Genomic DNA, 72089 nt, shown 5'->3' with positions numbered 1-72089 from the left:
AGGAAATTCTGTATTTCAGCATCACAGTATAAAGACTTAAGTTCTAAGAGTTGATATTGCTGTAGATGTTGGGAATGGAATCTTAGGAGTAACCTTTATCGGAGGCAACTTCTACTGCCCTTGCTACCTTCTGTGTGACCTGAAACCCCCTTTTTTCATTAGTACCAAGTGACTTGTTTGCCACTACTCAGCTGTCCCAGAATAGCTTGACTCCACACATCCATGCATTTCTAGGTAGAAATTAGGTGCATTATAAATAACAAGTCCTCTGAAAATGCCTAAGTGTCTTAATCTTTTGAAAAAAATTATCAGAAATTTACATTCACAAGGAGCCATGTCTTTTGACACTAACTGAAGCTCAGTAACAACACTGAAGTATGAGCTTGGGCCTTGTCTGACAATAAAAAGGAAATGCTAGGTCCCAGGGACCACTTCAAGATGTGCTTGTTCCTTTAAAGCAGGGAGTTGTCACATCCAATTTTTAACACATATGTATATTTTTAACACATATGCATATTTTAACACACATATATATTTCTGATTATACTGTAAAACTGGTAAATTGTTTAAAAAAATCATAAGGCCCCCAAATCCCAGAGAAAGTTGTTTCTATTACAATTTTAGTCTATTTGTCTCTTTTAAGTTTCTCTTCCCTCTGAGCATATGTATCTCTAATGCATGTCTGCTTATGTAGGCATATTTATACATACACCCTTTCTTTTACAAAACTGATATCAATTTTTGTATTTTAAATAAAATACAAATGTTTTACATTCTTTCTAAACAAGCAGACACTACTTTTGGCACCTCCCAATGCTGGCCAGGTCATGTTAACTACCCTTAATCAGCTTTTTTTCTTGCAATATTTGTAATATGCATCATCTCATGGCAAGAGACAAATTAGATCATTTGAAGATTAATAAATCCTTACCTCTGTTTGGTTGCATTTAGCCATCAAATTCATCACATGCTTAGTTTTTGCTTTATTCTGGGCCATGTAGACTAGCTGTTAAGTGAAAAAAAAAAAAATTCTTCTTCAGGGCAGAGTGGCAGGATGGCTCTTTGGAAAGAGTCTTGGAGCAGGAGTCAAATGGTCTGGCTTTACACCCCAGCTATGCTTACAAAAGCTGGGTAACTTGCAGTTCCCTTACCACTAAAGTGGAAACATGGATGTCTAAAGCTTTTTTACAGCTAGAAAAGTCTATGCTTGGTTAGCATTGTGCTGATGCAATGCTGTTCCAGATAACCGAGGGAATGGCGGTCCTCGCATGAAGACGTAAGTAGACGTGCTATTACCCTCCTCGGTTGGCTCCAGCAATAAGCCTAATGACCTCTACAAAGCTGTTCTGTAATACAGAAGTAAACACTTACTCTGCACAATTTCTCCTTGCATGTGCTTCCCACTGGTAGAACATTATTCATCTTGTTGGTCTTTCCAAAGAGATTCATTACTTCCTTGCTCCTTCTTATTCATCCTTCATAATAGAAATGCTAAAAGTCTGAAAGACAAGGAAGGGAGCACATTTCCTCCCTGCAGTCTGAGGAATGGCTGCATCTCTTCATGAGCACCAACAGGAAGCCCCCAGATGGGTCCCTGTCCTTACAGCCTTGTTTCCATGTGCATTTCCACCCCAGCCTCTTCCATAATCGCTCCCCATCTCTATGCCCCAGCGATGCCAGTTGTTCCATCAAACACTGTCCTCTCTGTTCTCAGCCTTGGAGCTTCTGCTCCCTCTGTTAGGGGTGATTGATTCTCACCACCACCAGGCTAATTCTGACTCTGTTCTGGTTTCACCGCGGATGTCACCTCCTCCAAGAAGCTCTTCTCGACTTTCTGCCTGCAGACCCTCATCTAAGCTTTCACAACACCCTGTGTTCTGTGTTTATACCCACCCAACTTTTTCTTTTTTAAATTTTATTTTATTTTAAGTTCTGGGATACATGTGCAGGACGTGCAGGTTTGTTACATAGGTAAACATGTGCCATGGTGTTTTGCTGCCCCTATCAACCCTTCACCTAGATATTAAGCCCCACACGCATTAGCTGTTTGTCATAGTGCTCTCCCTCTGCCCACCCCCCTGACAGGTCCTGGTGTGTGTTGTTCCCCTCCCTGTGTCCATGTGTTCTCATTGTTCAGCTCCCACTTATGAGTGAGAACATGCTGAGTTTGGTTTTCTGTTCCTTATGTTAGTTTGCTGAGGATGGTGGCTTCCAGCTTCATCCATGCAAAGCACTGGATCTCATTCCTTTTTATGGCTACATAGTATTCTATGGTATATATGTACCACATTGTCTATCCAGTCTATCATTAATGGGCATTTGGGTTGGTTCCATGTCTTTGCTATTGTGAATAGTGCTGCAGTAAACATATGCACACTCACCGAACTTTGCTTCACTGTCTATCAGAAAACTGCCGGTTTTTCAGTTGCATTTATCTCCTAGAATATAAAGGCTTTGAATAGATCCAATGGTCTTGTTTACCATTGAATCCGATACCTAACATGGAATCTGACACCTGCTAGACACCCTCAGAATGTGTGTGAAATGATGTAACTCTACATGATGTGTGCCTACTCATAGCTGTAAAATGAGTGAGCCCTCCTGTAGGTCACAGTGTCCAGCAGACTGGCAGGGAGCTGATATGAACATCACAGAGGGAAAAAACACATACGAAACAATTAATGCTTGCCATTGGGCCAAATGCTTTTTATGTGTTATTTCATTTATATTTTTATTTAATACTAAGCAGCCTTCATGTACCCTGTATTTTGCTAGGCAATGGAGTACATAGAAAGGAACAGAAACTGCGTATCTTGTCTTCCCAACTGAAAGGAGACGATTAACCTACTTGAAAATGTTAGAATACAAATACATGATATCTGAGGACGGGGTGAAGAAAAACAAACAAATAAGAACATGAAAAACTGTGTTTGTCTTGACTATTCAGGATATGAAAGTGCCGCAACATTCATGTATCTAGAAACTCCATGAAGGAATCTACACTTACGGCTTAAAGAATTCTAAGGGACCGGGCGCGGTGGCTCACGCCTGTAATCCCAACATATTGGGAGGCCGAGGTGGGCAGATCAGGAAGTCCAGAGATCAAGACCATTCTGGCCAACATGGTGAAACCCCATCTCTACTAAAAATACAAAAATTAGCTGGGCTTGGTGGCGCATGCCTGCAGTCCCAGCTACTCGGGAGGCTGAGGCAGGAGAATCGCTTGAACCTGGGAGGCGGAGGATGAAGTGAGCCAAGATCGTGCCACTGCACTCCAGACTGGTGACAGAGGGAGACTCCATCAAAAAAAAAACAAAGAATCCTAAGGATTCCTGGTTCCTGACAGGTGCTTGTTCCTTGAAGTATACTTGTGCCGGGAAGCAAATCTTCTCTCTCTCGTTTTGAACTTGGAGGAGACAGCAGCTCCCTTCTCCTTTTCATACAGGCTATTGTTTATAAGAGCAATGTGATGAAAGCTTCCTCTGCTAAGATTGCAACTCCAGCGTTACCTTTTCTTTACCTCACCTTGATCCTCGGTGTGAAACTTCACTCATTACTGATGCATTGCAATTAACAGGTCTCCTCTTTCAAGACACATTAGGATGTGTTCTGACTATCAGCTCCAAAAATAAAAATAAAATAAAATAAAACACATTAGGAAATTTAAATGAATTAGTGGAATCAGCTGAGATAGTACTTGAAAGGGACCGTGTAGGCTTGTGGTGGAATAGGTACTTTCAGAGAGAAGTCTCTAGAATATTCCTGAGGAAGTATTTTCTCCTGCCCTTCAATGAATAGAGTGGTAAGGTTTGTGAAAAGCAGGCCTCTGGCCTGAGTTAGGGAAATTATATATTGTTTGTCCAAAGTAGTAAACTCTGTCTAAAATGAAACTCTAGACTAGATATTATTTTTTGATGTTAGATGTATATGTTCTCTCCATGATTTAGCAGACTTTCCAGGGAATGATGAGTCTCCCCTCTACTGAATACTATAAACATGTTATCTCAGTGGGAAAAATAGAAAGAGATCCAGAAAAGAAGAGGGAACATCTTGCTTTTGAAGCATCTCTGCTTACGAGTCCATAGGAAATAAATTACATTTCCCAGGGTTCTGATTTGGTTTTTAATAACTTACTGGCCCTGCTAAACAAGACACTCAGGAGAAAGTGCATGTGAATAGATGGAGATCTACATTTTTAGAAAATCTGTTTCTTTCTTTTGGGATCACAATCAGAACATAGGCATCATTGAAACAAAGCCGAGGAAGAAGAATTTTCTCATGTTATGCAGAAGTTTTCTGTTAAAGATATCAGAGGCTTTGCACCCTGAGAGCTGTAATCTTCTCTCCTTGAATTCTTCATTGAGATTTACTGCAGAGGCCTCAGATGTGTTTATTTCTATTATCCAGTTGCTCCTAATATTACTTGCAAGTGTTTTGGCATGAGAGTTAGAAATTGCAAGAACTCCTAGCTCGAAATCACAGAACATACACAAAGACAAAACAGAAATAAAGCAGAACAAATGCAAGGATAAAATAGATAAAAATATCTCCCCACCCTAATTGTGCTCTTTTAAAGGAATGCTATTGAAATGACAAATGAAGGAGATTTCTACCTGTTGTTATATAGCTGGGCAGAGTGACATTTTTGACTGTATTCTAGTGTTGAGCAGTTGCAAAGCTTTCTTTCCCCCTGAAGCAGTAGAGGGTGCTATGTGGATATAATTGAAGAGATGCTAAGTTTCTATATGACGCCAGGGCTTAGGGACTGCCCTCTCTTTTCAAGCCACTTGCTTTTCCCAAAATAACTAAGAAAAGGGAGAAAAAAATGAGTACAGAGGCCATGCTAGAAGACATAGATAAAATATTAAGTCTTAAGAAAGGTAGGAAATAATCAGATTCTAAAGTTCTCACAAGGTTTGGTATTTTGAAGTATTTGGCAGAAGGCAAGGGTATGGAAAACTTTAAGAAATTGTAAGCTTAGGACTTTATCGTAAGCTTAAGACAGAGATGTTATCTGTCTGAGAACAGAGGGAAAATTTTGAACAGAGTGATTCTTGTAATAAGAGAAGACTTTTGACAAATTATGAATTCCTTGAATTTCATTATTTTTTATTGCTGTTTAAGTAGTATATATTGTATATTTGATGACAGTCAGATTTTCCTGATAGAGATTTGAAATATATTTTGACAGGGCTACCTCATGCTTTTTGTAGAATCAAACATTTTAGAGCTGTTCAGCCCCTTGGAGCCATTAAGTACAATCTTAATGTTTTTGCATAAGGAGACATTGGCACCAAGAAGTTAAGTGACTTAACCTGTAACAGGCTGGTCCAAACATCCGAGCCTCAACTAGAACCAGTGTCCTTACCCCTGGTCCAAAGCTCTCTGTCTTTTGCTACCCTGCTTTGAGTTACAGCATTTTATATGCTGACAATACATAATCCTAATACATTTATATATTGTTTTCACTTACAAAGCAGTTTATGTACATTTTTCCATACTTATGTACCAAAACATCATTTGAAAATATGTTATTTGTTGATTTACTCGAAGACTTGCCCAGTTTTATGACAGGCTGAGAAGTTAAGTCTCCTGTTGCAATTCCGTTTGCAATTCAGTATCCTTTACACCTGGTCAATCAAGTTTCCTCTTATTAATCCCACGTTTTCCCTGCCTGTAAACTCCCTTCTTAGTGACCGATTTTGCTATTTTGTGTGCGCACTTGAGTAAAGTTCAACTGACTCAGAGTAGGGAATCCTGGCTGGATTAATGGGATTGTGTAACACCTTCATCACTTGAGGCCCAGATAGGAGTGACTGTGCGATGTAAAAAAGGCTTGCCAACACCACTGATGTTTGACGTGAAGGTGAAAAGTTCAGTGGCCCAGAGAAGTGCTTTAAGGGTTCTTCTTAAATCTAACACCTGAGGAACACCTTCAGATTATCCAGCAGTTGTGATCCCCTATGCAGTGTCTATTTGCCTAGACTTCTTCCCCAACACACATTCCCTAGTACATTTAAATGGAAAGAAAGGTCTGGGAGGTTATTTGCAGGGGTGTTGATGGAAACAGGACCCATCACAGCTAGGGTCATGTTATCAGAGTGCAGATTTTGAATTCCTTTCTGCCTTTCCTGCATGACTTTAAGTAAGAAAATAGTCACCTTAAATTTGCCCAGTAAGACTCAGCTTGGAAATCATTCTTGGGATGCAGAAGGATCTGGTCCAGAAAGCTTCAGAGAAGCCTTGAGAACTGCCTATTCAAGAGGGGAAGAAGGCTGAGAGAGGGAACCTGCAAAGATCTAGCAGGAAAAGAGTCTTCTATGTGCAAACAACACTAGACCCTTTCCCAGAATTGGGGCACTAACAAAAGATAATGCCTCTGAAATATTGGGAAAATTGTTGGAGAATATGATCTCGTTCCCTATGCTGTCACTCCAGGTAACACCCATGATGCTCAAAGGATTTTTTTAAATTAAAAGGAGTACCACTTTATTTAACACGTAGAAAATTATGGAAATTATTATACCAAGAAAGGACATAGGCTAATAACATAAATTAGGCTTAAGGAGAGTTTCATAAATTATGTATCTCCAATGGATTAATGAAGGAAATTAGGAATAATTTTTATATTATCTCTACTTTTTTACTTATAAATTTGGACTTGAGGTTTTCTGCATACAATATGCACACTAATATAAATATTAATATAATGCTAATATAAAGGAATACCCTCTCAGAGATTGTGCATTAATGTATGCATTAATTTCATACATTATGAAAATATAGTGACAAAATATAGTGCGTGACCTTAGCCCCAGGAGGAAGAATAGGATATGTGAAAGAACCTAAGATTTTGGACCCAGGATAACCTGGTTTTAAGCCCAGGTCTGCTACTTAAGAGCTGTACGACTGTGAGCAAGTTATTTTAAATTGCTGGATCTTGTTTTCCTCATTTACAAAATAGAAACACTGATATCTGCATCATACATCATACTATTGTTATGATTTCTAAATTAAAAATATATGCCAATGAACCTAGCAATTGGTGACCATATTGTAGGTACTTCATGGATATCTGCCTCTTCCTTCCATGTGCAAAAGGAATTCTGGCATCATCTTTTATAATTACTAGGAATTTTTTACTGCCTTCAGAAAATATTTCTAGACTTATCCTGCTAATTTTTGTTTAGAAGTTAGCCTCTATTTCAGTCCATTCTCTCATTGCTATAAAGAACTACCTGAGACTGGGTGATTTATAAAGAAAAGAGGTTTAATTGGCTCGTAGTTCTACAAGTTGTACTAGAAGCATGGCTGGAAAGGCCTCAGGAAGCTTACAATCATGGCAGAAGGTGAAGAGGAAGAAGAGAAGTCTCAAATGACTGAAGCAAGAGGAAGAGAGCAAAAAGGGAGGTGCTACACACTTTTAAACAACCAGATCTCAGGAGAACTCACTCACTATCACAAGAAAAGCAAGGGGAAATCTGCCCTCATGGTTCGATCACCTCCCACAGGGCCCCTCCTCCAACACTGGGGATTACAATTCGACATGAGATTTGGGTGGGGACACAAATCCAATCCATACAGTCCCTGAATATATATGTGCAGAAATAGACTGCTCACCTAGACTTCAAAAGACATGTCATCATTACGCACCTCTGAGACATTGTATGGTCTTGGTTTTAAATTTCTTGAGTAATCTGGTTAATTCTGATACTAGCGATCAACAGCTTTGGTGTAAAGGTAGGTCAGATTGGTGATATATTGCTACAGCAATTTGAGGAAAGCAATTTCCTCCCTAAAAGTTTTGACAATCTTATTTATTTATATATTTTATGGTGGTGAGGGGAGAAATTATTCTTGAGATCTTGCTTCTTTGAAATATGGTTCTTCTCAGGAATATCCTATGTTATTAGATGATCTAAACACTGTGGCACTTCTTAAATAACCAATACTTAAGATACCATGAAAATTACAACCCCTATGAGATATAGTATCAATTAAACTATGCCATATACCTCGATTGGTTGAGTTCCATCCACTAGTCAATTTCAAAATTACCTCGTAAATCACTAAGACAATAGGAAAGAAAGCCTTACTATAACTTGCCTTACTATAACTTGTCTTACTCCCAAATTTAGCAATATCTTTTTAGCTTATTGATGGTATTTCAGGAAAATCAAATGTAGTTCCACATTATAAGGATGGAGACATGTGTTACCTCTTTATGTTCCTGTATGGCAAATTAGTTGATACTCTTTGGTCTTGTCGACATCTCTTTAACCTTGTAAGATTACAAAGGTTAGAATCATGTTTACCACCTGTAAAAAAAAAAAAAAAAAAAAAAAAATCTGACAGCAGTGGGTTTTTTTTTCTTCTTCTTTTTCTCCACCACATCCCCTGATAATGATTTCCATGGGCTGGAAATACTGGGAGGAGAGAAATATTTAGTTGAATTCATTTTAAATGAAACCAATAGCTTCACTAGTGATCTCATAACCTCAAAGCACTTTACAAACTGAGTAATCATTGAAGATGCTAAATATAGTGAATACAATGTTTAAAACCTTCACAAATAAATCCATATTAAAATCTTATTCTACCACAAAGTAGCTTTGCTTTTGATATACCTTTTAAAGTCATGGATTTCTTGATGGAGATATTGAGTTGGGTTGTTCCTGTTGCTTTTTGTTTCTTTGATTTTTTTTTTCTATTATATAAGCTAGACCTCACTCTCTTAGTCATTTCATTATATGTAGAGACAAGATGCTGCCTTAACTAGAGCTTTATTCCAGGTGCCCAAAGGTCTTCATTTAGTTCCTAGCTCAATTCGTGAGTAAATATTTCTTTTCCAGCTTTAAAATTTTTTAAATGACATTGTCAGGCACGGTGGTGCATGCCTGTATCCGCAGCTACTTGGGAACCTGAGATGGGAAGATCACTTGAGCCTGGCAGTTCCAGTCTCTAGTGCACGGTGATCATGCCTGTGAATGGCCACTGTACTCCAGCCTGGACAACATAGCAAGACCCCATCTCTAAAAAAAAAAGAAAAAAAAAGAATGATAGCATTTCCTTTACTTGTGGAGATTTTCTGACTATAACATGCACACTATTATTATAAAATAATAGACTTTACAAAATATAATGGTTGTAGTTTCATTTGCACTAAATAAGGATAAACCTTATTTAAGTGCAACCTTATTTTATATATATATATATACCCATTAATTTGATTGTTTTTAATGTAGCCATGGACATGGAGAGTTCACAAATTATAATTTATAAATGTATTAAGATAGAATAATTGCAGAATAGAAGGATTTTTAAACAATTTAAATAGTCACCATTTCTGCCACCCATTAATCCTATATATTGGTTCTAGGACTTATTCCTGGAGTTATATCCTGCACATTGGCTTCAGGCATGAAGGACTTGATCCCACATCTTCTCCAGTGGGATTGTGGGGATCGTGTCACTGCTGGCCTGTCCTGCAGGCTCTTGTGGTGATCATTATAAAAGCCAGCCCTGGGGTAGCTCAGGACAGGAAAGGAAGGATATTCTGAAATGATTTTCTCCTTTTAGTTAACACATTTTGGTTCCAGAACACTGAGCAAATCATCAACTGAAGCCCCATGATATATTTTCAAAGAGTGAATTTCCCTTACCTGACTGAGGCATTTTATTCTATAATAGCAATTCTCTGGGGTTTTTTTTTTTCATACTTATAACAAAGCGGATTAATATATACTCACCTAAGACACCAAAGATACTGATGGCTTTCACCACTCTATCTAAGCAGGAGTAAACACCTGGGAACTAGAAATCTGAGAAAGAGGACAATACCCAACACCAACTAACTATGGCCCTCGATACAGTCATTGAGCTTAATAACCTTCCGTGAGAGTAAGGTCATTATGAAATATGCTTGGTTTTACCCAGAGCTTTTTAAAAAGCCACATAAAATAGCATATGAGGTCACCTCTGATTCCTATGTAAAGAAGATTCCTCCTCCCTTCCCTCATTCATTGTTCTCCACACCCTACCCCACACCTCCCCTCACCCTGCAATCCAACTCATCAAAAGTTTAATTTTCCCTTTCCAAAAGCAATGTACTTGAAATTCCTATTCTTAGTTATGTGCATTTTGGTTTCCTCTTTGATTTTCCTTTTTTTCCAGGTTTCCTGTTGATACCAGCATGAATCTCAAGGGCTTCCCTTTGCTTCTTTTGGAAAAAAATAAAGAAAAGAGACTGATTTAGAGCCTATAGGGTGGAAAATCACAGCCAGGAAAAGGCAGGCATAGCATGCAGCAGTTCAGAGACAGGGCTCACCCGCCCATCTCTTCCATCAGCCACCTCCCTGGTAGGGCATCCCTTGGAACAGAAGCCAGCAACAGTCCTGCAGGGATTGGAGAATTGTGAGCTCTGAATGATAAAACGTTGAGTCATAGGTTATCACTGTACAGAGTGATCCTTTGGCCTCTGCCTTGAGGGCACGTAAGCCATTTTTTCCTTACTTGTTGGAATTTGATTCATTTCCTCTTTTTCTCCTTTAGCTCTCTAATCTAGAATTCTCAGTTTATCTATAAAAGGATTCAATATCTGGGTTGATCCTGAGGAGTCAAAGGGTTGGTTTTGTGAGCAGATGGGTGGCAGGCAATAGCTTTTGTAGAGATGCCTCTGAATGAGCCCACATGGTGGGGCTTTGAGAAGCCTAGTGTGGAATCCAGTAACAAAGTCCACCTTGGAATAATAGTACCATAGTTTCAGTAACTGCTGATTCCAAAAATGTTTCCTATCACACATCTTCCTCATCTGCCTCTCACAACAGTCGTGTCAGGAGAAAGCTAATCCAACTGTAAAGTGGCTAAGTGATCAGAAATGACAGGATGGGTTCATTGCAATGTCAAGCCTCAGTAGTTTTTCATCAAAGCCCTCAAAAAAAAAAAAAAAATTCCACCCCAAACTGATTGGGTATTATTCAACCAGACTTCTGGTATCTTCAGGCACACTGTTTGCAAAGGCCAGGCATCTCTTATGTCCTGCTGTCTGTAGACCTCTGTGGTTTATGGATGGGAAAACTCAAACAGTCTGCTCTTAGATGGTCCTTATTGCAGAAAGCAGGCTTATGCCCTGTAAGCCGGGGGGATCTCCAAATCGTGCAGGAGGAGAGGTACTGATTGCTCATTTGCTTCTTCTGTGCCTTAAAATCACCATCCTTGTTAAAGAAATGCAAGCATTGAGTAGAGAAATGTCTTGCTTGGGCTTGCTTTTGAGTACCGGGAATTCAGCTTTCCTGCTTTGGAAACCTGAGTTGGGATGTAGGTGTGTAGCAAAAGGAATGGGTGGAGGCTTCTAACTAATGGGGAAGGCATCTCTGAAACAAGCTGAGATGTGGATCTGGGATTCTGGGAATCAAATAATTCTTCCCAGCACCAGACTTTGATGAGAGAATACTTTAATATCTGTGGTTGCAGAATAAATATGATTCACTCTGAGGATTCTGCATTGCAATTGAATATGCCAGAAAAGGCAAATAAAAAATTGGAAAATTTATCTGTAAATAGTTCTCAATAGTTTTAGAAAAGCTTCCAAGGACATTAATTTCTTCCTAGCCATTATTTATTAAAATCTTCAGAATAGCATCTCATTTTTTGGCCATACTAATGTAGCAACTAAGTGTGCAGGCCCTGGATTCAGAGCTAAATCTGACTCTTTCAAGCTGTAAGCCCTTGAGAAATCTACATAAATCTCTCTGTGCCTCATTAATGTCAACTGTAAAGTGAGGAATAATGATATTATGTATTTTGTAAGGTTGTCTGAATGTTTAAATTAGGTTATAATACTTAATATTCATTGACCACTTTGGAAGTGAGCCTTGTTCTAAATGCTTTAAGTATGAATTTTATTGTCATCGCCATCCATATCAATTATCCTTATTTGTTATGCTGTTATAAGAAGCTTTGATTTCACAAAGAAAGAAATTCAACACTTAAGGAGGAGGCATGAGAAAACATCTTATTGAGGTTTTTAATCATCTTCTAGTGAACCAAGCAAGACTGAACCTTTATTGCAATGTTTTACTAGGCTTTATAGCACTTTTAAAGGGTCAGCTAAATAAAGTCATAATTCAAAACAGCTGTTACGGGGTGGGGCACAATGGCATTGATATCAAGAGACTCTAGTACTGAATCAGTTACTTCCTATTTATATAATTAAAAAATTGTGTTGTTGTTGTTTGTTTGTTTTGAGACAGAGTCTCGCTCTGTCCCCCAGGCTGAAGTGCAGTGGCACAAACATGGCTCACTGCAGCCTCAAACTCTCAGGCTCAGGCCTTTCCCACCTCAGCCTTCTGAGCAGCTGGGACTATAGGCGTGTGCTGCTATGCCTGGTTAATTTTTTATATTTTGTAGAGATAGAGTTTCACCATGTTGCCCAGGCTGGTCTGAAACTCCTGGGCATAAGCGATTCTCCTGCCTCAGCTTCCCAAAGTTCTGGGAATATAGGCATGTGCCCACACCTGGCCTATTTGTATAATTTTGAATAAATCATTTAATCTTGCTGCGCCTCAAAAAGCAAGCTTTAAATAAAGAATAAATTAAAAATTAAAAGGTTGAATTAGGTGATATCAAAGGTTCCTTTCACATCTATGATTCTAAATGTTACTCAGTATTTACTCTGTGCAGAATGTCTATTTCCACAAGCTATTGCTTACAGCACAACACAGTGATCATATTCCTCTTTTGTAACTAGGGAGCTAAGCACCACGATGCTGGCTACTGGCAGAGTTTATCCCTCAGCCCATATTAAGTCTAGAAATGATTTTGTCCAACTGATGTTTTCTCTTCACATCAGATGTCACTTTTTTTTTTTTTTGATATGGAGTCTCTGTCTGTCACCTAGGCTGGGTGCAATGGCGTGATCTTGGCTCACTGCAACCTCCACCTCCTGGGTTCAAGCGATTCTCCTGCCTCAGCCTCCTGAGTAGCTGGGATTACAGGCGCACGCCCCCATGCCCAGCTAATTTTTGTATTTTTAGTAGAGACAGGGTTTCACCATGTTGGTCAGGCTGGTCTTGAACTCCTGGCCTTGTGATCCGCCGACCTTGGCCTCCCAAAGTGCTGAGATTACAGGCATGAGCCACTGTGTCCAGGCTTTTTTTTTTTTTTTTTTTTTTGAGACAAGGTCTCACTCTGTCACCCAGGCTGGAGTGTAGTGGTGCAATCAAAGCTCACTGCATCTTCAACCTCCTGGGCTCAAGCCATTCTCCCATCTCAGTCTCCCAAGTATCTGGGACTATATCCAGTTATTTAATTTTAAATTCACCACACTCAGCTAATTTTTGTATTTTTTGTAGAGACATGGTCTCACTATGTTGCCCAGGCTGGTCTTGAACTCCTAGCCTCAAGCAATCAGTCTATCTGCCTTGGCCTCCCAAAGTACTGGGACTACAGGCATGAGCCACCACACACAGCCAGCCATCACATTTTTAGATAAAACATCGAGGAGGTACTTATACTGATATATACATTTTACTATAGCAACTATAGTAAAGAGAAACCAGTGAGTCCTAAAACTGAATTTAAAAAAAAATAGAAACATAGAGTTAAAATTAAGATTATACTCAAAGTTCTTCAGAGATAAGTATTAAAGTCATATTTCCAAACCTTTAGGCACTATAAAGAATTCCATAAATAAGAGGTTATTTAAAATAAAAAAAAAACCTATGCTCAAGCAATATCTTTGATCATAAGACAATTCTGGCAATGAGACAAATTCTTGAAATCTCAACAACACTAACATGGGCTCAGATTTTTGCTTTCAATAAATAGAACCTCATCAAAGAGGTCTTGGAAATTCTGCTAGCCAATGGAATAAAATAATGAATTGGATAGAAGTCCTCCAGCCCTGTGCTGGACTGAAATGTCTCTGACTGCCTGTCATATTTCAGAGGATCGTGCTCCTCAGAGCAGTGTGGGGCTGGCACAGAGATGAAAGAAAGAAGAGGTTCCTCCCTGGTTTCTGCTTATTTGAACCTGAATCAGAATAGAGAGGAAGCAAAGGAGAATGAATGGTGTGATCCAACTTTTCTTCCATATGTGAACAATATTGACTTATATGGCATAATTATGCCCAGATGCTGTCGTGACAGGGTGTAGAGATTTCTGACTTGCATAACTGAATATATTTTTTAAAGACAACAAAGAAAAAGAAATCAGTCACAACATTGCTTTAGCATCTTGAGTCTTGGAGTGCTTCTGCCATGGAAGGTTATAGTCTCTCTGCTCTTTTCTGCTTAGACTGTGTCTTAAAACTAGCTTCAATATTGGATGGCCTATTTTAAGGGAGATCCTGACACTTAGTATCCAAATTACAAAAGATGACTAGGTTACTGAGGATCTGAAGATCGTCCCATATAAGTTATAGTTGAATCTTCTGTGGAAGTTTAACTTGGATAAAAGAAGCAGAGAAATGACAAATGTGTTCACATATGTGAAGACCATCCTTGTTTTTCTTGTTTTGTTTTGTTGTTTTATATTCTAGGAAGCACAGTGAAATTTGAAAGACAGACTTTAGATCACCATATTGGAGACCTTTATAACAATTAAAACATAGGAATGGGGCAGGCAGCCTTATTAGGTGGTGAGATTGTGAGATTCTTCTGCTGTTGATGGAGACTAGACAGAGGCCAGATGAATGTGTCAATAATGTTGCAAGCACCGCTTCCATATTGGCTAGAAATTTGGAAGGTTAGAAAAAGTCACCAACTCTATCATCATAAGAAAACTGAGTTGAGGGCAGAAAGTAATATGATATCTGGGATTTGGGGAAACCAGTTACCTCTCTTCAAATCTTTAATGTGGAAAGAGTGAAACCATCTTAGACCTTTTTGAGTACAGAATGACTTGAAGTCAGAGGAAGGAGCATGGCAGACACAGAATGTCCCAAATTGAGACAGCATCTTTTAAGCAAATTGTTGTCCCTTTGGGTAGAGTGGGAACAATAATATCGCACTCACATGTATCTCACAGATGCTGTGAGGGTGTGTGACTCAGTGTTTTTAAAGAGCTTTGGATACCTGCTGTGGTTAATGTGTCACTCACTGCGAAGCTTTCCAAGGCAATTATTTTGATCAGAATGTCACTCAGAGTTAGTAGGCTGGCTTCATGAATCATTTGGGGAGGGTAGTATAATTCAAATTTGTTATGTATTGTCAAACATTTAAAAAGAATAATAGTATAAAACAAAATACTTGGTTTTACACTAAAATTTAACATCTTTTTTTTTTTTTTTTCTGGGAAAAGAGAATGTTGCCTAAACTGAAGTCCAAACAACTTTACTTTTTACCTTTTCAAATATCCATGTGGCATCAAGCCAGGCCATTTAAAATGACATCCAGTTATTTAATTTTAAATTCATTTTGTAGAAATCCCACCTCTCTGGGGAGTATGTACAGCAAAAGTAAGCCCATCACAAAAGCTGAATGTCCAAAAGTGGTGCTTTTTAGCAGAAAATGTAATTTTTTTAAGATGAAACTTGCCTGCAGTGTTCCTAGAGAGTGTGTTCCATATTGGGTTCTGAAGGAGAGTCAAGCCTGGTCTCCACAGTGCACTAAATACAGTAGGGGGTCAAGCAAATGATGGGAAAAGCATAAGTCATCATGGAATTATAGATTCCTCTTTGCTGTTTGACTTTAAATTCACTATCTGCTGGCTGAATCTTGATGGGAGTTGAACATAAACATAAAGCCAGTGCATGACTGTGACGTGGAAGAAAGTTCCTTCTGACTTGTTAAAACCCTTAAAATCTACACATTATTATTATTATAATTTAGACAATGTCTCGCTCTGTCACCCAGACTGGAGTGCAGGGGCACGACCTCAGATCACTGCAGCCTCAACCTCTCCAGCTCAAGCGATCCTCCCACCTCAGTTTCAAGTAGCTGGCACTATGGGCATGCATCACCATGCCTGGCTAACTGTTTCTATTTTTTTGTAGAGGTGGGTTTTCCCTATGTTGCCCAGGCTGGTCTTGACTTCCTGGGCTCAAGCGATCCTCCCACTTCAGCCTCCCAAAGTGCTGGGATTACAGGTGTGAGCCACTGCGCCCAGCTGACATCTACAGATTATCATCTATTATTCTTGTATTTGTTAACCATGATCTCAAAATGATTTAATTATAAAACTCAAACCTTAAAGGACAATTGGATTCCAAAATGTAGATTATATGTAGATAATATTTCTGTTCACAAGTCTAGGTGTACATTGGTATCCATTCAGAAAAGTGAAAAAAAGTTTAAAAGCATTTTTGAAAACATGATGAAACTATAACACTCAAAATAATGTGATGGGGGATAAAAGGAAGTTGATTGATAAATGAGTCATTGACAGGTCAATGCTGTAAAAGGCCGAGTCTAAGTTGATGGCTCTCAGTCCTGGTTCGTCACTGCTGTTGTGGAACTTGGCAACGAGTCCCTCTTGGGAATTATAGGCTTAGCATCATGCTCTTGCTTGTATTAGCTGCTTCTTCTATCACTCTTTCAACAGTAACATATTAAAAACAAAAACAGGAAAAAAAAACCCTCAAAACTTCTCAGGTAAGTAGTATTAAGGACACAAAAATATTTCAGGCTTGATTTAGAACTACATTTATGAAAGTAAACTACGTGATATAGAGCAAAACCACAACCTTTAGGTTTTGGGGGGTTTTGGTCTTATTTCTCTTTTTAAAAATAAGAGATATGGGGTCTCATTCTGTCATCCAGGTTGGAATGCAATAGCTTGATCACATATCATTGTAGCCTGGAACCCCTGGCCACAAAGGATCCTCCCACCTCAGTCTCCTGAAGCTAGAACTACAGGCATGTGCCACCACACCTGGCTAATTAAAAAAAAAAAGTGTGTGGGGAAGGGGTCTTGCTGTGTTGCTAATGTTGAACTCCTGGCCCTAAGTGATCCTTCTGCCTTACCTGGGATTACAGGCATGCACCTTGTGTCTCACTAATAGATTTGCTTTCTAGGTCTTTCCTGTCAGGTCCACCAATATTTTAGATGGACGGAGCACTTGATTAGATCAGGAGTCAAAATTCTATTCCTGAATCTATTACTTACCAGTTGTACTACTTTGAATGAATGGCTTAATTTTTTAGGGACTTTGAATTGTCCCAGATATAAAATGACAGGATAGGTCTAGAGAGTTGCCTTAGATGAATTTCTTTAGGAAACAGTTTCTGAGAGAGAGATGTTAGTGCAGTAGGTTTATTGGGGAGTGTTCTTAGGAATGCCTGTGGGGAAGTGAAAGACGTGGAGGAGAAAGATGGACTGGAATTTATTTGCCAGAGTCCTCAGCAGATCCTACCAGCTCTAGAGCTGGGATGGCCCTTCAGAGTTATCCTGATCCACAAGGGGTCAGCCCCTAGGCATTCATAAGTCACTTTGTCCAGTCATTGGGGTTGACCCCAGGAAAAGGTATGGTTTGGGGTAAGAGGACTCTTCAGTTGAGGGTAGTTCCTAGGAAACTAGTAAGCTATGAGTTGGCATCAGGCAACATTTCCAGCAATTTGGTCAATGAGTTCCCCTTAAGGCTGGATCTGGGCCACGGACCATGGCACTCACTGCCGAATTCACAGCATTGTTGTCAGTGTGAAATTCTACTGTGTTAAAGTATTGTACAGTCACTGAAATGAGAGTATTTTTATATTTGGCTACCCATGACATTTATTCTCTTCTGATTATACTGTTTCTCTCCTGATCTAGAGTTTTAGATTGTTTGTTTGTTTGTTTTGTTTGTTTTGTTTTGTTTTCCTGTACTTTTCTGTCTGTTGAGGAAAAATAGTTTTATTCTTCTAGTATGAGAGTTTCTATTAGTCCTCCTTTTTAGACAGATTAACACCCTGTGACAATTCCTTTTGTCTTTTTGTGGCATGTAAAAAAAAAAAGAAATCCATAAATAGAGTCGTTACGCAAGTCTTCATGAGTTAATTTCTCTCTCCAGTATTCTTACTACTTTTTCCAGTTTTTATTTTCTTCAACAGAAAGCTTCTTCTTCTGGCTGGACACAGCGGCTCACGCCTGTAATCCCAGCACTTTGGAAGGCTGAGGGGGATGTAATCCCAGCACTTTGGAAGGCTGAACTCCTGAGTTCAGGAGTTCCAGACCAGCCTGGGCAACATGGCAAAACTCCCAACTCTACAAAAAATACAAAAAAAAAAAAAATAGCTGGGTGTCGTGATATGCCTCTGTTGTCCAAGCTAAAGGGGAGGCTAAGATGGGAGGATTGCTAGAGGCTAGGATGTTGAGGCTGCAGTGAGTTGTGATCATACCACTGCACTCCAGCCTGGGTGACAGAGGGAGATCTTGTCTCTTAAAAAAACAAAAGTTTCTTCAAATTGCCCCTTTACAATTTAATATGCATGAACACATTTCTTTACAAAGAGAAGCTTATCTTTTATCTATATTCAAAATCATATGCCCTGGGGATCTTTACATCACAATGCAAATAAATGTTGAGTTAACCAAAGGAAGTATGAGTAACAAGTTAGTGACTGGGTTAGGGGGTGGTTAGGACAGTGGCGTGTGATTAAGAGATGAACATCTCAGACCAATGCCTAGTAAAACCTACAGGAGGAAGCATGATGACCTAGCCTTGAATATCTCATTTAGGAAGTTACACACGTGTCTGGGCTTTTCAAAATGTTTGCATGCCATTAATCAGCATCTTACATCAGCTTGCTCAATGAATGATGACTATGTCAAATGGAAGTAAAACATATAAGGCCAGAGAAGGATGAAGGGAAGTTTTTTTTAATGCAGTAAAGGATAAAGAAGGATGGAAGTGGCCAGGAGTGGTGGCTCATACCTGTAACCCCAACACTTTGGGAGGCTGAAGTGGGAAGATCACTTGAACCCAGGAGTTTGGGACCAGCCTGGGCAGCATAGCAAGACCCCATCTCTGTTTTTTAAAAATAAAAAAATTTTAAAAAAAAGAAGGATGTAAGTTATTCAAACCCATAAGGAGTTCAGCCAATGTATTGAGGTTTCACACTTTAGATATGATCAATTTGCTGTCTTTGGCCTTAGAGGAAAAACACAAACACAGCAGCCTCGTGTTCTTCTCAGACATTGGTTTCTCCTCCTTTCTTCCTAAGACAGCTCTTTTCCCACTTTCTCTCTGGCCAAGTCCATGCTCAGCATTGCGTGACTTCACTGTTAGTCTAGGTTTATTCTGCTCTGGGAAGTTTCCCTGACCCCCTTCTTGACAGCTGCAGATCCTGTCAGTCACTTCTCTGTGTGCTTCCCTTGCCTTCCTTGTAGATTTTTATTACATCAATTAGGATACACCATTACAATGCATTATTTTGTATAATAAACACCTGTATAGTTTCTACCATATGCCGGGCACTTAATCTAAGTGATTTACAAATGATTATTCTTCTGACCCTCATCACAATTCTATGAAAGCAGTCTATTATTTTCACCAATTTATAGAAAAGGAAACTGAAGCATAGAGAATTGAATACATTTTCTTTGATGTCATAGCAAGTAAGAAAAAAGGCTAGGATTCTAATCCAGGGAGTCTGGATCCACAACAGGTGCAGTTAACCACCAGACCATGAGGCCTCTCTGTCATATGCAAGCTTGTCTGTTTTGCTCAGAAGACTGTTTTACTAACTCACTCCCAACTTCTTATGGTAAAAATTGCTTTTTAATGATTTAAATAATACATGCCCATGTAAAAATTAAATCAATTACTAAAGCATTCTGAGGAAAGGAAAGGTTACCTGGAATCCCATGACCCTGAAATAACCATCATTAAAATTTTGTTCTTTATCCTTCCATGCATTGTTTAATGTACCACCTACCCACACCCATACACAGTAATTAAATGGGACAATATAACCATTTTTTTAAAGAAGGATGGACATCATCTGCTCTCATCCTACCAGAGTTGTCTATCCCAAAAAGACAGGTTAAAAATCTATGTGTTTTTTCTATACCTTTTATTCTCTCATAGGCTTATATCTCTCATTTACGTTAATGGAACTCATTGGTGTTTCAAAAACATGATCATCTTAAATGTACTCTTTTAGATGTTGCTTTGCTCACTCAGCAGTCACCCCATGTCACCTGGCAAAGCCCTAATTTATTCTTTTCACTGGCCACGTGACATTCATTCCACAGTGTAGATGTATCACAATGCATTCAGCTATTCTCCTAAGGCATTAACTTGGCTTCTAGAATGCAGGGGCTGTCTTTAACCCTGGTGTTTGTGACATTGTGATGGGCATAATGGGATCCCTTGAGTAAATATTCGTAAAACATGCATGGAAGTCAGATTTTAGAAAGAATAAATTAGTTTTTTCTTAATTATGCATGGATATGGTCTTGAATGGGTTCTCAATAAATCAAATTTCAGTAAGAGACTCACTTAAATGCATGAGAAGAGACCCCTGTAATCAATGTTTTTAAAGTTAAATAGTTGTCTTTTACATTTTAACTGGTGTAAAATAATTAATTATTGTTTCATATAGAATTTTTTGCTTAAAGATATATACAATGGAACGTTATAAAAACACCTATATTTACAGATACCTTGTGCTTTGTGATCTGGCTTGTATTTTTCCTGTTCCTTTCCTGTTACCCTGTGTACGAAATGTATGTTCTTCCCATAAAAAATGTAAACTACTTCCAGTTGTGTAAACACAACAGATTCTTTCAGACCGCTATGCCTTGGTGTATGTCAACCCTCAGCTAGGAATAACATTTCCATCTCTGCGATTCCATTGGCAATTTCTGCTCCCCTTTTCCTATGTTGAAGTGCCACTTCTTCTGCAAAACTTTTCTTGAATCTCCTTTCCTGTTACCCTCCTGCACAATTAAAAACTTGCATCCATTTGATCCCATAGAATGTATGCTGTACTTTCATGACAGGTACTTACATCTTTTATTTTAACTCATTTATATCACTTACAAGGCTGTTTTTTTCTTTAGGACTTGGAATATGACTTTTTCCTCTTTTTCACTGCAGTCTTTTTAGTGTCCAGCATGGAGAAAGTGCTCAAAAATATTTGTTGAGTGAATGACAGTAGAGAAAATAAAAATGTCCTGGATTGGAATCATGAAAACTGTCTACTTATCTCTAATATTAAAAAGCTCAGTGTAATCTTAGAAAAAATAATCTGAGAGCTCTGACACTTTCCAGAGGCCACTTCCACGGAAAAGGAGGAGCAAAGTCTCTGATCAGAAGTTGAGTAAATATCCTCTGAGGTCCCTGATTATCCAGACATTGACAAAAGAAAGGCTCTCCAAGGTTTGCCATTATTACTATAAGGAAGTCCCAGCTCAGATGATTCATAGTTAAATATTTGCATCTCCTCTGGCTAAGAAAAATAAAAGCCACGACATTCCAGAACCTTTAGGCATGTAAGATCTTGGTACTTTCCCAGTTATTGCTCCTTAGAAACCGGTAACTGAAAAGGCCCTGTTTCAGAAAAGCAAGATATGTCAAATGGGAAGGAAGTAGAATAGCTATCTGGTTGGAATTCAGGAAGTATATCAAGGCCAACAATATAATTGTTGAAATTGATTATTAATGTTTTGATACTGTGACATATCTGTTTTCTGTTCTCTACCACAAACAAGAAAGATGTTGAAATATGGCAAATGTTATGAATAACAAAGAGGAAAATACAAATAAGTTCTTTTGGCAAATCTCTGTAGCAGGTTGAACTCAGACTCCTTTAATGTCAATAAACAAGGCTCAGAGTCAATGCCACTTTCTTTGGTGGTCACTTTAAGTGTATTTCTCTTACAACAGCCCTGCACGTCCAGTGTTATTATTACTGTTTCACAGATAAGAAAATGGAGGCTCGGAAAAATAATGATCCATAATTGATATAGTGGTATATATATAATTTATATATTATACCATAGGATTTAAACTGAAGTGGTAAAGCAGGTGGTAATTTGCAGAGAATGATTTTGGAAATGCTCCGTAGACACCTCTGGCTCTAGGCATGTAAAACTATTTTCTTATTAACTGAAAATTTAAAATTACAACTTGATTCTTGTGGTTTAAGACAATGGAGGCTTTCTACATGGTGCATGCAAATTTTCCCAAAATCTTTCCCAAATTCATTTATAATTCAGTGTGGGTGAGCTTATCAGTTCCTTTCCAGAAAACAATTGTGATTAAGGAGTTCACACAGACAATTATTCTGTTATTCTCTTCTGTCCTCAGGTAGGCAGTGCTCCTCGAGCTTTGGGTGGCAATCCTTCACCAATCCATTGTCAGTGTGGGTCCAACTTTTCCTCCTTAGGCCACAAAGATAGAGTTGCTCATATTTTATTTCCAAAATATAGTGTTAGGGGCCTGAAGGCCACAAAGAAGACTATTCTGAAAGCTCCCACACTGACGTCCTCCCCAGTACTGGAAAACAAGTAACAAAAGAGTAGGAAAAAAGACCTCAGGGCCTTGCACATAATAGGCCTTCCATAAGTTTATTTCATAAATGAGATTTGTGCTTGACGGACTGGCAGATGGAGCCTGAGTTTATAGTCCTGTCTGTTATTACCTTGCTTTGGGCCCTGTCATAACACTTCCTCTCAAACACATTTGAAAGAAATGCAGCCCAACACAGGCCATCTCCTCGCTGTGCTGAGAGGGTCTTGGGTCTCACAAAGCAACACACACAGCCAGGTCATGTCTCTGAGCATCGGATCTAGAAAACTACAAAGCCAGGAAGACATGGACAATGCTAACATCCTCCCTTTGTCCACCACACACATGCACGAAAACACACCTACCCTCACTCTCCACACACACACACACACACACACACACACTGGAAATTGTATCATACACACACACTGGAAATTGTATCATACACACACCGGAAATTGTACCCAAAGGACGCTATTACTAACTGTGAAGCAAGTGGCACCCATGGCTTGTCCAGAGAAGACACCCACAGGGTCAGATTCACACAACAAGCCTATGAATGGGATAGCCCACATTTAGGAGTGGTCTTCTAATCCAGAATCTTCTCTTTATTTAGTTCAAGATAACATAAACTTCCTTTTTTGTAAATTTGTCCATCATCCACTCCCTTGCTCTTATACTCTAGTGAGGGGGAGGTCAGATGATAAATGACAAGGAAGATCATTTCCAGCCGTGATGAGTGAGATGCAGAAAACAGGGCAGCCATGGAGCAGCGAGAGAACAACCAGGTGTGGTCAGGGGATTCCCTAGTGAGGTCGTTTCCAAAACCCTCATGGGTAGACCTGAGGCTGTGAGGAAAAGAGGAGTCCAGGCAGAGAGAATCAAAAATGAAAAGTCCCCATGGCAGGAATGAGCCTATTTCAAAAAAAATTAAAAAACAAAAAAATCTGGGTGGCTTAATGAAAAAGAACAAAGAGACCCAAGAGGCTAGTCAGTTTCGACTGGTGCTTAGAGGCCATGGTAGAGTGGACATTTTTTTGTTTGTTTGTTTTTGAGACAAAGTCTTGCTCTGTCACCCAGGCTGAAGTGCAGTGGCACAATCTGGGCTCACTGCAACCTCCGCCTCCCAGGTTCAAGCGATTCTCCTGCTGCAGCCTCCTGAGTAGTTGCAATTACAAGTGCCCGCAGCTAAACCCAGCTAGTTTTTGTATTTTCAGTAGAGATGGGGTTTCACCATGTTGGCCGGGCTGGTCTCAAACTCCAGGGCTCAGGTGTTCCACCCACCTCAGCCTCCCAAAGTGCTGGGATTACAGGCATGAACCACTGTGCCCGGCCTAGAGTGGACATTTTATTCTACATAAAATGGGAAGCCATTTGAGGGATTTCAGCAAGGAGATTACATGATCCCAATGGACTTCTTATTTTTTTTTAATTTTATACTTTAAAAATTTTTGAAACAGGGGCTCACCCTGTCTCCCAGGTTGGAGTACAGTGGTATAATCATAGCCCACTATAATCTCAAACTCCTGTGCTCAAAGCTATCCTCCTGTCTCAGCCTCCCAAGTAGCTGTGACTACAGGAGTACACACCATGCCCAGCTAATGTTTTAATTTTTTTGTAGAGATGGGGTCTTGCTATGTTGCCCAAGCTGGTCTTGAACTCCTGAGCTCAAACAGTCCTCCTGCCTCAGCTTCTCAAAGTGCTGGGATTACATACATGAATGCACCTGGCCTGAATGTACTTTTTAAAGAATACTAAGGCTATTGAATGACCAGGTGGGGTAGCAGAGAGGAACACTGTGAGTCTGTGGCAGTGTCTGGATAAGGGATTATGTAAGTAACACTAAGATGGCTATGTTGAAGAGTGAGGGAGCATTTAGTTTGTCTGTTTTATAAGTAGAGGCCATCAGACTTCAGAGGAATTCAGACTTAAAATTCATGTGCCTTTGAATGGGGACCACATACATGTCACATCACACTAACACTAATGTTTCATTGATTCATTCTATCCCTTCCCAGGAATCAAATTCTGATTAAGAGAAAGACCCTAAGTGGCTGAAGGAACAAAAAGAGTTATTGCCAAAAAAAAAAAAAAAAAAAAAAAGAAAAAAAAAAAGCTGATGCAGTTAGGAAAGGGAAGCCTGAGCTATTGAGAAAACACATTGCTTCTTACATACTAGTGCTAAAGGCCAAGCCTACATATCCCTGCAATCTATAAAGTCTGTTTTCTCTGACAGTATGAGAGTTGGAAAGATCAATAGGTGTCACTCACACCATTCATCATCTCAGAAATGAGAAGACTTAGGAAAGGAGATTGAAATGACTTATGTGGGGTCACAGAACTAGTTATTGTTGAGACCAAATTTAGAGTCTTGTCTCCTGGATCTCAGTATTATACTTTAATTATTTCTTTTTTAACATGTAACCCAATTTGCTCCTAATAGACTTGGAATACACAGTGCCTGAAATGTAAAGATGACTTACTCTTGGCCTTAAGGCATCAAATCTGCCACGAGAAATTTTAAGATAAGCATAATACATCATTGGAATTACTCCTGCTTCTTGTACCTCTTTCACATGAGTTACCATGAAGTGAACTCTTTTATGGAGGAGAGGATATGGAGGAGCACAGGAGAAAGGTACCATGTGAAAGAATAAATAACATCTTTGCCTTGGACTAAGTTGCATTGCAGTTATCACCGGAAGTTGACAGCTTTGGATAATAAGCATGGATCTTTTTTGTCTTTGTTGGAGCCTGTTGCCCTTCACCTTTATGTAACATCTAAATTCTTTATTCTGGTTGACATGGGTTGCTTTACAATTTTAACCTGGCATGTGTCTTACAATCATAGGTATAATATTCTACGGTTACAAAATGTGTTCGATAAGTATGAGGCATTCATGCTCATTGTGAAAGCCTTCAAAATGTCTGTATGCTAGGAGAATGGTGAAAAACAAGCAGTCAAGTGAGTCTCAGTGGGTTGTTTTCTCAGACCACGTGGACTCTCTTCTCAAATCTGGTACTGGTTTTATGTGACTTTGGAGAACGTTCATTCTCAATGAGCCCCAAACTTTTCAGTAAAATAAAAAAAGGATTGATATTTTATGAAACATTTTTATACCCTAAAATGCAGAAGCATGTTAGAAATATATAGTTGCTATCAGCCTTCAATTAAATGTTTACCACTTGGCAAAAATGATACTTTGGTAAATCCAAACATGCCTAGGTATCCACTCTGTATACTCCAGAGAATGTTCCTATTTAAGCTTATTATTGTCTTGAGCATTAAGCATCTCACATCAGTTGTTACATCTGGCTTTAAGTCTCCAATGAGCCCTTGGGAACTCAATCCCATCAAAGGAATTTCGAGAGGAGTTCACAGCTCCTATCTACCATAGAAGGGAGAAACAGGTTAAGGGATAGATCCCTGATAAAGCACATGAACAAATTAAATCCACTGTTAATTTGAGTGACTGGCATAGAGAGGTGGCCCCTACAAAATTGTCACTTTTTAGAGTCATGGTGGTTCAGAGAAGAATAGAAATCATCTTTTCCTCTTAACATTATTTCCATGTACTATAGTTCCCTCTCCCTAAAGCGGTCTACTTGCATTTGTCAACACTGAAAGTAAAAACAAAGTTGAATATGTACCCATGGTGCATATTGTTAATAAAGAAGATGGAGGCAATTCAGTGGTATTCTAATTGTAATGATAAAAACTTACCTATTTCATCATTTCCTCTCCTTTGCCCCTAAACCCCAAACACTCACTTTGTCTCTTAGATATATTGAAGTAGAGTTAATAACTAAGGAGAATAAGCATCTCCATCCATGAAATATTTTAAATATAGTACTGTGGACCTAAAAAGATAGTGAAATTGGATAGGCCATGAATAGAACAAGTCCTCATGTCATAGGCAAACATCCAGAAAGTTGTGTGTTTTGCATTTGTGTTTTGTTGTTTACATCTGTTGCATAGGAATGATCATAGTTACAACAGCTGACATTTAATGAGGACTTTTCATATGTTAGACACTGTGCTAAGAGCTTTATTTACATGCTTTATCTGATTTAATCTGTACAACCAATTTATGAAATGGGCATTTTCCAGACAAATAAAATGAAGTTTAGTAGTTTCATTTTGATTGCCTGTAGTCACAGCCAATAAGTATTAGAGGGAATATTGCAACCCAGTCAACTTTCTCCAGAGTTTATCTTTCTGTATTCCTCAGCTGGTTGTTGGAGGTTGATTGAAAAACCCTTTGTAAGCTTTGAAATGCTAAATAGTCTACATAAGAAAGGCTTCGACTATTGTTTCTACTTTTTTTTAATGGTTTGTAATCTCAGCAGGGATTGTGTTATCTAAAAACCTGCTTGATGAGGTCTGAGATACTGGCTTTTAGAGGTCAGACAGGAATGACTGCAAGATAACTTGACTTTCTCCTTCACTTCTGCTGCTAAGGGGTAAGGTGGGAGTGGTTCTAGGACTTCTGCCATAGAACTAGATATATGACGGATAGGAAATGAAAAAATGTGCCACTATTGCAAAATGTCAAGAGATTAATTGGCATTTAATGAAATATCTGTGCCATATTATTTTATAGTGTGCAACATTTAAAACAATACACATGTAAAAATAAAAAATAAAACAATATGTATGTATGCATACATACACACACACACTTTTAGCTCTGTCTTGAGCTGTCATCTCCTGGGGCAGGCTTAATGACAGGTGCAATTCTGGCCTAATTCAACCTCTTGAAATTGAAAAGGGTTAGCACCACGCAGTGGCTGCTAAATCCTAGAGGGCAAAAGAGCCTCCTGTGTCTCATCCCTTCATGACTATCTCATGGGAGCTCGACTTCTGTCTCTTTCCACCTGCTAACCAGATTCGATTTTGGTGCTGTACCATTGGTAGTAAAATATACTTCTTTCTGGTAAAAGAAGACCTGAGAAAGTAGAAATGGCATTATTTAAAGGAATTTATACATACCATATAAGTTGGCTGGATGGACCAGTCAACAAGCTCAACACTTTGTATTCATTGTTTCTTTTAATACTCATTTCAAGCTCCTGGATTCAGTATCATTATCTCCATATCACAAAGAATGAGGGACTCTGAAAAACTCAAGAACTTTCAAGGTCACTCACAGAATACATGCCTGAGCTGGGATTCTAACTCAACCCCTTAAGCCCGATATCCTGTACTTTTTCTGCTATATCAGGGGTCAGCAAATGATAGCCAATGGGCCAAATCTTACATGCTGCCTGGTTTTGTGAATGTTTCATGGAACACAGCCATGCCCATTTTTTTATGCACTGTCTGTTGCTGCTTTTGCTTTACAACAGTCAAGATGAGTGCTTGAAACAGAGGCCACATGGCCTGCAAAGCTACAACATTGAGTGGCCGTGTATGAAAAACACTTGCTGAACCCAATAATAATACGTGAGAGATGTATTGTTACTGACAATAACGAAACATGAGAGATGTAGCTCAAATCATTTAACTCAGTGTGTCTACATCTTTTTCCTGTATCTTCAAAATCCAACAGGATAGGTCTATAGATATACTGTCTTAAGCCCAGCTTCTTGTATACATTTATTTTGTTCCAAGATAACGTGCAGAAACCCGAATTCCAGATAGGTCTCTTATAATGAGTCATGTTTAAGAGGGTTCTATTATTCCACTTTGCATTTCTAGAACATACTTCTTTCAGAATAATTACTTTCTAAACCTGTTCACTTAGCAGGCAGATGGAAATCCAACATCCTTTGGCAGAGAAGAGAGAGTAATTTTCCACTCAGGCAAAGTGAAGCACTGGTCAGCTCGTGGCTGAAATTTTTTATGTCATCCCCTGGTTCTACAGAAGACTGTAAGGACAGAGGAATGAGGCATTTCGCCTTGGGATCTTCAGACTCAGATTTCTGAGTCAAGTTTGAGGTTCCTGCTGTCCTGTGGGCAGTGAGGCCCAGGGATTACACGAAAAGAGCAGGAACCCAATGTCACAGGTCCCCTAACTCCTGCCTAGTTGCCCAGGCCACATAGGCACAGGCAGGGGAGCTGGCTGATCTCATTTGTTTGTTTTCTGTGTCCGTTCTCAGGCAGTGATAGGCATGCTATCATCTCAATTCTTAAATAAAACCAAGTTGTATCGTTGAAGAGCAGATAAAGCAAAGACAGAAGCATTTTAAAAGGAATTTTGTGGCTTCCAAAGTACAAATATACAGTATTTCTGAGTTAATGAAGAAATAATTACAAAATATTTTTGAAAAAGTGACATTTTATTCATAGTAATTCATGTAATTCCAACTGAAGTAATTGATACTTTGTAATAGTAAGGACCTATTTGAGCGAATGTTTAAGATACTAATTATATATCAATTTTAAATTATTTAATATCAAAAAGGCTTGAAAGCAGCATATTTTGTGTCATTATGTGAATTCTTGCTTTGCCATTTTTAAAACTATTTGTTTTCTCATACCCCCTCCTCTTTATTTTTTATGATGTCAAAGACTGTGTCAGTCAAGTCTGTCTCTATGTCATTTGAGTTTATGTTTATGTGTTAGTGCATTTTTACAAGTTAACTATCCAGAAACATGCACACTCTGGGCAGAATAAAAAATGTCTAAGTTAAGTGAAAACCACTTTAAAGCATGGCAGCCAAAATGGCTGTAGAAAAATTTATGCTCTATTATGTACAATTTTAATAGACATGATATCTTGTTTCCCAGAATACAACAGATTGACTATCAGTCATTTTGTAAAAAATGAAAGCAAAACTAACAATCACAAGAGCTAAGATTTGCTGGCCCTTTGCACTGTCCCAGGCACTAGTCTAAGTCTTTTGCAAGTGTTTCGTTTTTACAGCAACACAATACATTTCCTACTGTTGTTATCCATCTTAAGGAGGAAACTTTGTACAGAAGGTTTAAGTAGCTAATCAAGTTTTCACAGCTGATAAGGGATAGAGCCAGAGTCCACAAGCAGTCTAGATTCTTAATGCCAATGCTGTATTGTCTCTCCAGAAAAGACCACTCTCACCTTTCCCCTTGTTCTTGATAATACAGTTAAATTATTCATATTCATAGCATAAATTTTCTGTATCATATTTAAGAATACAGTTAAATATTGGTGCATATTAGAAAGATTTCACTTAAATATGACTACATGAAAGTAGATTTGTCTTTTCTAAAAAATAAACAAGCATTTGTTTTCTAAAAAATTTACTGGCGTGCACCATTTCATTTCCTAATAATTCAGAATAAATGAGGTGTCACCGTGGTCCACTTCAACAGTAGATGGGCTTATATTCGGGCAGGAAGCATGTCACCTATACAACACAGATGTGGGTGATTAATGAAAACTAAATCACGGGGATGAGATCTTTAAGAAGAAGAAAACCAAGTTGTCTTCCGGAAGTGTTTTCAGAACCCCCTGTTTTCAGGTTGTGGATAGACATGACAGTTTTACAATGCCAAAACAGTCTGTTCTAAAGAGAAAAAGTTCAATCAACCATTTCACCTGCATTATGCCAAAGAGCTAGTCTTTACAGTCATGGGGCTTTAAAACTATTTTGATAGCCTGTTTGGGCTGCCTCTAAATATATCCTCCAAATAAAAACCTCAGAAAATGTATCAGAGAAATGTACATAATTAATATTTGGCTTAATATATTGTCAACTTTGATTTTACATGTTCCATCCAACTTGTTAAGACTTCTTTGTGGCCATTAGTGTTTACTAGAGAATAATATCATATTTAATTTTCTAATTATGTGCGAACCTTGGAGTCAGGATTAGTTGATATTTTTACACCTTCAAATTTATAAACCTAGTATGAAGTCCCATCTAGACTAACAAATGTTTTATAATAGAAATTTAAATAGTACTCCAGTTTTGTTTATGCATTTGCTGATGGTCTTTCTTGCTATGAACTTTAGAAACTTTAAATGTCCGTTTACTCACAATACACACACAGCCTCAATGACCTAATAGGCAGATTTGCAGAGCCATAACCTTGCTGGCTTATGTCAGCTCGAAGTAAAGGGGGAGGTGGTAGTGGTGAATCTGTTTTTATTACTCAGTGTTTAATCATAATGAATCAGAGGCTTTTATGAGAAACCTTCTCCATCCCATGAAAGATTTGCTGATCAAAGATGTAGAGATTTCTGTTTTATTAGAAAAAATTGTTTAGGACCTCATTGTGGATACAGAAGACATTGTTTGTTGAAAAGTTTAAGTCTTTTTACGCTACATTGGATGTCACACTGTTCTGAGTTTAGTGGTATCAGGTCATCAGATTCTGTAAGATGTGATTTTAAAAATTCAGTCCTAGTCCTACCGAGTCCATTAGAGAAGGTCTGCAGTATATAAAACTGTGGCTTAAAAAATGCTCAATCTTCCATGCACATAACTGCCTGATAACTCTCAAGCTCAGGACCTTCACAGACAGGCTGTTGTAAAGTCTAGTAATTCCTTCAACACAAAGTAGCTTAGTATTTAAACCTTGACCACACATCACTTCAGAATTACTAAAAGAACTTAAGTATATGTCAGAGCTCCTCTTCGGAATATAGGACAATGGAGCTTATGCAGATAGCATTACTTTAATTTTAATTGTACCCATCTGGGTTCTTCGAAATGGCAAGTATTTTGTTTATGTGCCTTTCTCATCTTGGGTCAACTCAGTTCCATGCACTTTAAAATTATTTTAGGAAAGAGCCACATCTTTTTTTTCCTTCTTCCTCTTTCTTTCTTTCTTTTTCTTTCTTTTTTGTGCATGCGTGCATGTGTGCATGTGTGTGTGTGTGTGTCTCACTCTGCTTGCCCAGGCTGGAGTGCACTGGTACAATCTTGGCTCACTGCAGTCCCGACTTCACAAGCTCAGGTGATCCTCCCACCTCACCTTAGCCTCCCAAGTAGCTGGAATTACAGGCACATGTCACTGCACTCAGCTATTTTTTTTTTTTTTTTTGTATTTTTAGTAGAGATGGGATTTTGCCACATTGCCCAGGCTGGTCTTGAACTCCTGGGCTGAAGTGATCCTCTTGCTTCAAAAGTGCTAGGATTACAGGTGTGAGCCACCATATTTGGCCAAGAACCACATCCCAGTGCTGTAGAAAACTCCAAAAATTTATTTTGCAATTCAAAATATAAAAGTTTGTTAGTAGACATTTAATTTGTTAGATATTTAAATTTACTAGACAATCTATTATGTATTCTGCTCAGAAATGGTTAAGACCTACTGATCTAGAAGACGGATCTCTCTGAGCCATAATTTCTGCTCAAGGCTTGCTAGGGGAGATCCTTCTAACTTGGCTTTATACACAAGAAGCTAGCTCACAAAAATGTCGGTATTCTAGTAGCTATGCATTTCATTGATGAAACCTGAGATTTGGCCTCTCCATCACTTCCTCTGCAGGTGATGTAGACATCATTTCTGCTGACATCTATGTTGATGCAGTTCTAGAGTCATCTGTGTCCCTATTATCCTGAAAATGAAAATTGATAGCAAAGGCAGATAATGTCCATTTAGTTCTGGGTGTAAATGTCTTCCTTGCTCTGCCATTGTGCAAGCACTTTATGATTTGAGGGAGTAATCAGGTTATATTCCTTCTGTTGGCCAGAAGTGCCTGTTGAAGAAAGACTTGGCTCTGGTGGTCTGGAAGCTAACTATGTAGACTGATCCACAGAGGACTCCATATTCTTCTTCTTGATACTGAGGGCTTCATCTGTGAGTTGTAAGCGTGTAAATCCTCTGTTTCAGTGGTTTCAAAGTTCCAAGAGCAGGAGGAAAATCCAGACTGCCACTGCTGCCGTGCAGAGCAATTAGACAGTTTGAGTGCCTCAACTGTTCCTATACAGGCCAGTGGAGTCAGAGCCTTAAAAAGACCCCCTTCTCCCAGTACTTTCTCAAGTAAGTACAGCAACCTCAATGTCTCATAGTATCACTACAGCACAATACATGAGTAGTTTTACATTTGAAGTAGGATTAAATTAAAAGTAATACATTCACATGGTAAACTCAAAAGTATATGGCCAGGCGCAGTGGCTCATACCTGTAATCCCAGCACTTAGCGAGACTGAGGCAGGTGGATCATTTGAGGTCAGGAGTTTGAGACCAGCCTGACTAACATGGTGACAAACCCTGTCTCTACTAAAAACCCCGCAGAGACGGCCAACCCCATCTCTACTAAAATTACAAAAATTAGCTGGGCATGGTGGCACGTGCCTGTAATCCCAGGTACTTGAGAGGCTGAGGCAGGAGAATCACTTCAGCCTGGGAGGCAGAAGTTGCAGTGAGCCGAGATGGCACCACTGTACTCCAGTCTGGGTGACAGAGTGAAATCCTGTCTCAAAAATAATAACAATAAATGTATATATAGATATAAATTATATATTAATTCTATATTTTATATATAATATATACTATAATTTATATACTTACAAATTATATAATATACAAATATATATTTATATATAAATTATATACCTATAAATTATATATATAATTATATATAGGTGAATATATATAGATGAATAGTTATATATGTAGATGAATAGATATATAGATGGATAATTATATATAGATGAAAATATATTCACATAACTGTTATATGAATATATAAATATATATTTATATATAAATTATAGATACATAAATTATGTGTAAAATTCACATGAAAAACTCTCTCCACCTCATTTTACCCTTCATTCCTTCTCTTTAAATCTGTTGACCAAAACAAATCACTGTTAACATTTGTTATTTAGGGATCCAGAAATGTTTTGTGTATAACCATAAGCATGCATATATATACATATCAACAGCTACATCTAGATGGTCCGCTTACTACAGCCCCAGAATGGAAATTTCTTCCTCAAAGCAAACATTAGAGGCATCTTCTGGGAAAAAAAAAATCTATATTTATCTCATTCTGTTCTTCATTTAATTAGCATAATCCCTGTTGGACATTTTCCTCACCAAATAAGGAACCTGTAATTAAGTGTTATATTACATGTGCTTATTTCTCTTCCTGGAAGTCCATTTTTTAAAAATATTTTTAATTGATATAGCATAGTTGGTACATATCTTTGGGGTACATGTGATATTTTGATACATGTATACAACATGTAATGGTCAAATCAGGGTGACTGGGATATGCATCACCTCAAGCATTTATCTTATCTTTTTTTTTTTTTTTTGAGATGGAGTCTTGCTCTGTTGCCCAGGCTGGAGTGCAGCGGCGTGATCTCAGCTCACTGCAAGCTCCACCTTCCAGGTTCATGCCATTGTCCTGCCTCAGCCTCCCAAGCAGCTGGGACTACAGGCTCCTGCCACCACGCCTGGCTACTTTTTTATATTTTTAGTAGAGATGGGGTTTCACCATGTTAGCCTAGATGGTCTCGATCTCCTGACCTCATGATCTGCCCGCCTCAGCCTTCTAAAGTGCTGGGATTACGGGCATGAGCCACCGTGCCCGGCCAAGCATTTATCTTTTCTTTGTGTCAGCAACATTATAATTATTTTCTTCTAGCTAATTAGAAATATGTAATAAGTTATTGTTAACTATAATTTCCCCACTATAATATCAAATACCGTAAGTTATTCCTTATATCTAACTCTATTTTTGTACCCATTAACCAACTGTTATTTACCCCTGCTCCTCTCCTTCCCAGCATCTGATAACCATGATTTCACGCTCTACGGAGATCCTTGCTTTGATGATAAATTCATTAAGGACAAGAACCCTGCAGGGTGTTCAATATGCTTCCCAGGTGCCAAATAGTCTCAATACATATTAACAGAAAGTCAGTGTCAACTCACCTGCATCTCACACAGTAAATTGATTTAGGCATCTCAGATTCCTAAACTCTCTAGGTTAACACCTCATATAGTAATGAAAGTATGATCAGTTCACATGATTGAAATCCTCTCTAGTTTAATGTACTTGTTGCTTTTCCATGGACTTTGAAAACATGAAGGTCTGTAGCCGTGTTGTTGCTTTTCCATGGACTTGGAAAACATGAAGTTGTGTAGCCGTGTGTCTCCAGACTTTTAACAGCCCAGAAATGGTTTCAATGTTCTGCATTAAATAAATCGAGAAGGGTTAGACAAAACAGTGTCTGAAAGATTTCATGCTGTGAGGGTGATGAGGGTGATGGGTGACATTAATGAATCTGAAATGGTCGTGACTACAAACTTGTTTTTAAAATGTCACTTTCTGTAAGAGAACAAAAACTTGAAACTCAATGTTCATGAATACAAGAAGGCCTTTTCAAAGAAAGGCCACAGGCACTCTCACTAATACACACTTGGCATTTGGGTTTATCCCTAAGCTGTGGACTGTGTTTACATATATTCCTCTTTCTTCTCATCACTCTTTAACCAAATTGTTGAGTGTCCAAGATGCCACATGGTCAATGGATTATTACCCTGTGGATTCAAATCTGTTACCAGTTACTCTAGGGGTTTATTAAGTGGTCCTGCGCACCCACTTTCCTTTGTTTTTCTAATTATTGCTGCACAGCTAATCCTAGCTCAAAAAATCAATTCCTCTCTCATATCTACTTACACATCCTCTTTAAGCCCCTTCTGTGTTTTTTTGTTTTGTTTTGTTTTGTTTTTGTTTTATCTCACTTCCATCTATTTCCTGGTTATTTCAGGAAAAGTTCTTTTCACACCACTTTTTAGTGGATTCCATCCTGTCTCTCTTCTTGTGACCATAAAATAAAATTTGTCATAAACAAGTGTAAGAGTCTGGATGTTTCTACAAACATTTAAGTGGCAGGAAGAAGCTAAAGCCATATTTTTCAGTCAAAATATTAGCAGAGATTTTCCTGCACTGTGCATGATTTATTTTCTTTCTTTATATTTTTAGATACCTTATAAATTGTCTAAAATCTCAATGAACAATATTTATGGTCAAATAACATAAAGAAAAATCCTTTATAGCCACTTACTTACTCAATTGTATAGTGTTTTGACATTCTAACTGCACTATCAGTATGGTTTTCTGTTATAACATAGTATAGGTATAGATTTTAGCCATATAGTAGGTGAAATAGGCTATGTGTTAATCTAGACTAAGACACAGCCATTATCTATAACATATATTTTATGAGAATTTGCATTCCAAGGTAAAAACAACTGTTTGAAAAGTTACCTTTTAAACAAATCCAGTTCATATGGTGCATTACTTTCATTTTCTGAAGATGATTCATATGGAAGTATTGAGAAGAGAAAAATCATAGTTTAAAAAAGTCCAGTCAGACTTTGAGGACAAGATCCAAACATTATGCAATTTTATATCTTAGCAGAGTGCACTTAGTAGGTGTTCAATAACTCTTTGTTGGATAAATGACTTTATGAGTAAATGAAGAAAACCTCAGAGCTATTGGCTTCCTGTGCCTTGAATTACACTTTTGAGTGGGACTGCCTTCTGCAAGCCAGTTGAAAAATAGCTATTGGCTCACAGAGTTCACCTTTATTTTGAGGACTCTGTCAAGACACCTTAGTGCATGTTCCTAGTTATGTGAAAGATATGCTGCCAATCAGAATCCCAATGGTCTCCTTGTATGTTTCATCTTTAAATGGGGCTGTGCTGTTAGGGACAGGATATATCTTGGCAGACTACATGGATATGAAAATTTCAAATCTTCCCATAGTTCTCTATCTTTAAGGAAAATCATGGCACTTGTTTTTGAATTTTTTTAATCCATCTTCCAGATTCCAAAACTAGGAATTCCAAATGTTGTTTGGACAGACTGAAAAGAGAACAACCAATAGGAGAAGTGGTACACTATGAGTAGTCAAGGTACCATACACATGGGAAGTGTGAAGGAGACTTACTTGGTATTTTCTTATGTCTCTTTGCCAATATTTGGGAGTTTCACAGAGCATTTCTAGATAATGAGGGATGGAAGTGAAGAGTAGGACAAGGTATTCAAAGATCTAAGAAGAATGAGAAATCCTCGATTTCCCATATGACAGGATGACTTGGTTACACGAGTAAACTGCTTTTTGTATGTGAAACAGGCAGCAATTGGAGGTAGCAAAGGAATACACAGGTAAGCCCTGGAGTCCAATTCCCAAAATTAGTGGTTTTTTCTGATTCCCTAACTGATTCTATGGTAGGCTCCTGGTCAAAAGATCCATCAGGGCTGCTGGGCCCATGCCGACATTCCATATAGCCATCTTCTTTCTGATTCTCTGTCTTCCAGTGATGATCCAGCTCCTTGCAGCAGCAGGATTGTGGCTGGCCAGAAGCACACTTGATTTCAAAATGGATGTGACGGGCAGATCACCTCCTTTTCTGCAGAAGTGTACTTGCATCAACAAATCTTTTTCCTCTCAGGTTTTGAGGAAATGGGATCAAACATTCCAAAACAGAGAAATAGGAGGCGTGGGCAGTAGCTCTCCTGGATCTCTCTCTTTCCTCGAGGAGATCAACTTGTAAAAGATTACAAAATGTACCCTAAGTGGTCCTTGAGCACCCTCCTATCTTCTTTCCCAAGCTTGTCATGTGGTTGCAGTGGACATGGAAAGTAAACACTGCTATAAACAGAGAATAATAAATAGTAAGAAAGCACCAGAATATCCTTCTTGCTTGAACTTTGAATCATTAGATCCAAACATTCCCCTTCTCTCTTCTCAAAGTTCCAAAGTGTTAAAGAGTTTTGTTCTCCGGTATCAGGAGTTGGCCACAAATGCTTTCTCTATAAGTTCATAATTCCTGTTGGGAAACTTGGAAAAGAGCTCTCCCCTTCTCATCCAAAGAAGTGATGACTTCTCTTTGTTAGTTTACAACTAACAAAGTCCCATTTCTGGTTTGAAAGTCAGATGGACCTTGGCTTATATTTATTTAATGAAGATGTGGAATTTCTCTAACAGACTGAAAGTTTATTAGAATAACATCTAGCATTAGGCCTGGCAAATAGGAGGTCCTCGTTAAGAGATCTGATCAGATTTGACTTCTAATTCCAGATATATGGTGTTTGTTCTTTTTGAGCCACTATTTCCTCATCTATAAAACAAGAAATATTCATAACTATTCCATAATATGTATTCTTATATCCTATATAATAAAATAACTAATATAGGAATATAATAACTAGGAATTATAAATAATATAGGAATGTAATAAATATCCAAAATCAAGGGCCTCCTTGAATTTGTTATATATTGATTTGTTGATTTTTTGAGGGCAGTAATCACCACGTCTGTCCAGATCAGCACGGTGTCCACGCCCCACTCAGCACTGTGCCTTGTCCATAGCAGATGCTCAGTCAATATTTATCTAATCAGTGCTGTTTGTATTCAAAGAGAATGTTTAACTTCTTACTCTTTCCATTCCCACCTCCCCTTTTTGATCTCATGTCCACTATCGGTGTACTGAGGTCTCCTGGGCTCTGTTTGCAGGAATCTAAAAGTAGTTTTTTTACTTTTGTACTGGGACATGTAACTCCACTTTTTAGAGAAAATATTTCATGCTAATTAAAACATCTCAGGGCTGGTCTCCCTGCACTTCTCACTTTCACACCTACATACTCATACCCCTTTTCTTCTCTTTTTCCTTACTTTGTAATGCTATTAGAGTTGACAGAATACTTGCTGCTTCCCCAGAAAGTCTTAGCCAGGAGTTCCTGAAACCCTGTCAGGCCTTGTGAAATGTACAGATGTGTTTCAAATGATCCATAAACCCTGATATTGTATAAAATGTGTGTGCCATTTTATGAAAAGAGGATGATATGTTTTCTTAACCAAAATCTTTCAGGGTACTTTGGTCCATAAAAGGCTAAGATCCACTCCACTAATGAGCAAGGTCTAGTCATTTAGAAAATCCTGCACTCTCTCCTTTGTTACTGCCTCAATTTCCTTAAAAAGCTCTTATAAGATAATAAAGAAGCCCTCTTTACTTCCTACAGTTCCACTCCACAGCAATACCAGCTTAAGTGTGTGCCTTCCAGCGTCCATCCCATCTCTCCGTCTGAGGGGTCCCCACTCCTAGTCCACCCAGGCCAGGAAACCCATAACTCATATGTACCAGAAAACCTCCTTTTTAAATTTCCTCGTGCTTCCTGGCACCCTGACCTGACAATGGACTAGTACCTCATATCCACTTCTACCATGACTTCTGAGAAAGTGGTATTTTTTACCACAGTGAACTTGGTATATGCAGTGTGTGTCAGGGGCACTGGCCTTACTGAAGTAGAGGCCCATTCTGGAGAATAGTAAGAAATAAGGAGCAATACATCGATGAAATAGAAGGGACATTAAGTGATGGTCACAGACCACTCTTAGGACTGCCATTAACTTCAGATGTTAAAGAAGTGCTTCAGCTCTCTGCGCTTTGTCTTCTTCTTGACAAGTGAGGATGTTAGGATTATCTGCCATGTCATCCAGCTTCAATCTCATAATTGTATAGATCTGGTTGGCAGTGGACTCGTTAGTGCAAAGTCCTAAAGCCTTAAAGATCCGAAGTTTCTCACTGGGCAAGCAATTTGCGGGATTACGACAGTGAACTTGGTATATGCAGTGTGTGTCAGGGACACTGGCCTTACTGAAGTAGAGGCCCATTTTGGAGAATAGTAAGAAGTAAGGAGAAATACACTGATGAGACAGAAGGCACATTAACTGATGGTCACAGACCACTCTTAGGACTGCCATTAACTTCAGATGTTAAAGAAGTGCTTCAGCTCTTTGCGCTTTGTCTTCTTCTTGACCAGTGAGAATGTTAGACGGGATTATCTACCATGTCTTCCAGCTTCAATCTCTATAATTGTATAAATCTGGTTGGCAATGGACTCGTTAGTGCAAAGTCCTAAAGCCTTAAAGACCCAAACTTTTCTCACTGGGCAAGCAATTTGCGGGAAATTAAACAAGTCTAAAATATTGAACAAATGAAGAAAGGGGCCATTTTAACAGACAGGAATACTTCATATTGTAAAGATGGCCAGGTGTAGTGGTTCACACCTGTACTCCCAGCACTTTGGGAAGTTGAGGCAGGAGGATTGCTTGAGGCTAGGAGTTTGAGACCAGCCTGAGCAATACAGGGAGACCTCATCTTTACTAGAACTTTAAAAATTAGCTGGGCATGGTGGCATGCACCTGTAGTCCCAGCTATGCCAGAAGAGAAGGGAGGATTGCTTGAGCACAGGAGTTTGTGACTGCAGTGAGCTATGATCTTGCAACTGTGCTCCATCTTGGGTGACAGAATGGTACCTTGTCTCAATTTTTTAAAATATATATATATACATATATATATATATAGAGAGAGAGAGAGAGACTATATATATGTATGTGTGTGTATATATATATATATAGAGAGAGAGAGAGAGACAGAGAGAGAGTAAAGATCTCATTTCCTCCACAAATGTTAAAAACATTATTCTGATTTTAAAAAGAGAATGAATTTTTAAAATTTACAAATTTCTGAAATGGACAAAAATATCCTAGGCCTTCTTCCTCAAAAAATAATAAATAAGAATAATAAGAAATTGCACTGGTATCTGAAAAAGCAACTTAAAGCTATAAAAATTAAAATAGCATGTTATGCCTGAAAGAGACAAATGAGATAGATTCAAGTTTCAAAATAACAATTGTTATTATTATGATACAATTATATTAATTTTTTACCTATAATTTAAATAAAATAATAAGAAAAATCACTGAATAAAGGTGATAATTTAAATAATTTAAAATCTTAAAATAATGATTATATGTATAATAAAACTGTAAATTTACAATTATAGAGCTATAAACAATTTTATAGTTATAATATTTTGTAACTAATGAAACATATTTTAATGATTTTATTATTGTTGTAATTAATATAAAGAAGATAAAGAAAAATGGGCAAGGTTTGAATAAGCACACTTTGTCAAAGATATATGGATAGCCAAAAAGCATATAAAATATAACCAAAAGCCTCTGGTGTTTAGAGAAATGCAAATTAAAGCTAAAATGAGATTCTTCTAAATACCTATCAGAATGTCTGAGATTAAAATAACTGACTGTAGCAACTAGTGGCAGGAATGTGGAGGAACTGAAGTTCTCATACACTGCTGGCAGAAATGTACGATGACACAACCCTTTTGAAAAACATTTTGGCAGCTTCTTAACAATTTAAATGTACATATCCCATGTAAGCCAGCCAGTCCACTCCTGGGTATTTACTCAAGAGAAATGAAAGCCTATGTCCATACAAAGACTTGTATGTAAATATTTATAACAGCTTTATCTGTAACAGCTAAAAGTTGGAAACCACCCAAATGTCTATCAGCAGGTGAGCGGATAAACAAATTGCGGCATATACAGTGTAGATAGTGGAATACTACTCAGTAATAAAAAGGAATGAACAATTGACACATGCTACAACATGGATGATGCAAAATAATTACACTAAGTGATAGATGCTAGACGAAAAAGAGTACATACTGGCTAGGTGTAGTGGCTCATGCCTGTAATCCCAGTACTTTGGGAGGCTGAGGTGGGCAGATCACCTGAGGTCAGGAGTTCGAGACCCCCCAGGCCCACATGGCAAAACCCCCTCTCTACTAAAAATACAAAAATTAGCCAGGCGTGGTGGTGAGTGCCTGTAATCCCAGCTACTAGGGAGGCTGAGGCAGGAGAATCGCTAGAACCCGGGAGGCAGAGGTTGCAGTGAGCCGAGATCGTGCCACTGCACTCCAGTCTGGGCGACAGAGTGAGACTCCATCTCAAAAAACAACAACAACAAAAAAAGTATACATACTGCATGATACAAAATTCTAAGAAAAGAAAACTAATCTATATAAAAATTTTTCTCTGTTATTCTCTACTGAGAGGGGATGAGGAGGATTACCAAGGGGCAAGGAGGACCTTTTGGAGGTGATAGATGTGTTTATTACTGGGATTGTGTTGATGGCTTACCAGGTATCTATGTAAGTCACAACTCATCATATGGTATACTGTAAATATGTGCAGGCTGGGCATGGTAGCTCATGCCTGTAATACCAGCACTCTGGAAGGCCGAGGTGGGAGAATTAAGGCCAGGAGTTTGAGACATAGCAAGATCCTGTCTCTATTAAATAAATAAATAAATAAATAAATAAATAAATAAATAAATAAATAAATAAATAAATGCACTTTTTTGTATATTGAGTTATATGTCAATGAAGCTGCTTTTTTTTAAAAAAAATCATATAACATAAAAGAGATTAACAGAAGATATTCAAAAGTCTAGAACACCAAATATTAAAGGTAGCTTTTCAAATCAGTGAGAAAATAATGATATTACAGAAAATGGCAAATCATCTAGAATTAAATTTCTACTTCATACTATCAGCAATATAAATTGCAGACTAATCTAAATTAACAATTTAAAAGATAAAAGAAACTATAGAAAAATACACAATTATGTATCTGTTCTTGAATGGAGAAAGATTTTCCAAGCGTAAATACAAAGAAAAATTTATATAGTAAAACAATGATTGATTTAATTTGATAATTTTTTTAGAAAGTTTACATCAAAACAAATTACAAAATTAAAAGGCAAATAGCAGTCTGGTTGTGGTGGCTCACTTGTGTAATCCTAGCACTTTGGGTGGCCGAGATGGGCAGATTGCCTGAGCTCAGGAGTTCAAAACCAGCCTGGGCAACATGATGAAACCCCATCTCTACTAAAATACAAAAAAGTAGCCGGGCCTGGTGGTGTGCACCTGTAGTCCCAACTACTCGGGAGGCTGAGGTGGGAGACTCCCTTGAACCTGGGAGGCGGAGGTTGCACCGATCTGAGATTGCATCAGTGCACTCCAGCCTGGGTGACAGAGCAAGACTCCCGTCTCAAAAAAACAAAATGGCAAATAGCAAAGGGGATAATATTTGCCACAAATATAAAAGAAAAGGATATATCCTTGCTATATAAAAAGGTCCTATGAAACAGGGACTTAGCTGGATATTTCTATTTTTAAAAAGGCAAATCATATAAACAAGTGTTTTACCCACCCATCCCCCCTCAAATAAAGAAAAAAGACAGGGATGGAGAAAGAAGGGGAAAAAAAAACAGAGTAAAAAAATTCTTTGCAAAAGAGTAAAAAAGAGATTTGTTTCCTCACCTTGATGTTGTCTTTATAAGCTGTTTTATTTTAATCTTTTGTTTTTCCATATTTTCAGAGTTCCTACAGTGGACTTGTAGTACGGTACCTGGGTGATCACAAACATAATCTAGGGAGTAGAAAAGAAGTTCAATGACTCAGCATAGTGTTAATGGTCTTCCACATGAAGGAGGGGACATGAACATGTGTCTGTCCCAATAAAGGTGGAGACAAGGTTTGTTGTGCACGTGTGTGTGTGTGTGTGCATGTGTATAACAGTGAGGAGACTGTAATTAGCAGGAAAAATTGGGGTTTTGAAAGTAGACCACAGTCTTGTCATTGGACCATGACTCCCCAGGAGGACAGAGGACAAGTACCCTACTCCTGTGTAAATCCAGACTGCCAAGTAGAGCACTGAGATTTAATGAGTACTTAAGAAATGCTTGCTTGATTAATTGGTAAAAGATATTAAAGGGGAAGATTTTATATCACATTCAAACATATGAAGAGAAATGTTAAAAATGTTTAAAGTTCCATTTCCAGTCTCACTTTCCAATTCTTGGTTCAAAATACAAGGGGTAATTAGACATCGACTGTGTAGTCAACATTATGATCAGGCTATATAAAATCATGAAACATCATCCTAAACTTTAAAGAACTTTGAGTTTAGCTGGGAAAATATGCTCACAGGAAATAATTACGTAGGAAAAGAAGACATCAAAAGGGCTTAAAGCAACCAGTCACACAGAGTTTCCTTGTTGGGACCCCCCTCCCCCCACCCCGTTGATATCCTAAATGTTCTCTTGACATCTTGGATTTACCATAGAGCCTAGTACTGTCTGTAAGGTCCTGGGCCTGTTCTAATTAGTGCTGAGTATCTGTTGATTTGCTATGTGCAAATGGGAAGATAAAACTAAATATTAGATTAGGGTCAATCTTTAAAACTCTTTCCTAGATTGTGATGGTATTCAGTGGTGGTTGACCATCATGGAATTGGGAGATATTTGTGAATGTGGCTGCAGGCTGCATGTCCTTTGTGTCTCTGACTCACGACACACCCATTGATCTCATTTGTCTTCATTTCATCATTGGGCAGAATGCGTTCTAAAATGAAGAGACTAAAACCTTCACAGAAGCACACTCTTTCAACATCTAAGGAAAAATTGTGGATGAGAAAACTGTGAGAACATTAGGAGGTCTTTAAATTGCAAGGGGAAAGGTCTGTTGGTGAAAACAGCTGAAATCCTATGGATTAAATCAACTTGTAAATAATGTATTCTTAGAGTCTGCAGTGATCTCATAGGCATGTTTAAATGCTGTTTCTTATGACTACAGTTTAAAGTCATGGTATGGACTTTCAGTTTCGTGAAGCTGGCCTGGGGGAAAAGAGCACGAGGTTGAGGTTGATGGTGTTAACTAGAGCAACTGAGCTCCCATACAGACCTTCTGAACTTGCTCATTAATGAAGCCACAGGATGGAAATTGTATAGTGTCCTTGACCAGAGCATTAGTTACAAGTTGTGAGAAGAGAAGAAATAAGTAAGAAAGAAAATAAATGACTTATAAACATCCTCAGAAGATATAGTCCCCAACTGTTAGCACAAAGAAAGGATGTAAAATCATGGAGGACAGCAGTGGAGAAGATAACGTTAGCAGACAATAAAAGGCCAAAGTTTTAGAACAGTAGTAAGTGTTTAAGAATATACATAATATATCTTCCTCCATTTGCTTTTTGTCTTCACCATAAATAGACATGAGTTAACGTATGTTTAAAGATTTATTTCCCTTTTATTGAGCTCACCCAACAAAAGTTTTTTTCATCATGTCCTGCTTTTACAAACCAAGATCTAATTTGACATGATTACGTAATTGTGTGGCCATTTGTGCCCTTCCTTCTCCTCCTCCTTTCTCTAAAGTAGAAAGCCTCTCTTTCCTAGAGCCTATGTAAAATATGTTAATTTGCTTAATAGCAATAATAATTTTCTTATGACAATTAATTTGTCTATTCACTAAAGTGTTATTAAGGACCTATTAGTTGGAAGCCTCTGTGCCAGCTGTTGGGAATAGAAAAATTTATAAGACACTGTCTTTGGAACTTTCAATCTAGTGGGGGATTCAAACAATTAAAGAGATACTTTAAAAAGACAGTGTGATAAGTACTCTGGAAGATGTGGCAGACTGCCAGTTGCCTTCCCCAGCATAACATTTTCCCAATATTCATTAGGAAAAGAACCCTTTAATTGTACCCAATTAAAATACCGAATCTCTCAGCCTCTTCTGCAGCAGATGTGGCTGTGTGACTAAGTTCTGTCCAATAAGATATAAGTACACATGTTTGGTGAGATTTCCAGGAAGGATCCTCAAGTGGAGATGACTAAGTCAGAAGAAAGTTCCTTTTAGCTTTCCTGCCTTCCTAGAATTCTGATGCAAAAGCTGGAGCTATAGCAGCAATCTTGGACTATGAGGTAACCTTGGGAGTACTAGGGAATTGGGATGCTAGTAACTTTCTAGAAGCACCAGCTCAGCCCCAGAATGCCTCCTGCTGACTTCTTTTACATGGGAGAATAAGCATTTGTGCATTTAAGCCACTATAGTTGGATATTTGACCATTGCAGACAAAAATAAGATCAACTGATAGAACGCCATTTATGAAAAAAAAAAAAAACATGGGAGTGGTTCTCCTCTCTGTTATGATAGGGAGAGGTCAGAGATGCTGTCCCTGAAGAAGTGACATTCATGCTGAGACTTAAGGGAGAAATGAGTGAGCAAGGTATAGGAAAGTATTTAAGGAATATCATCTGAAGCTCTGAATTAGAAGCTATCTACAAGATACTAAAAGAAGATCAGCATGACAGAAGTACAGGAATTAAGAAGAACATAGTAGGTGACAAGGCTGAAAAATCTCATAGATTCTCCATTTTGCAGAGACTTATGGATCATCTTCAAGATAGTAATAGCTGCAGAGCAGAAGGCTAGAGCAGAGAAAGAACTTTGAGAGATACCAATATAGACATGGTTTCTAAAGTCTTAGGAGACAATAAGATTACCCAGGAAGAGTATTTAAAGTCAGGAGAGGGCCAAAGACAGAACCTTGAGATCCAACACTTAAAGATCAAGAAGAAGAGAGTTTCCTATCTTCTGTTTCTTAAAAAATAAATAAATAAATAAAGCATATCAGCATAATTCAGAGTCACAAATTCTAAGAAATCATGGGGCAGAGGTCAGGGGTGAGGTAGGGTTTGTTTTGTTTTGTTTTGTTTGTAGATAACCAAAGGAACAAACGATTGATGTAAGATTTCAGGGAGGGTGAATAGCCCTCCTTGTAGCTTTGCCCTGCTAGAGAGATGGTGGGTGGACAATTACTATAATATTTACAAACAGGATAAGTCTGCGTCAGCCCCTAACATTCTCAGTTTCGTTATTTGTAAAATGGCGTAATGATACTTATCTTTTAGAGTTGTTTGAAGAGTACATAAGAGATGGAAAAGGATTTTTAATTAGATAAGGAAAGCATAATCACCTATCTTTGATTCATTCACCCTTTTAAACTGATTAAAGCTTAGAAAATAATCACATATGCAGATTGATCTTAGTTTGTCCACCTCTTGACAATCAGTTAGTAGTATATATGTATTTTTTTATTTTTAAGAATTTTTGTATCCCCATGCATTGACTAATCTTGCCCCATCATAGATAAGACTAGAACAAAATATTGCTTTGAGAAGTCCTTGAGTTCCAAAGATTTACCATGAAGCTAATGAAACCTGCATTGCAGAGTCCTTCACTAGTATGGCCTTTTCCAATGTCTTGAAAGGAGTCCTAGTCACATGTTCACACGCTTACACATTTATGTAAAATATGCAGGATAAGATAATTAAATTACAATTATCTAAGATGGCAGTCTTTTTCTCACTCTGATTTTCTGTCCAAAATATTCCTCTTGTGGAAGTAGGTTTGGAATGGCCCTGAACATTTTTGGAATCTGAACTGAGAGAAAGTTGAGTGAAAGATACATTGATTTAAGGCATAGTGAGATGTCTAGTAAAGTTATTGTAAGGTATTCCAGTGTTGAAAATGCTTCCAGAAATATGCCAAAACCGACTGTGCTGACTCACATGATATCATGCCAGAAAGATGAAGGGCCAGAGATTGTATGATGACCTGAGTTTGTCCTTGTGCAACAAGCACCAATGGCATGTGAGTGTTGATGGGACAAGTTTTGAAATGTATAGAGCCAAAAGCTAGCCTGTGGAAAGTTCTACCAGGCATTCGACATGTGGTAAGGTAACCAGGAGACTAAGTTCCATGGATGTCTAGTCAAATGGAAATTTTCTTCTCTCAAGAATAAACATAATAATTTCGTGTATGCAATTCTAAATTCACCAAATTGTGTTTTCTTTTTCAATGGCAATTTCAGGAAATTAAATAATCAGAATCCCCATGTTTCCAGGGGCCAAAGCTGTAATAGTCCCACAGACAGTGAGTGTGTCTATAACAACTAATATAGGAAGAAAAAATCAAAGACGTTTTCTGAAATTTGCCAATACCTGTAAACATTTTTAGGACATTGTCAAAATAAGCTGTGAAGCTGAAAGAAGTTTATTTAAGTATTAATAATAAAAATTTAATAAGCTATGCTAAATACCAATTCTCTTTCTATTATCTCTATAGAAAAGATTTTACAAAATCATTCTCAGATGTAGAAGCAATTTTTTAAAATTCAGCCAAAAAATAGTAGGGTGAAAAGTATTATAATGATAGCAGGTAGTTAATTAATAGCATGTTCTTTTTCTGAATTTTATGATGCTTGTGGCTTTGACAACTTTAAACATTTTATAATTGTGGAATTTCTTTTGTCGTTTTACAGAAATATTCAGTTTTGTACCTCATAATTTCTATTTATAATTTTGTATTCTTCTTCATAAAAAGGGCCATTGAATTGTGTTTAACTCATGCCTCACCAAACTTGAACCAGCATTTTCCTCTGTTGAATTTCTATTGTCTGCCTACAGCAAGGCCCACGTCTTCCTGTAACAGTTGCCCTAAGTTCCCTTAACTATCACCAGGGAGTCAGCAGTTAATGACATGCTCAACCTTCCTCCAGTTACAGATGGTTAGGAGAGAAAACAAAGCCGTAAGGCCATTAAACTCATGAGGTTTTGACTGGTGGTTCGGAGGTAGAGCTGGCCCTGGCTATATCTGCCGTGTACACAAGAACCAAAAATACCACACTTCATTTCAGAAGATCCAGATTTGATCCCACCTCTGCCACTGGTGTATGATCTTCAGAAATGAACTTGGCTGTCCGAACTTCAATCCCCTTATTCATACGATAGACCTATTGTGATGGCCGGCAAGCTGAGGTATAGAAACACATATTATATAATAAGGGGTTCTTCAAATGTAATGTCTGTTCTCAATTCCTCTTCTCTATCATTACCAAGGAGCCAGTGATGCACAGCTACCCATGTACCTTCATTGTAGAGACACACCCTGAACAAGCAGACAACATGGCACCACATCAGAGTATTATATTAGAATGTGTGTTTGGCATTTCTTTAGCAGAGGGGCCAAGTGTAGGAAGGGAGCGGGTAGAAAAGGAGGACCACAGGTGACAAGAGTCTCCCCTGACCCTAAGCTTGCAGTTCCCACTGAACCAAACAGAAGCCCTGTAGGCATCTGGAAGTCCTTGCTTAGTGGGCTGTGCAATATGTGTTTTAGGGGTCTCAAGCCTTCATCCCATGTAGCCATGGACAACATGTTCCAGGAAAACATTACTTCCTCACTTCATTACATTCCAAGTGACATTTCTGCATCCCTTCTTGACGAATGTTGTCCAAAATTGGTTGTCCCTCTCTTTGATCCAGCTCTGACCACAGAGATCAGTTTTACATACTTGGGTATTTCCCCTTGGTGATTCAAGAGGAGGCACTTTCCTTAAATAGACTTGGAAACCTTGAGACAGCTGCTGCATCCATCTATGTTCATTGCTCAAACTTCCTGTATGGTTTGCCACCAGGCTTAGGTTCAAATCCAAAATCAAAATCTTAATATGGCCACCCAGGCGCATGTGGCCTCAGTAATACACAGTTTTTGAGCTTCATCTCAAGCTTCTCTTCCCCTTACTTTGCTCTCCATGCCTGCTTCCAGCTCTTCTGCTTCACCCAGTCCTTCCCCATCCCTCATGTCACACAAGTTAGCTTCTGTGCCCAAGTAGGGTCCTGCTTCCTTTCACAAAGCTAACTCCCATGAGCTCTCCAGAGATGATCTCAAGTGTCACTTTTGTGGGGATAACTACCCCAGTGACACCCTCCTCCAGATTTGGTTAGCTTCTCCCATTCCAGCCTAGTTTAGATGGAATCATATTAAGTTGCTGGCATTAATTTATTATGACCTACAAAACCATCAATAGTGTACAGTTCTCACAACTCCCTTGTACATTGCAGCCCTCATCAAAATTGTTATGAAGTAATTGATTTGAATAATGATTAATATCTGACTCCCTGATGGTTTATAATCTTTGTGGAAGTAGACAACATATCTATCTTGTCTACTGCTATTTAGCGCATACTAAATACCACCTAGTAAATATTTGTTTAATGTTACTTATTTAACTGCAGAGATATACTTTTTACATTTTCTACATTTAAGATGCACACGGAATATGCGATGTTGTGGAGAAAAGAGCTATTTGCCAAATGGTTACTTGTTACTTTATTTTTCTAAGGCTTTGGGCATAAAATGCCATTATGGAATTACTATTTTATTACAATGGTATCTGTAGTACTTTGGCCCTAATGTTCTTTTTTGGTTATGATGCTGCACTATGCCTGTGAAATACATTCTGGATGCATGATGAGACTACTGAGACAATCACAATCTTATAAGTTTCCTTTTCTTCTAAGATAAATCTCAAGCAGAGATTCTCTTCTCAGGAAGAGTAGAACTTTTCACAATCTCAAGCCAAGTAAACACTCTCAAATTGCAACGCAAAAGATTTTGCAAAATACTTGAAAAAATGCAGTTTATAAAGCAGAAGTTGTACAGATGCCATGGAAGATCTAATGAAAAATCAGAAAAGATTGAAGCACAGATTTAACTCCTCTCAAGACAGCAAAAGCACCTCACGTGTGACAGATACTCATGAGAACATTGGGAGCCTGAAGCCCCGTTTTCCAGACAAGGAAGGAATTACGGGTCTCTGATCACAGCAGAGGGGCCCTCATTAGACCAATCAAGGATTGCATGTGCCCTGTGCAAGGCCACATGCGCATGGGGTGTGCAATTAACTCTGCCCATGCTGCTGAAGTTTCAGTCCATTAGTCTGAGTGAATCTTGGTCATTTGTAACCCTCTTGGTGCTTCATAAACATATGCCTCATAGTCTGCATCTTCAAACTTTTTCCATACTGTAAAACTGTCTTTGCAAAATCTCATCACAAGCTGAAAAGTGATCCCTGGTGATGAACAACTGAGATGATTATTCATGTCCATAACTAGCCTTTCAGGGCCTCACTTTCTATATCCATCAAATGGGAAGAACAATAGATGCCTCATCCTCATCACTATGTTGCTGTGGGCATCTGTTGAAGTAGTGGCTATTCAAGTGCATTGAAATGCATCAGTCAGTACACAAATACAAGGGCTTCTGATAACTCATACCTGAAGAATTTTTGTCAACCCTGAAGAGATTTGCTTCTTGGTATATGGGTATTAAAATACTGGTATAATTTCTCTAACGGGAGTACGATGTCACTAGTTCCAGAGTCTTTTCATAGATGGATGGGTTTTATGATAAATAACTCACCCTCGGTGTTAACTTGGCTTTCCACCTAGCCAAACAGGCCTTTGTGGAACAAGGTTAGCAAATAGCATTTGGGCAAATGATCAAAAGGGTCTCCCTCTCTTCTATCACTCTCTTTATCTCTCTTGGTACCTCTCTCTGACTTTCTCTCCCTCCTTTAAAAAGTTATATCTGTTTTTTTTTTATTTTTTTAGAAAATGTTTTTTTACATTAAAAACAACAAATGGGCCCTTCAGAATAGTCCAAAACTTTAGAATGCAAAGATATCAAAAAATAAGAAATAACCTAGATCAGAAAACAGATAAATGATTGCCAGGGGTTGGGATTGGGAGAAGGAGTTATTTACAAGGTGAATGAAGAAATTACGAGGGGTTGTGGAACTTTTCTATATTTTGACCTTGAAAATTATATAACTGTATACTTGTGTTAATCTTGTAGAATTGAACACTAAAAAGGGTGAATTTTATTATAAACAATTTTTTAAGAGAACAAAAAATGTACTATAATCCCACCAGCCAATAACACACTATTAATACTTTGGCGTACTTCTGACTAGTCTTTTTTTTTTTTGCTGGTGTTTCAAAATGTCATTATGATCATATAATACACAAATATACATATATGTGTGCATATAGATATCTACAGATGACTAAGATAGATGATTGATAGATGATAGATACATGAATAGATAACCAAACTCAAAACAAAATAGTTAATTCATGCAACTTGCACAAAAGGTACAAGAAATATACTATGAAAAGTCTCCCTCTCCCCTTTTTCCTTGGGCACCTAGCTAGTTTTCTTTTAGTTTTTACCTAGCTCTCCTGAGACAGTGTGCATATATAAGACAAAATATACATATACCTCTTTTGTAATACTAAGACACCAAATTCATACTTCTGCATCCTGCCTTTTTTCTTTACTTAACAATACATCTTGAAGATGGTTCAAATTACACATATATAGATAATTTTTCATGACTGATTTTTAATAGCTGCATAGTATTTGTATATTTTAATGCACTGTAATTTGTGATATTGTATTGACAACCACCTGGGTTTTTTTTAATATTTCATTTTTACAAATAATAGTGTGATAAACATCCTTGTACTTGTGAGATTTCTTTTCCTATATGGGTTATTTATCTTTAGTAGAGCTTCTTAGAATTGGAATTGTGAAGTCTAAGTCCACATTTTAAGTTTTGATAGATAAAGCTACATTGCCCCCTTTAAAGTTGTGCCAATTTTTACTCCGACTACTGATATATCAAAGTGTCTGTTCTTGTATCATTATCAAAATTTTAATATTTAATTATCTGATGAGTGAAAAATGACATCTGATAGTCCTGTCAGTTAGTATTGCTTTTAATGTGACTAATTTTTAGCTTTTATTCATGTTTAAATTAATAAAATATACTTCCTTTACTACTTTTTTTTTTTTTTTTTTTTTTTTTTTTTTTGAGACAGGGTCTCACCCTGTTGCCCAGGCTAGAGTGCAGTGGCGTGATCATGGCCCACTGCTGCCTTGACCTCCGGGGCTCAAGCAATCTGCCCACATCTGCCTCCTGCTTGTGTTGCTCAGACTGGTCTTGAACTCCTGAGCTCAAGCAGTCTGCCTGCTTTAGCTTCGTAAAGTGCTGGAATTACAGGCGAGAGCCAACTTGCCCAGCCCTGTATTTCCTTTACTTTGAACTGCATTTGTGTATCCTTGGTTCATGTTCTATTTGAGAGCCATTTCTTCTTAATTAGAGGGATTTCTTTTTTTTAGATTAGAAAAACTAGCCCTTTTGGCTATGATAAATGGTTTATATTTCCTTTTGTGTGCTACTTGCCTTTTGTCTTTATTTGGCTTTTTTTTGGACTTGCATTATTTATTTAAGATCTATGTAGTTGGATTTCTTTCTCCTTTCACATATGGCCTCTCTCACTTCAATATTATGTAGAAAAAAACCTCTGAAATAATGAATTCCTATACTTTTATGGGTTCTTTTTTTATTTTGATATTTGACCCATCTGGAATTTATTTTGGTATAAGAATGAGGTAGATTTTCAACAATTTATTCCACTAAATCATAAATTAGTACACCTTTTTCCCATAAATGGCTAAATAGTAAATATTTTAGACTTCATGGATGATACAGTCTTGGGGTAGCTACTCAACTCTGGCCTTGGCCAAAAAGCAGCCACAGACAGCACAAAAACCAATGGGCATAACTGTGATCCGGTAAAGCTGGTGTAGACACACAGGCAGCGGGAGGATTTGGCCCTCAGATTGTAGTTTGCTCACCCTTGGTGCAGAAGATTACTTAATTATTCTAACAAAATTGATTTAGTAAATAATTTTCCCCATTGATATGTCTTGGTTCCTTTATAATACACAACATTATTTTTTATAGGTAGGTCTTGTACAAAACTCTCCATTTGATTTTATTGTTCTGTCTTTCTATTCATAGGCTGGGTATGACACTAATTTGGTTACTATAGCTTTATGTATATTTTTAACATTGGATGAGGCCAGTCGCTCCTCAAAACTCTTATTTTTCAGAATTTTGTGCAGGAATATCTGAGTATTTCTAATTAGATTAGAATGTCAGAATACATTCATGGACATATGAGTTTGGGTTTTTTTTTTTTATTTTTTTTAGATATCCTTCACCTTGAACATTTATTATTTCTTTGTGTTGGGAACAATCCAAATCTCTCCTAGATGTTTTGAAATATACAATATATTGTTAACTGTAGTCACCTACTGTGCTATTGAATACTAGAGCTTGTTCCTTCTGTCTAACTGTATGATTATACTCATTAACCAACTTCTCTTCATCTGCCCCCTACCTCCACCCATCTCAGCCTCTAGTAACTACCATTTTACTCTCTACCTCCATGACATTAACTTTTTAGCTCCCATATATGAGTGAGAACATGCAATATTTTGTCTTTCTGTGCCTGGCTTATTTCACTTAACATAATGACATCCAGTTCCATTCATGTTGATGCAAATAACAGATTTCATTCTTTTTATGGCTGAATAGTAATCCATTGTATGTATATACACATATAACGTCTGTATATATAACGTGTATATAAAACGTATATCCATAATATATGTATATATACACATATGTGTAATATATATAGTATGTATGTGTGTGTGTGTGTGTGTGTGTGTGTGTGTGTGTATATATATATATATATATCTCACTTTTTTTTTTGAGACAGAGTCTTGCTGTGTTGCCCAGGCTGGAGTGCAGTGGTGCAATCTCAGCTAACTGCAACCACCACCTCTCGGTTCAAGGGATTCTCATGCCTCAGTCTCCCAAGAAGCTGGGACTACAGGCATGTGCCACCATATCCAGCTAATTTTTGCATTTTTTAGTAGAGACAGGGTTTTGCCATGTTGGTCAGGCTGGTCTTGAACTCCTGACCTCAGGTGATCTGCCTGCCTTGGCCTCCCAAAGTGCTGGGATTACAGGTGTGAGCCACCGCATCTGGCCTCACATTTTCTTTATCCATTCATCCATTGATGGACATTTAGGTTGCTTCCATATCTTGGCTGTTGTGAATAGTGCTGCAGTAAACATGGGAGTACAGGTATCATTTTGATATACTGAATTCCTTTCCTTTGGGTAAATATGTCATGGTGGGATTGCTACATGATATGATAGTTCTACTTTTAGTTTTTTGAGAAACCTCCAAACTATTTTCTACAGTGCTTGTACTAATTTACATTACCACCAGCAATGTATAAGAGTTCCTTTTTCCTTTTTCCACATCCTCACTGACATTTATTACTTTCTGTCTTTTTGATAATATCCATCCTTACTGAGGGAAAGAGGGTATCTCACTGTAGTTTCAATTTGCATTTCCCTGATGATTCGTGGTGTTGAACTTTTTTTTTTTTCATATACTTGCTAGCCAATTGTATGTATTCTTTTAAGACATATCTGTTCATTCCTTTGCCCTCTTTTTAGTGCTTTTACATATTTGGCTTTTGTTTTTTTGGTTTTGTTTTCATTTTGCTGTTATGTTGTTCCTGGATATACAAGGAACTCAAACTATAGTCCTTTGTCAGATGAATAGTTTGTAAAGATTTTCTCCCATTCCTCAGATTGTCTCTTCACTATGTTGATTGTTTCCCTTGATGTGCTGTTAGTTTTTAGTTTAATATGGTCCCATTTGTCTAGTTTTGTTTTTTGTTGCTTTTGAGGTCTTAGCCACGAGATCTTTGCCCAGACCAACATCCTGAAGTGTTTTCTGTCTTTTCTTCTGTAGCTTTATAGTTTCAGGTCCTAAATTTAAGTCTTCAATCCATTTTGGTTTAATTTTTGTAGGTGGTGAGAGATTGGGGTCTAGCTTCATTCTTCTACATATGGATGTCCAGTTTTCTCAGCACCATTTATTGAAGAGACCATCCTTTCCTCAATGTATGTTTTCAGTGCCTTTGTCAAAAATCAATCAGCTGTAAATACATGCATTTATTTCTAGGTTCTCTATTCTGTTCCATTGGTCTATATGTCTGTTTAAACACCAATACCATGCTGTTTTAGTTAGTATAGCTTTGTAGTATATTTTGAAGACAGTACTGTTATGCCTCCAGTTTTGTTCTTTTTGCTCAGTATTACTGTGAGCTATTTTTAAAAAATACTTCCAAAGAAAAAAATGCAAAAGTTTATATTAGCTTACTATAGTTTTAATAGGTTAAAATTAGTAGCTTCTGAGTAATGAAGAGAGACTGAGCTTAATTTCTCCTGCTTTGAAAGTACTTCTAGGGTCTGGGTGTGGTGGCTCATGCCTGTAATCCCATTGTTTTGGAAGGTCAAGAGAGGAAGATTGCTTGAGCCCCAGAGTTCAAGACCAGCCTGGGCAAGATAGCAAGAACCTGTCTCTAAATTTTTTTTTTTTAATCAGGCAAGAATAGTGGTGTGTGTCTGTAGTCCCAGCTACTTGGGAAGCTTGAGCCCATGAGTTTGAGGCAGCAGCACGCTATGATCGTGCCACTGCACTCTAATTTAAGCAACAGAGTAAGTCCTCATCTTTAAAAACAAACAAACAAAACAAAGCAAAACAAAAAAAAGAAAGTACTTCTATTTATTTCTTCACCTGCTACTTTAGCATGTTCAAGTGCAGAAGCTGGAGGATGTTTCCCTGCAAAGACAGAGTAGCCAATTTTGTGTCTTCTGATTTTTTCCTTCTCTCATTCTTCTTGCTCAACAGACACTAAATTGAGGTTTGTGTCCTTGTAAATAGTAGATTTCATTTACCCTCTCCCACCTTTGTCAAAAAATAATTTTAATTTAAAAAAATGATGTAAACTTATTTTAGCAAAATTTAAGACTATAGAAAGCTATGAAAGTGAAAATTTAAATCACCGTAACACTGCACTCAGAGATAACCACTGTTAGGACTTTTATTTCTTTCTTTCTCTTCTCTATACACCTGTAACATGCATGTACACCTACTGCATGAATGTGTGTATGATACATATGCAAACAGTGCATGCTAACATTTTCTACCCTGCTTTTCCATGTGTTATTTTTATCCTGTGTTCTACTATTTTGGAAACTGTCAGGGTTGACAGAGGGAAATTGATCAAGCCCTTTGTTTTCATTGATATCCAGAGTTTCAGTCAACTTGGAGGCCGTGGCCTCCTCCTTACAGGCTTCTTCAGCCTTTGGTTTGAGTTTGGGTTTTTTACTTTTCATTTTTGGAGGAGCCACGTTCTCTCTCCTTTCCTATTACTGGAGGGCCGCTTCCTCTCTTCACTCATTCATTGCGCAGTGTGGGGGAGTCAGGACCCAGATGGGAAAGAAAGCATCTTGCCACACTCAAATCTCATCTTCTTTGCCATGTTTTCCCCATGGCATTTCTCTCAGCATCTTCTTGTGCTTTTTTCAAAACATATAAAGGACAATTCTACTCTGGAAAGTCACTGGGATACTGTTCTCTGAGAACAGGTATTGAGAAGAAGATGGTTTCCTCTTGGAACCTGGCCAACTGGCTCACAGCTAACGTGGTGTGGACTCTTACCAGCTCTCTCTAGTATGCTAAGGGCCCCAAACCAGGGACCCTGAAGGCATCTCAAGAGAGCAGTGCCCAGGTCTGCCCTTGTTGGAAGGAGGATGGTATGAGGAGATCACCTTTATTAAAGCTGCAGGTTGTCTGCCAGATTTTCAAATTTCAATGTAACTTTTTATTTAACCAATGCTGATTAATAGTATCAGCATTGTTGAAATCCATTCCCCTTCATTTCATTTTCTAATGAAATTTTGGATTTCTACACAGACATGGTTTTCTGGCATAAGAAAGCTTGCATTTGCAACCTGTCATATTGGGACTATGCAGAACTTTTCCATGTTTTAAAACTCAGGAGAAAGAAGTAAAGATGGTAAGGGTGCACTTGAGCAGAAACAAAGGGCTGTGATCCCAAAACAGGGGACAAATGAGCTGCAAAGGAGAGACACCAAGAGCGGAGAGCAAGAGGCAAAGTGATATGAAAGACTCCAAAGTGCTGGTTCAGAGAAAAGAAAAAAAGGGGACATAGGTCAGGAAAGGGGAGAAGGACTGACATGAACTGGCAAATGGCAACAGATATAAAAAGCCAGGTTTCTCTGGGGAGTGGAAATGTTTCTAAGCATTTTTGTTCATGTTAGTATGATTTGTTTTTTCCTAAGTAAGCTCGAAAATCATAGAGTGAATAGAAGAAACCAAAGATTAGGGAAAATATTTTTAGAACAAGTTCAGGGAAGTCATATAGGTTTAAAATATATAGTCTATGCAAATAATGGCACACATTTCAGAATGCAAACAAAAATAAGTGGCAGATAATGTGTCCAAGTAATATTGGTAGCAAATGGACTGTTACGAGAGCAAATGATATTTTGCAGAGCTGAGAGTGTGACTTGTCTTCAATTATTTGAATCCCTATCCTACAAAAGCATTCAAAAAGGAAGATCTGGAGCCAATGACTGTGTATTACATATATTTTCATTCAGTACAAGCAGACATCGTAGTATGCTATATACTACTTTCATTATTATTATTATCTTAATTAAAGCTGTCTCACGAGCCAGGCGCAGTGGCTCACGCCTCTAATCCCAACACTTTGGGAGACCGAAGCGGGTGGATCACTTGAGGTCAGGAGTTTGAGACCAGCCTGGCCAACATGGTGAAACCCTGTCAGTACTGAAAATACAAAAATTAGCCAGGCATGGTGGCAGGTGCCTGTAATCCCAGCTACTTGGGAGGCTGAGGCAGGAGAATTGCTTGAGACTGGGAAGTGGATGTTGCACTGAGCCAAGATCTCACTGCTGCACTCCAGCCAGGATGACAGAGTGAGACTCTGTCTCAAAAAAAAAAAAAAAAAAAAGACAACAACAACAACAAAACTGTCTCATGATGAAATGGGATGCTTTCACTAGCCATGGTTGCTCATGCCTGCAATCTTAGCACTTTAGGAGGCTGAGGCAGGTGAATCACCTGAGGTTAGGAGTTAAAGGCCAGCCTGGCCAACATGGTGAAACCCTGTCTCTACTGAAAATACAAAATTTAGCCGGGCGCGCTGGTGCATGCCTGTAATCCCAGCTACTCAGGAGGCTGAGACAGGAGAATTGCTTGAACCCGGGAGGCAGAATTTGCAGCGAGCTGAGATCATGCCACTGCACTCCAGCGTGGACAACAGAGCAGAACACTGTCTCAAAACAAAACAGAACAAAAAAGAAAAGGGATGCTTTGTGGAACAGGGAGATTACTTGCACTGGAATTGTTCAAGCCAAGTTCTATCAGCATTTGACACAGAAACACATGACCATCGTAAGGTCTTTCCCAGCTCAGCATTCTGTGACTGCATGGTCTTTGTACTGAGTTTTACATGATATGGATTTCTTACCTTAGAAGGATCAGTTTTTAAAAAATGGGCTGAATGAATCAAATCAGAGAACACTATTTGCCTACCCAATATCTAGTCTCCACAGCTAGTTGGGGACACTTTATAGCCACGTTAAAAAAACAACAGCAAAACCCCACTGCATTTCTCAACTTCTGTAGCAGATGGAGGTGGTCAAGTGACTAAGTTTTAGCCAAAGAGATATTAGTGAGAATTGGGAGAAACTTTGAGATTCCTTAAGAAGGGAGACTGAGGATGCTAACATGGAACTTGTCCTTTGCCTTCCCATTCTCCTTTCTGCCATCTGGATCAGGATCTTTGGCCATGCTGAAATCATGAGACAACATGAAGGATAAAATCCTCAAACTAAGAATAGAAATCAGAACATTAGGACCTGGTCTGAGTTCACTGTGGAGCTTCCCCAGCCCCCTCAGGCTGCCCCCAGTCTTCCCATTTTTAGAAAAATTAAAACTATGGTTTGTTAAAGCTTCTATTCTGACGGTCTCTGTTACTTGTAGCTGAACGCAATGAATTGGTAAATGTGAGATACGATTTACCACAATTTTTCTCTTTCTTTCTTTCTTTCTTCTTCTTCTTCTTTTTTTTTTTTTTTTTTTAAGACAGGGTTGTGCTATGTCACCCAGGCTGGAGTGCAATTGTGCGATCATGACTGACTGCAGTGTCAACCTCCCAGGCTCAAGCGATCCTCCCACCTCAGTCTCCTAAGTAGCTGTGACTATAGGCATGTGCCACCATGCCCGGCTAATTTTTGTATTTTTTGTAGAGATGGGGTCTTGCTGTGTTGCACAGGCTGGTCTCAAACTCCTGGCCTCAAACAAATCCTCTCTCCTCAGCCTCCCAGTGCTGGGATTACGGGTGTGACCCACTGTGCCCAGCGCTGTTTACCGAAATTTTTTTTTTGTGATTCTGACTATACTTTGAACCCAGGCTCTGCCATCTCCATGCTGTTTAACAAGTTCTCTGCCCTTCTTCTGCCTCACCAGATGTATTATGTATAAAAAAAAGTTACAACCTAGGTTGCAGAATTTCATGTAAATCGCTTACAAAACAACACAGATAGAAGGCAGCAATTGGTGAGTTCGGTCTTTGGTGCCCAAATACAGCTGTGCTATTTGGTGTATACAAATGTCACCAAATTCCTGCACAAATTTGTGGGCGGGATAGGGGAAGAAGGAAGGGATGGTGAAGGCAATGGACACAACAGTCTAAAAAGTTTTAACAAATTGAACGTAGGTAAAATAGAGCTCAGAATTCCTCCATCATCATCTGCATTTGGATCTGGGGAGAAGTCAGCCCTCCCAACTTTCACTTCCTACTAGAATAGCAAGACACACTTTGCCTCCAGGCAGTGTGGATTATCTGCCACCTGAACTGAAGTTTCAGTTACTCAAATCCTGGTGTCATTTACATTGTTTCTATTGGGAAAGGTCAGGTGTCTGCAGGGGCTATAAGCAAAGAAAAACCCATCCCCTGGAACCACCAGTGTAAAGGAGAGGGAAGGCGAGTGACAGCATGTGTCGATGCTGGATCATTTTCAGGGGTAGCAGACCACTACATCCTGAGGCTTTTTAGCAAATAGGAAGCTGAAGGACAAACATCTGAAGGAGAAATTAATCTCCGTGAGTAGGTGACAAGCTGCGATAAGCCCTTGGGGTGTGTGTCAGTGTAGCACAGATGTTAGTGTGAGAACTATTACTTGATTCAAGGGAAGGGGGAGAAGGGCAGGGAGGGGGGAAATGACAATGAAAAACAAAACAGTGGAAACCACAATCATCTTCGCCAGGCAGCTGATTTTTTTAAAAGGGCATATATCCATCAAAGGAACAAAACATTAAAATACACCCATATGGCAAAGACCTGGTGTAACTGAAATTTTCACCTCCTGATTTTGACAGTGTAAATTTGTTCAGCCCTTTTGAAGAGCAATTTAGCAATGTGATTTCAGAGCCATAGAAATATGCACATCCATCTTTCAAATGTCCCAGCTCTTATAAATGTATCTTTAAAAAGACTCAAAAATAATTTTTTTAAATTTATATGCCTGAGGTGTTTATTTCAGCATCTCTACAGCAGAGAAAAATGAAAACCGAAGGTTTGACATTTGAGACAATATTAAGTAAATCAATACATGCTAATTTAATGGGATGGTATTAAGTAAATCTAAGACCAGCCTGGCCAACATGGTGAAACCCTATCTCTACTAAAAATACAAAAAATTAGCCAGGAGTGGTGGCAGCCACCTGTAATCCCAGCTACTGGGGAGGATGAGGCAGGAGAATCGCTTGATCCTGGGAGGTTGAGGTTGCAGTGAGCCAAGATTGCACCACTGCACTCCAGCCTGGGTGACAGAGCGAGATCCTGTCTCAAAAAAATTAAGTAAATCAATATATGGTAATCTAATGGGATGCTATGCAGCACTAAAAGTATATTTAAAAAAAAAACTTGAGAAATGCTCCTAAGATGAATAATACATAATTAAGTCAATTACATGACTTCAAACATGTTATTATTATAACGGCATGTGGACAAGAAGACAAAACCTTCAAGGAAAAAAAGTTTTGATATTATGAGATTATGGGTAACATTGTATTCCCAGCCTTGAATTTCTGTTATTGTTACTATAATATGTGTACAATTTTTTTTTTTAGTGAAGTAAAACAAACAAGTAAAAGAAAGGTTGAAACTTCACAATGTAGAGATCAACCAGCCTGAACCTCTCATTTTACGGGTGACAGGTTGAATACAAAACTTCGGTGGAATTGAACAGGCTTATTTCAGTGGAAATAGTGAGAAATACTCATTTTCCCAAGTGCCTATTAGAGGTGCTGTCATTTTCCAGGAGCCAATAGAAAAACACATAAAAGCAGCGCATTGGTGTGATCTGGGCTGTTTCTCTGAAATCACTCAGCTCGCTTTCAACTGCTGCGTTCCACAACACAATGTGGTTCTACATTAACCACATTACATCATAAAGAGAGCATTAAATGACTCCTTATGGAAAGGGAGGGAAGAAATGATGTTTAGAGAACCTGGTAGTATCAGAGGCATCATCCTGCTTCTCTGGTGCCTATCTATGTCGCACTCATTCTTGAGGTTATGCAAAGAAAATGTTGACAATTTAGGTGCCAGCTGTTGTTTGACGAATAGCAAATAAATGACTGTGAAGTCCTTTGGAAAACAGAGCAAAACCAAATTAGTGATTCCCCTCTTCTGCCTCCCAACATCTTCACCTCCAGGGCCTTCTTTACACTGACTATATTTCCTCTGATTTCATTGTCCCAATGAGACAGTAATCCTACTGAGAGAACAGATAGAGTTCTTGGAGAATAGAAATTATGTTTATTGAATGGTTAAGGCATTGTTTTTTATCATAAGCTATAATTTAAAGTTACTAAGAAAACAGGCCAGGTCTCTATAATGTAGGGAAGCAGAGATCAGATTATCTTCTGGGGGAGAGTGGAGGAGGGTTGTAACCACTCCAAGTCCTTGAGTGAGGATGGAACCTAGTGCTCAACAGCAGAACCCTAAGAACGGATATTTTTGCCTAGGCCTAAGAATGCCATCAGCATTTTATTTATTTGTTTGTTTGTTTATTGAGACAGGGTCTGCCTCTGTCAGCCAGGCTGGAGTGCAGTGGCGAAGTGTTGGATCACTGCAACCTCCACTTCCCTGGCTCAAGTGATCCTCCCACCTCAGCCTCCTGAGTAGCTGGGACTACAGGCACACACCACCACACCTGGATATAGTTTTTTTTTTTTAGAGATGAGGCCTTTTACATTGCCCAGTTTGGTCTCAAATTCCTGAGATCAATCCCCCCACCTTGGCTTCTTAAAGTGCTTGGATTACAGGTGCGAGCCACCGTGCCCAGCCTCATCAGCATTTTTAGACAATTACCACTCTGTGATACTCTGTGGTGAGAAATAAGTTCAAGAGATAAGTATGCAGTTATGAGGAAAGGTGATAGAACTACATCATTTTTATGAATAATATACTAAAATATATTCTTAAAAAACTTGTCAGTTGTATATTTGATAATAGCATATTTTTACTTAGTCCTTATTAAAGATCTCGGGAAATTCAAATCTGTTTCATCTTTGATCAGGAGAGAAGATGTTGCCCATCCTTAGCCCAGAGTTAAAAAGGAGAAATCATGTGATTGGCCAAGGTGGTGATGAGAGTCTCTTCAGAAGGGAAGACTTCCAGTTGCAAGGTCAGGTGACCCAATCAACTGCCTTTGAACATCTGGAAAAATCTTCTAAAACTCTTCCTTCTCAAGAAGGCCTGCAACTGGAGCTACTAATGAAAGCTCTTTCCAGTAGCCCTTACAGCTAATTTTCTGTTCACATATTTGTCTTCTGCTGTAAAGAGCTGTGCCTCATAGTGTATTAAGGGCTGGCTTTTCCTTTCATTGTAAGGGACTTTCCACCACAAACACAAGGCCATCATGGCCAGCAATGCACAAAACAGCAGAGTATGGTCGGCCCTTAAAGACAAGGCTTGACTTACTCCTCTCTTCTCTTTTTTACAGACATGTTTCTCTACTATAAACTTCACTCTTAGCTTTATTTTCAAGAATAAAATATTTCTGTTTTCAAATTGGCATCTTACGACTCAGCAGACTAACCCAAGAAATAATTTCATGGAATAATCATAATTCAATATCTTATTTCTTTTCAAAGGAACATTTAAAAGCTTATAAAACTAGGTATAACAATAAAGCTGTAAAAGAAAGTAAGAAAACACAATCAAAGTTAAAATGAACCAAGCTAAAAGGAAATATAATTATTGGTGTTAGGCTCCATATTTGCCTACAGGCTTCCTAGTATTCAGAGCACAATGAAAAACAAACTGTTATCCTAGCTCAGGTCACAGATCGCTCTGGCCATTCCCTTTTGTCTGCCCTGTGTGCTTTCTTGGGCTCTTCTTCTGTTAACAGGACTCTTTTTTTCTTTGGGGAGGTTCTTCTCCACCCTCTGCCTAGGGCTGTCAATCAATGTGCCCCATCTTCTACCCTTCTGCATAGGACCCCCATTCCCTTGACATGGTGATTTTCCAGAGGATGGATACCTAGGTACCTGGCCAATAAGAGTTCGAGATCAATAAGAGTCTTCCCAGAGGTTAATACATATGCTTTGGAATGGAGTTTATTGCCCAATGAAGATGCTAAGCTGGAAAAATATAAATTGGGACTATCCATTGGCTAAATTCCCTGCCCTGAGGAGCAGGCCTGTCTCCAGTGGGAGGAAGAAAACTGAACAGAGGAGAATTGCAAATGGAGAGAGAGCAAGCCCTGTGTACTGAGTTCTGGCTTCTGTCCCTGAGGCCCTGAAACCTGGCTGCTGCAGCTCTTAGATTCTGACCATGATCCAAGAGTCCTTCCAAGCAGTGAGAGCAAGTAAATTCCGTTCTTTGATTAGCAAGTCTGAGTAGAACTCTGCCACTTAAAACAAAAAAAGTCCAAATTAATACATCTTTCATTATTGGAAAGGAATCAGAATATCAGTTTAACAAGGAGCCCATTTTATTTGCTAAAGTTAATTTTGAAAGAATTTTCTCACATGGGACTTAATAGCACATATTGACTGATGTAATGGACAATGCCCTCAACCACATTTTTACAGTAAATGCAGAAGCGAATTTCATCTGATGGTTTCTAGTATAAACCTTGAATAAAAGCCAAGGGCATAACATTAAAGCAAAATTGAGTTAAAGCCATTTTGGAAGAATTAGCCCAGTGCACATAGAGTGTTCAACATTTGAGTGGCTCAATTCACCCAAGAAAGCTTCAAGAAGTTGAAGGACACTTTTTAACTTTGACAGCTTTCTTCATGTGTTCCTTTGTTTCCCCATTTACCCAAACTTCTGATAAAGGTTGAATAACAAGTATTTTGAGATTCTAATTTTCAACCAGAGCTAACATTTTCCACTACTAAGTGAGAAAGGGATCTAAATGCTTCAGAGACTAGGGGAAATTAGAGGAGAGCAAAGTTATGCTACTTGTGTCTGAATATAAGACCACTTGTCTCTGCACAGAATTGACCCATGTGGGACCTTTGGGGATACCTGCAAGATATGCAGACTGTTTTTTTCTATCAATAAACCTTGGATTTTCAACAACACAAAAACACGTCATCAATTAGATCCCCAGAGTCATGAACCAAAACAGTTTTCACGTGAAATTTATTCAAAGTAAGGATTTGTAGTTACCTGTTGTGATATGGGAAAACCACACAGCAACTTGGCTTCCAGTGTGCTTTCCAGAGTGAATTAGTTTTAAAGTGTTTATTTTCTTTATTCCCTCCTCCCCAATTTCACCCAGTATCTGAACCAATGTATCCATCAAAGTAGTGTAATCAGAGAGTCTGCCTAGAAATGTATTTTAGTTAATCATGGCTAATACCAAGCCCTTCTTTCTCCCAGAAATCAGGATGATGTCCCTCTTGGAATTACTTTTGATTTGTGACTGGTTTTGATCATGATTACACTTCCAGTACCTGGCATAATACCTAGAACAAACTCCCAGTAAATATTTGCCAAACTAATGATAGAATCAGATTTATATTTTGAAATGAGCACTCTGAATATATTCTAGAAATTGTATTGGATGAACACAAAAGTAGAGTGGGAATGCAGATGAAAGGCTCTGTGCCCACCCAGAGGAGGGCCTCTTGTGGCTTAATCCAGGCAGCAATAATGGGAACTGAGAGAATTGAGCTGGTTTGAGAGATATTTAGGAGGTCAGTTGGTGTTATGAAAAGATAAGGGAGAAAGAAGGAACAAGGCCAGCTAGACATGTTGTGGGGCCCAGTGGGAAATGAAAATGCAGAGTCTCTCATTAAAAAATCATTAGGAATTTCAAGAGGGTAATAGTAGAGCATCAAACTGTGCATTGTACAGGACTTTTACTCATAAAGCCAGCTCTAGGAATAAAACATCCTATATTCATTATGCCCGGGGCGCTTCCATTTACTCACTGAGTGCCTACCATGACAGCCACTGTAGTAGGTACTTAATTCTACCTAAAAGCAATAATACAGGATTAGGATAAAAGCCCAAATGAAGAAGAAACCAAACATAGCTCCAATTTATAGCACCTAAGAACATTTTCAGCTATAAGGAATTTTTTCTATTTTTACAGGAAAAATCAAGGGATTTGCCCTGATTCTTGGAGTACTTAAGTGCAAGTTTTGAAGCATTTCAATTGTTGAAAACATATCTTTTTTTTAATATACTTTAAGTTTTAGGGTACATGCGCACAACGTGCAGGTTAGTTACATATTTATACATGTGCCATGTTGGTGTGCTGCACCCAGTAACTCGTCATTTAATATTAGGTATATCTCCAAATGCTATCCCTCCCCCCTCCCCCAACCCCACAACAGGCCCCAGAGTGTGATGTTCCCCTTCCTGTATCCATGTGTTCTCATTGTTCAATTCCCACCTATGAGTGAGAACATGCGGTGTTTGGCTTTTTGTCCTTGTGATAGTTTGCTGAGAATGATGGTTTCCAGTTTCATCCATGTCCCTACAAAGGACGTGAACTCATCATTTTTTTTGGCTGCATAGTATTCCATGGTGTATATGTGCCACATTTTCTTAATCCAGTCTATCATTGTTGGACATTTGGGTTGGTTCCAAGTCTTTGCTATTGTGAATAGTGCCGCAATAAACATGTCTTTTTTTTAAAAAACTTAGCATATATCTATTTGCCATCTCCTGGGTCAAAAAGCCAATGGAAAGGTCAATGAAATCTCCAAATATTCTTAGGATCATCTTGACAGATTTTTTTCTGAAGACCAAAAGAGACTATAAAAAAACACTTATCAGTATGAGTGATTATGCCTTAAAACCACTTAACTCTTATTTAAGATACTACTCTGAAATATGTAGATCTGAAAACAGGGAAGATTACAACTCATTTTGCTAATGAGGGCTTAGCCCTTGATGACTTCCTGGGTAAAACTGTATTATGGGCATTATCTGGGTCCACACTCTGCCCTCAATAACAAGAGAATACAACTCTCCTCTGGTCATAGGTGGAGAATTAGCAGCACCTTGACATTTTGAAAGAACTAGTCTATCAAAATAAATAACAGGGTTGTGACAAAAGGATGAATGGAAAAAACCTCTGGTAGGGGTAATTGCATATGATTGATATAACAAATTATGATTCAGCATTTACTGAGCTCCTACAGGATGCCATCCATTGTGTCAGATCCTTCTGCGTGTGTACTGAGTTAAATTCTCACTGTAAGATTGACATAGACCTTATCACTGAAGATATTAATAAATCCTATCAGTTGAGGGAAATTCAGGTTATGAGAGGTAAAGTGGTTTATCCAGGGTTGTGTAGCTGGTTATTGGCAGAGCCAGAACTTGAAGCTAGATCAACTCCACCTATAGGTCAATACTGTCCTAAGATTTCTGGATACAAGTTTCTGTATTTTCAAGGACTTCGTTCATGGGATTTCCCCATATCATGAATACCTCTCTCTTCTGAATCATCCCTAATGCCTGTAGACATGTTCCAATATCCCTCACCTTCAAAAACAAAAAGAAGATGAAACAAAACCTTCTTCCTTACTGCACTGCTGTTCTCATTTGCTCTGCTCCCTTTCACAGACCTACTTCTTAAAAAGGCATTTGTCATCACCATCTCCACTTTCTCACCCAAATTTATTTATTACCTTTTTGCTTCTATCTCCACATTGCCAAATTCAGTCACTTTTCTGTTCTTATTTTATTATGTCTCTGGCAGTATCCAACAAAGTTGGCCATTCTCTCCTGCTTGAAATACTTTTTTTAATAATATATTTTGTCATCTATAACACCATATATCCTTGGTCTTCCTCTTACAATCCTTTTCGGTTTTCCTCTTACCGTCTCCTCGTAGATTCTTCTTCTGGAATACTTTTGCCAGTTCTTCTGTCTTTGCTTAACGAATAAATGTAGAGTGTTTCTGGAAATCTTTTTCTATATGCTCTTTTTAGGTGACCCCTCCAGTTGCTTGGCCACCGTGTGAGCCATGTATCTATGACTCTCAAGCATAGTCTCTCCCCTGGACTTCAGACTTGACCACCCAACACCCAACCACCACCTTGATATCCCCACTTGGATGTCCAGAAGATTTCTCAAACTTCACACTAATAAAACAGAGTCCTAGATTTCTCTCCTCCAATCCTGGTCCACCTCCCCTGTGCTTCTACATCTCAGTAAACATTACCACTCTCCACTTAAGAACCTTAAGACAGAAATCTGAATTATTCCTTTTTACTTCCTCATCACCATACTAACTCAATCAGTATGCCCTATTGCCTCTACCTGTGAAACATCTAAGTCCGTTCACTTTTTAAAACATTTTTTAAGTTTTTTGTTAATGCATAATAAATGTCCATAGTTTTGGGGTACATGTGATAATTTAAGACATTCATCTAATTTGTAAAGATAAAGTCAGTGTACTTGGGATATCCATCACCTTTTAAAAGTATTTGTCTTTTTATAAGCTAGAAACATTCAAATTATTCTTTTCCAGCTATGTTGAAATGTACAATAGATTATTGTAAACTATAGTCACCCTACTGATCCATGTAACGCTAGATCTTATTTCTTCTATCAACCTGTATATTTATACCCGTTAGTCAACTTCTCTTTATGGTCACTTTTATCCATATCCATTTCTTTCACCCAAGTTAAAGTTACTATCCTATCCTGCCTGGGCTACACATGGTCTCCTAACTTCAACCTCATTGGTCTCTTTCAATTTCTTGAATATACCAAGCAGATTCTTTCCAGCTTGGTGCCTCCAAGGTAACTGTTTCCTCTACCTGGAACACTCTTCCCTTGATCCTTGCATGATTTGCTTTGTCTTGTCATTCCATGAAAATAACTTTTACTCTGAAAAGCCTTAGCCAAGCCCCTAAAGTAGCCCCACAGTCACATCCACTCTCCTGAGCACTTGTTACCATCTGATTATGTTTGTCGGCTTGTTCATTTGTTGACTGTTTGGAATATAAGCTTCACGAGGGCAGCTCTGTACCCTGTTCAATGGGACATCCTCAACACGGAGGCAGGGCCTGGTACAGCACAGTCCTCAATAAATACTTGATAACAAAATAAATAATTTATGTTGCATTTTGGAATAATCATTATATTCTTAGTTACACATTAGCTGTATCTAGAAGACTGATAATACTGGGGGACCAAATTACCTTTTAAAATTATATTTAAGCCTTCTAAATAACAATTTCTGAGTTAACAATATTAAGACAAATAAAGATTGACATGGCTCACAATTATAAATCAGCTATGGTTAAAGATACTCTTAAATAGTAAAAAATAATCAAGAAAATGTTATGGATTTGGCCTCTCAAATTATGACCCTGTTGAACTATACAAAATATAAACAAAGAACAATATCTGAAACATTATTGAAATGTACTTTATAACTAAAAGTTAGTATAAGCAGTTAAAACTGAAAGTAAATATATAAAAAATAATTGAACATATTTGACAAAATATAGACATCTAAAAGTGAAAAGTATTTTAAAAGTGAGAAAACTCCTAGAAAGTTTGAACTATTATATGGTATTTTCACCTTTAGATTATGAATAGCATGAATGAGATGATAACAATGGTAATAACAATAAATTCACTATAAGTTCTTATAATTTAGAAGATAACATTCTAGAAGCTTTCCATGAATTATCTCATTAACTGTTACTGCAGTCTTATGAAGTGAGTATTATGATCATTTCTAATCTTATGCATGACAATTGAGACTTAAAGAGTATAACTTTCCAAGGTGACAAATTTAGCAGGTGTCAGAATCCAGTTCTGTCAGAAGAAATAAATAGAAAATAAAAGTGGGTTTGTTGGGGACTAGATAATCATAATAACCATTGATATAATGGTTTATAATTTTTTGTAACCATAGAAATTATACAATCTGTGTAAAGCCAAAATACTTTGGTGATTTCTGGGTTCAGAAGATAATGCCCTTTGTAGCTATGGAGCTTAGATCTTGTAGATATATGTGTTTGACTGAGGGAAGTGGAAATTCTTTAACTGGGATATCATACCAGGATGATGAATTACCTGTGCAAACTCTCACTATTGGAAGGTCCTATCTACCCGGAATATAAGGTTAAGGTTTGCAAATCCACTTGGGTAAGTGTGTCTCAAGATTTTAACCTATTTACTCATAATAATTTTCATATTTGCCACCTAAGTTTTATACGCAAGACTACCAAGGAATAGACATAAGTTGCAAGTGGTCACAGCTTGACCTGAAAACCTATATCAGTAAACCAGTGGAGCTCTCCATAGAACAGTAAAGAAAAGAAGTGTAAGATATGACTTCAGCTGATACAGTCAGCAAATACTTCTTGGATCTATCTGTCCCATACACTGGTCCAAGCCCTGGAAATTGAGCGGAGGTCAAATAACCCACTTCCCTCATGAAACTTACATTGATGGAATGAACTACTTTTTATATATTTAAAATAAAAAATAATATGAAAACTTGAGGTAATGAATGCTGGGCACAGTGGCCCACACCTGTAATCTCAGCACTTTGGAAGACTGAGGCAGGAGGATCATTTGAGGCCGGGAGTTTGAGATCAGCCTGGGCAATGTAGCAAGACTTCGTCCCTACTAAAAAAAAAAAAAAAAAAAAAAAATTAGATGGGCATGGTGGCACATGCCTGTAGTCACAGCTACTCAGGAGGCTGAGGTGGGAGGATTCCTTGAGCCCAGGATTGGAGGCTGCAGTGAGCTATGATGGCATTACTGCATTCCAGCCTTGGTGATAGAGCAAGACCCTGTCTCTAAAAGACAACAACAAAAACTTCAGGTAAAAGTAAACCTTTCTTTCCTTTCATGTCAAAGACCACATATTGCAATGGGAGTGAAATCACATGAAACGTATAAATAAAAGTGCCCTTCTATCAGAATAAAGGAAAGGACAGGAACAGGTCAACTTGGTTATTTTCTCTCTAGACCCGTCACTGAGGGTAGCCACCAGAGGGCTACCTAGCCATACCTAGGTCACATACCTAAGTAACCTGATACAAAACTTTCTCCTACCTCCTCCTTTTTCCCACCTATGAACCTAACACCCTGAAATTTAGCATCTAGAAGCATCTAAATGAAGACAGACATACAATTTTTGCCCCTAAGCTCCTACCCTTTTGGACTGGAATTGGACGTATCTCTGGAGCCACAAATCAGAGTCACATAGATGTGACTGCCAGCTTTTGTGACTTGGACTCAGTATCTTTTTACTGCGCCACCTTACGTTTCACTCAGACACCATCTGGTGATGGATTGGTCTGTCATGCGGTATCAGTCTGCAGAATCATCTTCAGTACTTTAAGGACAGTGCAGACTAGAGGAAAGATTCCAGGTTAGATGTCAGCTATTTGCCAATTAGATGACCTGGGTATGTAATGAGAATGCATAGCCCCACTTCATCTGGTAAATTGGGACAGTAATTCTTACTTTGTTTTAGCCCACAGGATGATATGTATAGAAAGTGAGTTATAAACTGTAAATGAAGCTGGGCACAGTGGCTCACACTTGTAATCCCAGCATTTTGGGAGGCCAAGGAGGGAGGATCACTTGAGCCCAGGAGTTTAAGATCAGACTAGGCAACATAGGGAGAACTTGTCTCTAGAATAAAATAGAAAAACATAGCCAGGAGTGGTGGTATGTACCTATAGTCTCAGCAACTTGGGAAGCTGAGCTGGGAGGATAGCTTGAGGGGAGGAGTTCAAGGCTGCAGTGAGTTGTGATTGCACCACTACACTCCAGCCCGGGTGACAGAGCAAGACCCTGTCTCAAAAGACAATAATATTATAAATAAATAAATAAACAAACTGTAAATGATACAAATATAAAAGAGCAATACTAATGACAAATAATAATACATATAATGAATGCATTGATAATGACAGTGAAAGTTAGAAGTGATTCTTTTAGCACAGAGATAAGAGATTATTAGCTCATGGCTCAGGCCAGGCCTCACAGATTATCTGTCTCCTGGTGGGACTAATGCAAGATCTGAAGTTTGGTCTGTAACTTTGTCATTTTGGTTTGTTCTATGGACCAAACTCTGGAGTACTGATTAACATCATTGTCTAGCAGTTGAAAGCTCTCTGATAACCTTGGAGAGTGCTAGATAGAATAGATACAATTTTGCCTTTTGATTTTCCTTTGCCCAAACAAGTGGTTCAAATATGAAGATGTCTTTTGGAAGGGAAAAATAAAAATTACAGATTCCCATGTAATAGGGAAACTGAGTCTTAAAATCCAACACCACCATCTTATTTCTAAGTCGTTTTTACATTAGGGCCTGTTATAAACCTAGGTTATTTTGTTTTGCCTACGTGTAAATCTTGATGGATTTATACGTCCATCAAGATTTATAAAAACGCTTGAGATTTCAAAAGGTCCTTAATTTTAGCAGCGTTTTTATAAAACTGTCAGTTACAGTAGATAACAATAGCAATTCTATTCCCCTCCATTTTAAACTGTAATTTACTGATTCAAATTTTTAAGAGAAAAAGTTCCTGAACTTGTCCCTTTATTCTAGGGGAAACCATTTTGGTGCCTGTCTATAGCTACTTATGGCCTCTTTCTCTTTTTTTTTGAGACGGAGTCTCGCTCTGTCACCCAGGCTGGAGTGCAGTGGCGAGATCTCTGCTCACTGCAAGCTCCGCCTCCCAGGTTCACGCCATTCTCCTGCCTCAGCCTCCCAAGTAGCTGGGACTACAGGCGCCCGTCACCATGCCCGGCTAATTTTTTTTTTTTTTTTTCTGTATTTGTAGTAGAGACAGGGTTTCACCATGTTAGCCAGGATGGTCTCAGTCTCCTGACT

This window comes from Gorilla gorilla, chromosome 7 (assembly GCF_029281585.2).
Source record: "Gorilla gorilla gorilla isolate KB3781 chromosome 7, NHGRI_mGorGor1-v2.1_pri, whole genome shotgun sequence".
In the NCBI taxonomy this organism is placed as follows: domain Eukaryota; kingdom Metazoa; phylum Chordata; class Mammalia; order Primates; family Hominidae; genus Gorilla; species Gorilla gorilla.
The sequence above is the reverse complement of the archived record's forward strand: the minus strand, read 5'-3'. Positions refer to the sequence as shown.